Raw genomic sequence first — 62,292 nt, 5'->3', positions numbered from 1 at the left:
ATCCACTCTATCCAGGCCTTTCACTATTCGGTGACGTTTCAATGAGGTACCCGCTCATCCTTCTAAACTCCAGCGAGTACAGGCCCAGCGCCGACAAACGCTCATCGTACGCGCAAGATGGCGGCTCCTCGCGGGAGCGGCCTCTGCAGTCCGTCTGTCGTTGTAACATTTTTTTTGTCGGGTTGTAGTTTATATATTGTTTTTAACTGTGTATATGTGGGGGGGGGGACGGGGGACTTTTAAATCTCTTCCCTTCCGTTGCCGTTGGGGGCTAGCACCGTGGAGCGGCCTCCAGCCGGGGTCCCCAGTCACGGAGCCTGCGGACTCACCACCGTGGAGCTGGCCGGCTTCGGAGCGTGGGGGAGCGCTGTGGTGCGAGCCGACTCCGGAGCTTCGGAGGCACCGGCCGCAGGTGGACGGTGGCATCGTGGGAGACGGCGGGTCCCTAGTGGGAGACCGCTTTTCGGAGCTCCCGCAAACGGCAACTTCCTCCCCGCGGCCCGGAACAGCGGAGTTGAAAACGGGACTTGCCATCGCCCGCAGCGGGGGGGGCTTCAACATCGGGAGAAGAATGGAAAACAGGGGAGAGACAATGACTTTGCCTTCCACCACAGTGAGGAGGAGATTCACTGTGATGGATGTTTTGTGTAAGTTGTGTTAAGTGTGTGTCATGGTATTTTTTCCCCTCGTTGTATGTCTGCAGAAACCACATTTCGTTTGAACTTCATTTGAGGTTCAAATGACAATAAATGGTGTGGTATTGTATTGTATCGTACGTTAGTTAACCCACTCGCCCCTGGGACGGTTCGTGTAAACCTCCCCTGGGACCCCCTCTCTCTCCAGAGCCGGCACCGTCCTTCCCCAGATATGGGGCGCAGTATCTGAGTTGTATTAGTTGATGTACCTGTTGCAGTTGATGCCTCTCCCTCACACGACATCTCATCGCTGCTCTCTCTGCCTTTCGCTGCGCAAACTCCTCATCCCGTCTCCTCCTGAAACCAGAAAGACAGGAGCAGGAGTAGAGGCCATTCGGCCCTTCGAGCGCTAGTTGGCACCGCCGTTCAATGTGATCACGGCTGATCATCCACAAGGCAGTGCAACGAGACCTGGGTGTCATGGTACACCAGTCATTGAAAGTAGGCATGCAGGTGCAGCAGGCAGTGAAGAAAGCGAATGGTATGTTAGCATTCATAGCAAAAGGATTTGAGTATAGGAGCAGGGAGGTTCTACTGCAGTTGTACAGGGTCTTGGTGAGACCACACCTGGAGTATTGCGTGCAGTTTTGGCCTGTTGGCCTTCATAACAAGAGGAGTTGAGTATAGGAGCAAAGAGGTCCTTCTGCAGTTGTACAGGGTCTTGGTGAGACCACACCTGGAGTATTGCGTACAGTTTTGGCCTGTTGGCCTTCATAACAAGAGGAGTTGAGTATAGGAGCAAAGAGGTCCTTCTGCAGTTGTACAGGGTCTTGGTGAGACCACACCTGGAGTATTGCGTACAGTTCTGGTCTCCTAATCTGAGGAAAGACATTCTTGCCATAGAGGGAGTACAGGGAAGGTTCACCAGACTGATTCCTGGGATGGCAGGACTTTCATATGAAGAAAGACTGGATAGACTCGGCTTGTACTCGCTAGAATTTAGAAGATCGAGGGGGGATCTTATAGAAACTTACAAAATTCTTAAGGGGTTGGACAGGCTAGATGCAGGAAGATTGTTCCCGATGTTGGGGAAGTCCAGGACAAGGGGCCACACACAGTTTAAGGATAAGGGGGAAATCTTTTAGGACCGAGATGAGAAAAACATTTTTCACACAGCGAGTGGTGAATCTGTGGAATTCTCTGCCATAGAAGGTAGTTGAGGCCAGTTCATTGGCTATATTTAAGAGGGAGTTAGATGTGGCCCTTGTGGCTAAAGGGATCAGGGGGTATGGAGAGAAGGCAGGGATGGGATACTGAGTTGGATGATCAGCCATGATCATATTGAATGGTGATGCAGGCTCGAAGGGCCGAATGGCCTCTACTCCTGCACCTATTGTCTATGTTTCTATGTAATCAGTAACCCCGTTCTTGCTTTCTCCCCATATCCCCTCATTCCGTTAGCCCCAAGAGCTAAATCTAACTCTCTCTTGAAAACATCCAGCAAATCGGCCTCCACTGCCTTCTGTGGCAGAGAATCCCACAGATTCACCACTCTCTGGGTGAAGAAGTCTTTCCTCATCTCCGCCGGTCGGGAGTGGGCGATGTGAGGAACTACAGGCGCTGAGCATTTGCGCAAAGCACAAAGTGCTGGAGTAACTCAGTGGCGCAGCAGGTAGAGCCAGAGACGCGGGTTCGATCCTGACTACGGGTGCTACGGGCATCTGAAAATTGTCCCTAGTGTGTGTAGGATCGTGTTAGTGTCCCGGGGATCGCTGGCCGACATGGACTCAGTGGGCCGAAGGGCCTGTTTCCACGATATATCTCTAACGTATAAAGTGGGTCAGGCAGCATCTGTGTGGAGAACATGGATAGGTGACGTTTCACAGAGTGCCGGAGTAACTCAGCGGGTCAGGCAGCATCTGTGGAGAACATGGATAGGTGACATTTCACAGAGTGCTGGAGTAACTCAGCGGGTACAGCAGCATCTATGGAGCTAAGGAAATAGGCAACGTTTCGGGCCGAAACCCTTCCGGGTTTCGACCCGAAACGTTGCCTATTTCCAGAAGGGTTTCGGCCCGAAACGTTGCCTATTTCCTTAGCTCCATAGATGCTGCTGCACCATAACTCAGTGGGTCAGGCAGCATCTGTGTGGAGAACATGGATAGGTGACGTTTCACACAGAGTGCTGGAGTAACTCAGCGGGTCAGGCAGCATCTGTGTGGAGAACATGGATAGGTGACGTTTCACACAGAGTGCTGGAGTAACTCAGCGGGTCAGGCAGCATCTGTGTGGAGAACATGGATAGGTGACGTTTCACAGAGTGCTGGAGTAACTCAGCGGGTCAGGCAGCATCTGTGGAGAACATGGATAGGTGACGTTTCGATTCAGAGCTGACTCATCTTTAGTGGATCTTACACTTATAGTTTGATATTTTTATTGATGGCCTTTTATTAATTCAATTTATGGCCTTTTAAGAAGTTCATTATTCAGTTGACTGCAACTTGTCCACGGCAGTGTGCGAGACTCCTGACTGGCCCCCCGATAAAGGGACCACATCACCACCCCCGATCCTGGCCTCTCTCCACTGGCTCCCTGTGTGGTTCCGTATACATTTCAAGACCCTCCTCCATGTCTACAAAGCCCTCCTACATTAGCTTGCCCTGCCCCCACCCACATAAAAAGTCTGCTCACCCACCACTCCAACTCCAGGCCCTTCAGATCGGCCGACTTGGGGCTGCTGAATATCCCGCGGTCTAGGCATAAGCTCAGGGGCGATCGACCAGGCCTTTGCGGTTGCAGCTCCTAGACTGTGGAACAGCAGCATCCCCCTTCCCATCAGAACGAACAGCCCCCTCCATCGACTCCTTTAAGTCAAGACTAAAGACTCATCTATACTCCCAAGCCTTTCCTGACGTCCTCTGAGTGAGGGCTACATGTATATATGTATGTAGTCTGTTTTGTTGTGCTATTCTTATAACAAATGTTAAGCACCTTGGCCAACGAGAGTTGTTTTTTAAATGTGCTATATAAATAAATGTGACTTGGCTTGTTGATGGTACAATACTTGCCCACTCCGACCACGCCAAGAGTCTTACCGAGGAGAGTTTTATTGTCGTGTGCCCCAGATAGGACAATGACATTCCTGCTTGCTGCAGCACAACAGAATATGTAAACATAATACAGAACAGGAGACGAAAGTTCAATGTGTCTATAGACCGTATATCTCTATATTACTAAAAGTCTGTTCTTGACCGCTTTTGGCCCACTGTGCTGCGATTTCCGAGAGAACGCCGCCGTCATTTTTGGCCACCTCGCTCAGAGCCCCCCCCCCTCCGCCTTCCGGGACCGGAGGATTTTTCCCATCGATGAGAATGCCAATTTAAAAAAAAACATTAACATCTCTCTGATTTTTCCCATCGATGAAAAATCAGAGAGATATTAATGTTTTTTTTAAAATTGCCATTCTCTCTGCTGCCCCCGCTGGCGGCAGGGGGGAGGGACTATAAAACCCGGAAGTGTAGTCCCTCACTCGGACTCTGCCAGACCCAGGAAGCGAGAGGGTCGCGGCTCTCTAAGTTGCGAATCACACTGAACGCACGTCAACTCCACGGTGAGTCCCCTCGATGCGGCTGTAAAGTGGCTGCAGCCCAATTGTTTGCCTCGCCTTTAAAAAGTGCACCAGACTCTTATTGTTCAGAAGGTACACAAAAATGCTGGAGAAACTCAGCGGGTGCAGCAGCATCTATGGAGCGAAGGAAATAGGCAACGTTTCGGGCCGAAACCCTTCTTCAGACTGATAGGGGGTGGGGGGGGGGGGAGAAGGAAGGAAAAAGGGAGGGGGAGGCGCCCGAGGGCGGATGGGAGGGTGGGAGGAGACAGCTCGAGGGTTAAGGAAGGGGAGGAGACAGCAAGGGCTAGCAAAACTGGGAGAATTCAACGTTCATGCCATCCGGACGCAAGCAACCCAGGCGGAATATGAGGTGCTGTTACTCCAATTTCCGGTGTTGCTCACTCTGTCAATGGAGGAGACCCAGGACAGAGAGGTCGGATTGGGAATGGGAGGGGGAGTTGAAGTGCTGAGCCACCGGGAGTTCAGGTAGGTTATTGCGGACTGAGCGGAGGTGTTCGGTGAAACGATCGCCCAACCTCCGCTTAGTCTCCCCGATGTAGATCAGCTGACATCTAGAGCAGCGGATGCAGTAGATGAGGTTGGAGGGAGATACAGGTGAGCCTTTGTCGCACCTGGAACGACTGCTTGGGTCCTTGAATGGAGTCGAGGGGGGAGGTGAAGGGACAGGTGTTGCATCTCTTGCGGTTGCAACGGAAAGTGCCCGGGGAGGGGGTGGTACGGGAGGGGGATTGTTATTGTTCAGAGTTTGTTTGAAGTTGTGTTTAACAGCCTGATGGCTGTGGGGAAGTAGCTATTCCTGAACCTGGTCGTTGCAGATTTCAGGCTCCTGTACCTTCTACCTGAAGGCAGCGGGGAGATGAGTGTGTGGCCAGGATGGTGTGGGTCCTTGATGATGCTGCCAGCCTTTTTGAGGCAGCAACTGCGATGTCCCATCTACACTAGTCCCACCTGCTAGTATTTGGCACCTTTGTTTAGGTGACCTTCTTGCACTGAGTCGAGCCCAACTTGCCATGTGATTTGAGTAGAGGTTCTTCTGCAGTTGTACAGGGCTCTGGTGAGACCACATCTGGAGTATTGTGTACAGTTTTGGTCTCCTAATTTGAGGAAGGACATCCTTGTGATTGAGGGAGCCCAGCGTAGGTTCACCAGATCGATCCCTGGGATGGCGGGATTGTCATATGAGGAAAGATTGAAAAGACTAGGCTTGTATTCACTGGAGTTTAGAAGGATGAGGGGGTTCTCTTATAGAAACATATAAAATTATAAAAGGACTGGACAAGCTAGATGCAGGAAAGATGTTCCCAATGTTGGGCGAGTCCAGAACCAGGGGCCACACACAGTCTTAGAATAAAGGGGAGGCCATTTAAGACAGAGGTGAGAAAAAACTTTTTCACCCGGAGTTGTGAATTTGTGGAATTCCCTGCCACAGAGGGCAGTGGAGGCCAAGTCACTGGATGGATTTAAGAGAGAGTTAGATAGAGCTCTAGGGGCTGGTGGAGTCAAGGGATGTGGGGAGAAGGCAGGCACGGGTTATTGATTGGGGACGATCAGCCACGATCACAATGAATGGCGGTGCTGGCTCGAAGGGCCGAATGGCCTCCTCCTGCACCTATTGTCTATGTTTCTATGGGGTACAGCGAAGTGTTGCATGCTATCCAGTCAGCGGAAAGACTGTAGATGATTACAATCAATTACTTCAGACTGAAGCTCTTGTTTAAGAAGGAACTGCAGGTGCTGGAAAAATCGAAGGTAGACAAAAATGCTGGAGAAACTCAGCGGGTGAGGCAGCATCTATGGAGCGAAGGAAATAGGCAACATTTCGCTTGGGCAGTTTACACCCCAGCGGTATGAACATTGACTTCTCCAATTTCAGGTATTCCCTTATTTCTCCCTCTTTCCCCTACCCTTCCCAGCTCTCCCACAGCCCACTGTCTCCGCCCCACATCGGTCTGAAGAAGGGTCTCGACCCGAAACGTCGCCTATTTCCTTCGCTCCATAGATGCTGCCTCACCCGCTGAGTTTCTCCAGCACTTTTCTCTACTTCAGACTGAGTGAGGTTGGTTTGTGTGATGGCTATAGACAATAGGCAACAGGTGCGGGAGGAGGCCATTCGGCCCTTCAAGCCAGCACCGCCATTCATTGTGATCATCCCCAATCAGTACCCCGTTCCTGCCTTCTCCCCGTATCCCCTGACTCTGCTATCTTTAAGAGCCCTATCTAGCTCTCTCTTGAAAGCATCCAGAGAACCGGCCTCCACCAGAGGCAGAGAATTCCACAGACTCACAACTCTCACTGTGAGAAATTTTTTTTTCTTCTCATCGCCGTTCGAAATGGCCGACCCCTTATTCTTAAACTGTGTGTGTGTGTGTGTGTGTGTGTGTGTGTGTGTGTGTGTGTGTGTGTGTGTGTGTGTGTGTGTGTGTGTGTGTGTGTGTGTTTGTGTGTGTGTGTGTGTGTGTGTGTGGCCCCTGGTTCTGGACTCCCCCAACATCGGGAACATGTTTCCTGCCTCTAGCGTGTCCAAACCCTTAACAATCTCATATATGTTTCAATGAGATGCCCTCTCATCCTTCTAAACTCCACAGAGTGTACAAGCCCAGCCGCTCCACATTCTCTCAGCGTACGACAGTGGCAAGAGGGAGAGGGCACTTCTTCCTTGCTCCCCTCCACACCCCCACCCCTCCCCCCCAAGTTTGCTCCCCGCCCCTCCCCCCACTTGCCTCTCCTGCTCCAGCTCCTGCACATGTATCCGATACTCTTCGTGGGTCAGTCTCGCTGCGGGCTCGCTCCCCGACCTCCTCCCCTCGGGCTGAGGGGCAAGGCAGCACCCCATCCACGAGGCTGGCCCTCCCATCCCCAGCCTGGCCACGGAGCCCATCGCTGAGAGCAGGGGGGGGGGGCCGGGAATCGAACCTGGATCCGGGAGAGAAAGACCCAGCAGTCACACACACACACAGCTGGAACCCCCCCCCCCCCCCTCCCTTCCCTCATCTGTCCACAGGGGGTGCATTAATTTAGTTTATTTCAGAGATACAGCACGGAATCAGGCCCTTCGGCCCAGCGATCCCCGCACACTAATACTATCCCCCCCCACACACACACTAGGGGACAATTTACATTCACACCAAGCCAATAAACCTGCAAACACGCACTTCATGCCTTTGTGGAGAGTGCGGGAGGAAACCCGGAGCGCCCGGAGAAAACCCACGCAGGTCACGGGGAGAAAAGGTGCAAACTCCGTACAGACAGCGCCCGCAGTCGGGATCGAACCCGGGTCTCTGGCGTCGTGAGGCAGCAGCTCTCCCCTCTGTGCCACCGGTAGTTTATTGTCACGTGTACCGAGGTACAGTGGAAAGATGCCGTGTTGCGTGCTAACCAGTCAGCGGAAATACTTGTTATTGTGATCTGGGCTGAGGTTACTGAGTGATACAGTGTGGAAACAGGCCCTTCGGCCCAACTTGCCCAGCCTAGCCAACATGCCCCATCTACACTAGTCCCACCTGCCTGCGTTTGGTCCATATCCCTCCAAACCTGTCTTATCCATATACCTGTCTAACTGTTTCTTAAACGTTGGGATAGTCCCAGCCTCAACTACCTCCTCCGGCAGCTCGTTCCATACACCTACAAAAAGTTACCCCTCAGATTCCTATTAAATCTTTTCCCCTTCACCTTGAACCCGTGTCCTCTGGTCCTCGATTCCCCTACTCTGGGCAAAATGCTTTCACTCTGTCTATTCCCCCTCGTGATCTAGTCCACCTCTATAAGATCACCCCTCATCCTCCTGCACTCCAAGGTATAGAGTCCCAGCCTCCTCAACCACGGTAGCTCAGGGCCTCGAGTCCTGGCAATATCCTCGCAAACCTTCTCCGCACCCTTTCCAGCACCTTTAGTTTCTGCTTTACAGTGGCAGACACCCGGGTTCGATCCCGACTACGGGTGCTGCCTGTACGGAGTTTGCACGTTCACCCCGTCACCCGAGTTGCTTTTTTCCCCCGAGATCCGTTTTCTCCCACACTCCACAAAGACGTACATGTTTGTAGGTTAATAGTCTTGGTATGAAAGGGACAGCGCAGAGGGATTTTCACTGTGTGTGTGAGAGAAGGAACTGCAGATGCTGGTTTAAACCGAAGATGGACACAAAGTGCTGGAGTAACTCAGCGGGACAGGCAGCATCTCTGGAGTGAAGGAATGGGTGACGTTTCTGGCCGAGACCCTTCTTCAGACTGAGTCAGGGGAGGGGGAAACGAGAGATATAGATGATGATGTAGATATATATAATAATAATAATAATAATAATAATGGATGGGATTTATATAGCGCCTTTCTAATACTCAGTCACACTCGGTGGTGGTAAGCTACTTCTGTAGCCGCAGCTGCCCTGGGGCAGACTGACGGAAGCGTGGCTGCCAATCTGCGCCTACGGCCCCTCCGACCACCACCAATCACTCACACACATTCACACACAGGCAAAGGTGGGTGAAGTGTCTTGCCCAAGGACACAACGACAGTATGCACTCCAAGCGGGGTTCGAACCGGCTACCGGCATATAATGAATACAAGATAAGAAAAAAAGTCACAATGGAAACAGGCCATTGTTATCCGTTTGTTGGATGGGAACAAGAAGCTGGTGTGACGTTTGTTGGGTGAGAACTACAAGCTGGTGTGACGTTTGTTGGATGGGAACGAGAAGCTGGTGTGACGTTTGTTGGATGGGAACAAGAAGCTGGTGTGACGTTTGCTGGATGAGAACTAGAAGCTGGTGTGACGTTTGTTGGATGGTAACAAGAAGCTGGTGTGACGTTTGTTGGATGGGAACGAGAAGCTGGTGTGACGTTTGTTGGATGGGAACGAGAAGCTGGTGTGACGTTTGTTGGATGGGAACAAGAAGCTGGTGTGACGTTTGTTGGATGGGAACGAGAAGCTGGTGTGACGTTTGTTGGATGGGAACGAGAAGCTGGTGTGACGTTTGTTGGATGGGAACAAGAAGCTGGTGTGACGTTTGTTGGATGGGAACGAGAAGCTGGTGTGACTCTTGTTGGATGGGAACAAGAAGCTGGTGTGACGTTTGTTGGATGGGAACAAGAAGCTGGTGTGACGCTTGTTGGATGGGAACAAGAAGCTGGTGCGACTTGGGTGGGGGAGGGATGAAATGGGTGATTGCTGGAACATTCGGTTTAGTTTGGAGATACAGTGCAGAAACAGGCCCTTCGGCCCATCGAGTCCGCACCGACCAGCCATCCCCGCACACCATCTTCCCCGCACACGCACTCGGGACAATTTGAAGTTATACCAAACCAATTAGCCTACAAACCAGCACGTCTTTGTGGAGTGTGGGAGGAAACCCACGCGGTCACAAAGGGGAAACGTGCAAACTCCGTACAGACAGCACCTCAGGTCGGGATCAAACCCGGGTCACCGGCGCTGTGAGGCAGCAACTCTACCGCTGCGCCAACGTGATACCCTTTGTATGGAAAATAATCTTAGAGTGTGTTAACAATGAATATATGAGACAATAACCCCACTCTCACCATCGACGGCACCACTGTCTCCCCATCTCCCCAGGCCCGCAACCTTGGCGTGATCTTTGATTCCACCCTCTCCCTTGAGCCTCACATCCGCCATGTCATTAAAACCTCCTTCTTTCATCTCCGCAACATCGCCAAACTCAGACCCTCTCTCACACCTCCCGCTGCTGAAAGACTCATCCATGCCTTCATCTCCTCCCGACTGGACTACTGCAACTCACTTCTCCTTGGCATCAGCACCACCTACATCAACCGACTCCAACTGGTCCAGAACGCAGCCGCCCGACTCATCACCCACACCAAATCCTGGCATCACATCACTCCAGTCGTCAAACAACTTCACTGGCTTCCCATCTCCCACCGGATCACCTACAAAATCCTGGTCCTCACCTACAAAGCCCTCCACCATCTGCCCCCCCCCCATATCTCACTGACCTCCTCTCCCCCTACCAACCCTCACGGTCCCTCAGATCCACATCAGCCGGTCTCCTCTCCATCCACGAATCCAACCTCCGCAGTTTTGGGGACAGAGCCTTCTCCAGGGCAGCTCCCAGGCTCTGGAACTCCCTCCCCCAACTGATCCGCAATTCCGTGTCCCTCACCATCTTCCAGTCCCGCCTCAGGACCCATCTCTTCACCTCTGCCTATCCTTAGCCCCACGTCCCCCTCCATTTTCATCTGTGCTTGAATTGCCTCATATTGTGTTTTGTATTGAATTCTGTCTTTAGTTTGTGTACTAGTCATGTCTCTACTATTTATTTCATTCCCCTTACATGTTTTTCCTCTACTTGCTAAATTTTTGTAAGGTGTCCTTGAGACTCTTGAAAGGCGCCCATAAATAAAATGTATTATTATGTTGACGTTAGGCCACTGCTGCTGCTGTGAAGGAACTCAATGCTGTCACATATCTGTGCAACACCCAGAGTTACAGATGGGGCCAGCCAACTCACCTGCGTAAAGATCACCGCTCCGAGTCTCCCTTCCTTCCTTCCTTCCTCCCCCCCCTGTGGCAATTCCACAAGTCTAACGGGGCCAACGTCCTTCTTCACGCTGCCGATCCCTTCTCCTCCTCCTCCGAAGCTTCGAGACAGCTCCGTGCAAATCCATTCCAATCCGTTCAGCGCGGATTATCCCATTACGCACTGGAAGCTGACCCGATTATTCTGCTCAGACGCCTGGGCCCCTTCGTGGTTGGTCGGCACCACCCCCCCAGTTTTGGGCCTCGTGTACGGGACAAGTAAATGCCCCCCCGTCCCACTTAGGAAACTTTTAACGGAAACCTCTGGAGACTTTGCGCCCCACCCAAGGTTTCCGTGCGGTTCCCGTCAGTCTCCCTACCTGCAACCTCCAGGAACCTTGGGTGGGGGCGCAGTCTCCAGAGGTTTCCTAAGTGGGACAGGGACGACAGATGGCACAATGGGCTAAGTGTTCGGCTGGCAACCGGAAGGTAGCCGGTTCGAATCCCGCTTGGAGTGCATACTGTCGTTGTGTCCTTGGGCAAGACACTTCACCCCCCTTTGCCTGTGTGTGAATGTGTGAGAGTGATTGGTGGTGGTCGGAGGGGCCGTAGGCGCGGATTGGCAGCCACGCTTCCGTCAGTCTGCCCCAGGGCAACTGTGGCTACAGAAGTAGCTTACCACCACCGAGTGTGACTGAGGAGTGAATGAATAATGAGATGTAAAGCGCCTTGAGTATTAGAAAGGCGCTATATAAATCCCATCCATTATTATTATTATAAGTGTGTGCAGGGATCGCTGGTCGGCATGGACTCAGTGGGCTGAAGGGCCACGTTTCCACGCTGTATCTCTATATTAACTAACTCCACACCCGACTGATATGATGAAAGAATGGGTCGACTGGGCTTGTATTCACTGGAATTTAGAAGGATGAGAGGGTATCTGAGAGAAACATGTAACATTTCATAAGGGATTGGACAGGCTAGATGCAGGAAAAATGTTACTGATGTTAGCAGAGTCCAGAACCAGGGGTCACACAGTTTAAGAATAAGGTGTTTAAGAAGGAACTGCAGATGCTGGAAAATCGAAGGTACACAAAAAAGCTGGAGAAACTCAGCGGGTGCAGCAGCATCTATGGAGCGAAGGAAAAAGGCAACATTTCGGGCCGAAACCCTTCTTCAGTTTAAGAATAAGGGGTTGGCCATTTCAGACTGAGATGAGGAAAAACATTTTCACCCAGAGTTGTGAATTCTCTGCCACAGAAGGCCAATTCATTGGAGTTTTCGAGAGTTAAGATTTAGCTCTTAGGGTTAATGGAACCAAGGGATATGGGGAGAAAGAGGAAGAGTGATTCCAAGGGGAGTAAGGGGCAACCGTGGCTGACAAGGGAAGTTAGGGATGGAATAAAACTAAAGGGTGTATGTACAACATCCCAGAGTAGCGGGAAGCGAGAGGATTGGGAAACTTTCAAAGGACAACAGAAGCTAACAAAGACGGCAATACGGGGTGAAAAGATAAAGTACGAGGGTAAGCTGGCCAAGAATATAAAGGATGGTAATAGCTTCTTTAGGTATGTTAAGAGAAAAAGATTAGTAAAGACAAATGTGGGTCCCTTGAAGGCAGAAATAGGTGAACTTATTATGGGGAACAAGGAAATGGCAGAAGAGTTGCAGGTACTTTGATTCTGTCTTCACTAAGGAAGACACAAACAATCTCCCAGATGTACTGGAGGACAGATCGTCTATGGAGACAGAGGAACTGAAAGACATTTGCATTAGGCAAGAGATAGCATTGGGTAAACTGATGGGACTGAAGGCTGATAAATCCCCAGGGCCTGATGGTCTGCGTGCCTGGGTACTCAAGGAGGTGGCTCTAGAAACCGTGGACGCATTGGTGATCATTTTCCAATGCTCTATAGACTCAGGATCAGTTCCTGTGGATCGGAGGGCAGCTAATGTTATCCCACTATTTCAAGAAAGGAGCGAGAGGGAAAACTGGGAATTGTAGACCAGTTAGCCCGACATCGGTGGTGGGGAAGTTGCTGGAATCAATTATTAAAGAATAACGGCACATTTGGATAGCAGTAAAAGGATTTGTCCAAGTCAGCATGGATTTATGAAGGGGAAATCCTGCTTGACTAATCTTTTGGAATTTGAGGATGTGACAAGTAAAATGGATGAAGGAGAGCCAGTGGATGTGGTGTATCTGGACTTTCAGAAAGGCTTTGATATGGTCCCACATAGGAGATTAGTGCACTTGGTACTAGGGGGAAGGTATTGACATGGATAGAGAATTGGTTGGAAGACAGGAAACAAAGAGTAGGAATAAACGGATCCGTCAGAATGGCAGGCAGTGACTAGTGGGGTACCGCAAGGCTCGGTGCTGGGACTACGACTATTTACAATATATATATTGATCTAGATGATGGGTTTAAAAGTAACACCAGCAAGTTTGCAGATGACACAAAGCTGGGTGGCAATGTGAACTGCAATGATGATGCTAGGAGGTTGCAGGGTGACTTGGACAGGTTGAGTGAGTGGGCAGATGCGGTATAATGTAGATAAATGCGAGGTTATCCACTTTGGCAGCTAGAACAAGGAGGCAGATTACTATCTTATTGGTGTCAGATTAGGAAAAAGGGAAGTGCAACAAGACCTGGGGGTCCTTGTACACCAGTCACTGCAAGTACACATACAGGTTCAGCAGGCAGTGAAGAAAGCTAATGGCATGTTGGCCTTCATTACGAGAGGATTTGAGTATAGGAGTAAAGAGGTTCTTCTGCAGCTGTACAGGGCCCTGGTGAGACCAAATCTGGAGTATTGTGTGCAGTTTTGGTTTCCTAATTTGAGGAAGGACGTCCTTGTGATTGAGGCAGTGCAGCGTAGGTTCACCAGGTTAATCCCCGGGATGGCGGGACTGTCATATGAGGAAAGACTGGGCTTGTATTCACTGGAATTTAGAAGGATGAGAGGGCATCTAATAGCAACATATAAAATTATAGAAGGACTGGACAAGCTAGATGCAGGAAAAATGTTCCCAATGTTGGGGGAGTCCAGAACCAGGGGGCAGTCTAAGAATAAAGAACAGGCCATTTAAGGCTGAGGTTAGTGTGCGGGGATCGCTGGTCAGCTCGGATGCGATGGGCCGAAGGGCCAGTTTCCGCACTGTATCTCTAAATACTGGAGTTTAGAAGAATGAGGGGGATCTTATAGAAACATATAAAATTATGAAAGGACTGGACAAGCTAGATGCAGGAAAAATGTTCCCAATGTTGGGCGAGTCCAGAACCAGGGGCCACACACAGTCTTAGAATAAAGGGGAGGCCATTTAAGACTGAGGTGAGAAAAAACTTTTTCACCCAGAGAGTTGTGAATTTGTGGAATTCCCTGCCACAGAGGGCAGTGGAGGCCAAGTCACTGGATGGATTTAAAAGAGTTAGATAGAGCTCTAGGGGCTAGTGGAATCAAGGGATATGGGGAGAAGGCAGGCACAGGTTACTGATTGGGGACGATCAGCCATGATCACAATCCGATTATCTAGAGCATGCCCGCTGAAGTTGTGTAAACGAGATGGAAGCCAAGATTCGTGGCATAGAGGCTGTGGTGGTCACCATGAATGTGTGTGTGTGTGGGGGGGGGGGGTCTCTCCACCATTCAACACTACCTGTAGCTGGCTCAAAGGGCCGAATGGCCTCCTCCTGCAGCTATTTTTTTAATGAGAAAGCAGGCACAGGGTACTGACTCTGAATGATCAGCCATGATCATATTGAACGGCGGTGCTGACTCGAGGGGTGGTGCGCCTATTGTCTGTGTATCTCTGACCCCCACCTCCTCCTGCCCCTGCTCAAAGGGTCGAACGGCCTCCGCCTGCAGCTATTTTCTATGTATCTAAAGCCCTTCTTCCCCCCCTCCCTTGCCACCGACCTAGCGCAGGGTAACACTGAGAGAGATAGGATCTCTCTCTCTCTCTCCGCCCCCCCCCTCTCCTCCCACCAGTCCAGTCCCACACAAGACAATACAAAGATTTTATTTTATATAGATATATATATAAAAAAACACATGTCCAATAAACCTATTTTAAACCATCACAAAAAAAAAAGCACCTAACCTCTGACGTCTGTCCGTCAGTCTGTCCCCCCCATCCGATTATCTAGAGCATGCCCGCTGAAGTTGTGTAAACGAGATGGAAGCCAAGATTCGTGGCACAGAGGCTGTGGTGGTCACCATGAATGTGTGTGTGTGTGTGGGGGGGGGGGGTCTCTCCACCATTTAACACTACCTGTAGCTGGGTCAATGGCTTGAGCAGGCGGGGAGTGGGGGGGAATCCCGCCCAAACGCTTCCGATAATTGGGGGAGGGGGAGAGTACCGATTTAGTCCTGTGTGTCTGTGTGTGTGTGTCTCTGTCGGGCAGAGAGGGGAGGGTCAGGGCTGTGTTGAGCAAGAGGTTTTTTTTTGTGGGTGGGGGTGGGAGTAGACCTCACAGTTTACAGGCATGCAAGCCCGCCCAGGCTCAAGAGGCAGCCACCCCCCCATCACACACACACACACACAACCCCACAGTTTGTGCGCCTCTCAACAAACAACAAAAGAAAATGTTTATTTCAGACAGCGTTCACCCCCCCCCCAAATCCTCCGTCATCCCCCGACGATCCAGGCAGTGGTGGAGGGGGCAGGACAGCGAGAGTCCCGGGTCCCAGGCGAGTAGCAGTCAGAAGGAATAAGTTAGGCTAAACAAAATAAAGGATCTTCTTTCTCTCTCTCTCTCTCCCCCTCCCTCTCCCCCCCAAGGTCCCCCCGGCTCTGCTCTGTCTGGGTCATCTGCTGATGTCACGGTTGGAGTCCCAGGGTTTTGTGCTCTTGGGCTCGGCCTTGAGCAGGTCGAAGAAAGGGTGCCGCAGGGCGTCGGCGAGGGTGATGCGCTTGGAGGGCTCGTAGTCCAGCATCCTCTCGATCAGGCCGAACAACTGGCAGTGCTCCTCTGTTTCGGTGATCATGTAACGCTAGGAAAAAGGGACACCGTAGTTTAGTTAACTGTAGAGGTACAGCGCGGAAACAGGCCCTTCGGCCCGGAGAGTCCGTGCCGACCAGCGATCAACCCCGTACACTAGCACTATCCCACACACCAGGGGCGATCTACAATTGGTGAGGGGAAACCGGAGAACCAGGGAACAACGTGCAAACTCCGCACAGGCAGGATCAAAGCATCGTCTCAGGCGCTGTGCGGCAAGCAGCAAGTCGACTAACCGCTGCACCGCCAAAAGGTGGAGTTGGCAAGGTCACAAATGATATAGGGGCAGGCTGAGGGCCACTCGGCTCAAGTCCACTCCGCCATGATTCAATCATGGCTGATTTAAGGCAGAGGTAGATAGATTCTTGTACAGGGGGGGGGGGAGATTCTGCTCCCATCACTTATGACCATATAAGGTAGACAAAAATGCTGGAGAAACTCAGCGGGTGCAGCAGCATCTATGGAGCGAAGGAAATAGGCAACGTTTCGGGACGAAACCCTTCCGGGTTTCGACCCGAAATGTTGCCTATTTCCTTCAGGATTTCGACCTGAAACGTTGCCTGTTTCCTTCAGGATTTCGACCTGAAACGTTGCCTATTTCCTTCAGGATTTCGACCTGAAACGTTGCCTATTTCCTTCCGGGTTTCGACCTGAAACGTTGCCTATTTCCTACAGGATTTCGACCTGAAACGTTGCCTATTTCCTTCAGGATTTCGACCTGAAACGTTGCCTATTCCCTTCGCTCCATAGATGCTGCCGCACCCGCTGAGTTTCTCCAGCATTTTTGTCCACCTTGGATTTTCCAGCATCTGCAGTTCCTACTTCGACACTTATGACCATATGATCGATCTCTCCCTCCAAACCCCCTTCCTCCTGCCTTCTCCCCGTAACTGCCCGACACCGGGGGAGTTGGGAGCAGAGGAGACTGGGGGAGACGGAAGCAGGCAACCCGGGGGACCGAGGGGAAGGGGAAGCAAGGCCGGAAACAGATATCTGGGCCCACACAGAAGCCAGCATGCACTCACTTTCAATGGCTTGCAGTTCTCCCGCACGTATCTTCCAGCCGAGCTGTTGTCATCCCAGTCCAGGCGGCCATGATAGAAATACTTCTGTTTCCTGTTGAGGGCAAGTCATCAAAACACATTTGAACCGTCTCTCAAACGCCTCATCCCAATCCTTCACTCCCACCTCCCACCGTGACCCCATCAACGGCAATGTCCCCCTCCCCAAACAGTCCCTTCGGCCCAACAAGTCCATGCCCACCATCAATCACCCATACACTAGTTCTACAAGAATAAGGGGTCGGCCATTTAGGACTTGAGATGAGGAAAAACTTTTCCACCCAGAGAGTTGTGGAATTCTCTGCCATAGAAGGCAGTGGAGGCCGATTCACCAGATGCTTGCAAGAGATAGTCAGATTTAGCTCTTGGGGCTAACGGAATCAAGGGGTGTGGGGAGATGGCGGGAACGGGGTACTGATTGTGGATGATCAGCCATGATCATGTTGAATGGCGGTGCTGGCTCGAAGGGCCGAATGGCCGACTCCTGCACTTATTGTCTATATATTGAATGGAGGTGCTGGCTCGAAGGGCCGAATGGCCTACTCCTGCACCTATTGTCTATCATATTGAATGGCGGTGCTGGCTCGAAGGGCCGAATGGCCTACTCCTGCACCTATTGTCTATCATATTGAATGGCGGAGCTGGCTCGAAGGGCCGAATGGCCGACTCCTGCACCTATTGTCTATATATTGAATGGAGGTGCTGGCTCGAAGGGCCGAATGGCCTACTCCTGCACCTATTGTCTATATATTGAATGGAGGTGCTGGCTCGAAGGGCCGAATGGCCTACTCCTGCACCTATTGTCTAAAAGCTTTTCTCGGTACAGGTGACGAGAAGCTGAACCGATCGCTTCCGAGGGGCGCCTCACCTGGTCTTTCGGATCATCCGTGCGGGAATGGGGCCCAGGATCCGCTCCATCATGGCCAGGTGCTCACGGTTGTCGTGGGTCTGCAAACGGAAAGGGATGGGCTTCAGGGAAACTAGGCGCGGGCATCGTGCGTGAACGTACCGGGAGGAGGGCGGGGGCCCGGGGAGTCAAAACTTACCTGGAACAGGGTGAAGCCGAGGTAATATTCAAAGACGATGCAACCGATGCTCCACACGTCACAGGGCTGGGACCAGCCGAGCTCTGCGGGGGGGGGGGGGGGGGGGGGGGGGGACAGGAAGAAACAGCGTTAGACCAACGCAAACAGACCAGACATCAACAAGGCTGAATTTGACTGTCTAATCGACCACCTCGGGAAAGAGAGAACCCTTTTGCAAAAGCACGGCTTGGTGAGGAAGGAAGGACTGCAGAGAGATCTGTTAGAACACAAGTTAAAACAATAACCCTGAGAATGAAGATCGACTGGTTCAGAGTCAGAATGTTACATAGAAAATCGGTGCAAGAGGAGGCCATTCGGCCCTTCGAGTAACCATTAATTGTAATATAACCATATAACAATTACAGCACGGAAACAGGCCATCTCGACCCTTCTAGTCCGTGCCGAACAGACTAATCATGGCTGATCGTCTCCAATCAATAACCCGTCCCCATATCCCTGACTCCACCAGCCCCTAGAGTTCTATCTAACTCTCTCTTAAATCCATCCAGTGACTTGGCCTCCACTGCCCTCTGTGGCAGGGAATTCCACAAATTCACAACTCTCTGGGTGAAAACGCTTTTTTCTCACCTCAGTCTTAAATGGCCTCCCCTTTATTTCATGTAGATTCACTGGATGTTTTCAAGAGATAGTTAGATTTAGCTCTTGGGGCTAATGGAATCGAGGGATATGGGGAGAAGGCAGGAACGGGGGGGTACTGATTGGGGATGATCAGCCATGATCACAGTGAATGGCGGTGCTGGCTTGAAGGGCCGAATGGTCTACTCCTGCACCTATTGTCTATTGTCGTCCAAAAGTCTCAAATGTAATTCCTGTATCTGTTTCCCTGGCAATGCGTTCCAGGCCCCCACCACCCTGTGTGTATTAAAAGTTGCCCCGCACATCTCAATTCATCTTTCCCCCTCTCACCTTAAAGCTACGTTCTTTAGTGTTGGCCATTTCCACCCTGGGGGGAGAAAAGTGTTTAAGAAGGAATTACAGCTGCTGCTTTAAACTGAAGACAGGCACACAAAGCTGGAGTAACTCAGCGGGTCAGGCAGCATCTTTGGAGAACATGAATAGGTGATGTTTCGGCTCGAGACCTTTCTTCAGACAATTCTTTATCTCTCTACATCATTGTCTATATCTCTCCTTTCGCCTTTCCCTCAGTCTGAAGAAGGGCCTCGACCCGCGACGTCACCCGTTGTTTCTCTCCAGCGATGCTGCCTGTCCCGCTGATGTTACCCCAGCTTTTTGTGTCTATCTTCGGTTTAAACCAGCATCTGCAGTTCCTCCCCACACATCACCATAACACCGTTCCCCGATTGGCAAGTCTCCAGGAATAATCTGCTGAGCAAGAGGCACCATGTGTTGATGCCATGTTCAACGTCCACGTTCTAGTTCTAACAAGCCGGGCAAGTCCAGGCAAGTCCCAGGCTGTTGTCGGCCTCCAGCGACTATTCCCTTGGCATTAACCTCTCCCCAATATCCACCTACACCAGTTACTGATAGAACAATAGACAATAGACAATACGTGCAGGAGTAGGCCATTCGGCCCTTCGAGCCAGCACCGCCATTCAATGTGATCATGGCTGATCATCCCCAATCAGTAGCCCGTTCCTGCCTTCTCCCCATATCCCCTGACTCCGCTACTTTTAAGAGCCCTATCTAGCTCTCTCTTGAAAGCATCCAGAGAACCGGCCTCCATCGCCCTCTGAGGCAGAGAATTCCACAGACTCGTCACACACACACACTCAAGGATCAGACACACACAAAGAGCGAAGATAGACACAAAAAAGCTGGAGTAACATCAGCGGGACAGGCAGCATCTCTGGAGAGAAGGAATGGGCGACGTTTCGGGTCCAGACCCTTCTTCAGACTGAGTGTCAGGGGGAGAGGGAAGACTATATACTCTCTATATACTATATACTCTCTAGAATTTAGGAGATTGAGAGGGGATCTTATAGAAACTTACAAAATTCTTAAGGGGTTGGACAGGCTAGATGCAGGAAGATTGCTCCCGATGTTGGGGAAGTCCAGGACAAGGGGTCACAGCTTAAGGATAAGGGGGAAATCCTTTAAAACCGAGATGAGAAGAACTTTTTTCACACAGAGAGTGGTGAATCTCTGGAACTCTCTGCCACAGAGGGTAGTCGAGGCCACAGTTCATTGGCTATATTTAAGAGGGAGTTAGATGTGGCCCTTGTGGCTAAGGGGATCAGAGGGTATGGAGAGAAGGCAGGGATGGGATACTGAGTTGGATGATCAGCCATGATCATATTGAATGGCGGTGCAGGCTCGAAGGGCCGAATGGCCTCTACTCCTGCACCTATTGTCTATGTTTCTATGACTAGAGATGTGGAAGGGCGAGGTGTGAAAACGACAGACGATCAAGGAAATGTCGAGTGGCCCATTGTTGGCTGAGGGGGAAGACCCTTCTTCCTCCCAAACCCATCGGTAACCAGAGGGGAAGCGCTCACCGAGTATGACCTCCGGCGCCCGGTAATGCCGCGTGGAGACGATGGTGCTGTGGTGCTCGTGGTCGAAGGTGGCACTGCCAAAGTCCACCACCCGCGTGGCCGTGTTTTTAACCACTCGCTCCTCTCGCTTCTGCAAAGGAGAGGAATAAAAGTCAAGCTGGCCCGGCGGCCCGCAGCAAGGGGCGGAAGATAACAGGCAACATTGACAAGGGTTTCAAAGTCCCGGCAGCCACAAGGAGACTACTAACGCACACACTCCTACCTTTTCCACGTTACCCACAACCTCGGAGTCAGAATTTACAAAAAGAATGTTCTCGGGTTTAAGGTCAGTGTGAGTGAGCTTGTTCTCATGTAAAACTATTAAAGAGATAAAAGCAAAGGTTAGATAACCACAGGGATCAGTGGCTCCACAGAGCTCAGCAACACAACACTCAAGTTTAGCACGGCATAGCATGGGAACAGGCCATTCGGCCCACTACGTCTATCCTGAGACCAACCACCTGCACATGATCCACATCCCTCAATTCCTGGTACTCGAGTCACAGAGGGACACAGTGTGGAAACAGGCCCTTCGGCCCAACTTGCCCAACAGCTACACTAGTCCCACCTGCCCACATCCCTCCAAACCTGTCCTATCCAAGTACCTGCCTAAATGTTTGTTAAACACTGGGATAGTCCCAACCTCGACTACTTCCTCTGGCAGCTCGTTCCACCCTTTGTGTGAATAAGTTACCCCTCAGGTTCCCATTAAACCTTGTGAGAAAAAGTCACCCCTCAGATTCCTGACATGCCTATTATTCCATGTGCCGATCTAAAAACCTCCTGACCTACAGCGTGTGCCAGGCACCCACCACCCTCTAAATAAAACACTCGCCCCGCTCATCTCCTTTAAACTTCGCCCCTCTCAGTTTAGAACAATAATAATAATAAACCCATCCATTTATTTTATTTATTTATTCATCTATTTTTTATTTATTTATTGGCGCCTTTCAAGAGTCTCAAGGACAATGTCTAGTGCTGGACATTTCCACCCTGTGAGAAAGGCCCTTATCTACGCCTCTCCCAATGTTACAAACATTCCCACCCGATCTCTTTCTTGAACTCCTGGAGAAAACAATCCAAGTCTCTCCAACCCTCACCTTGTAGCCAAGACCCCCCCCCCCGAACCACCCCCTCCCCCCCCCCCCCCACACACACACAGAGAGACATCCCCAGTTCTCGACCGCCGATGGAGGAATTCCTATTTAACGGGTTAAGATATATTGCAAACAGCAAACAGCCAGGAAATTGTGAAACGGCTTCGGGGAAGGCCTTGCTTTTACATGACCCCAGCGCCACTAATTTCTCCGACTCTTGACTGCTTTAGGGGGGGGGGGGAAGGAAAGATAAGGGAAGGGCAATAAATAACGGCAGTCCTGCCCATGACCCATGAGCGGAAAAATAAAAACGAATGAAGCGACGGACTGACTCAAGGCCTTCGACGGACTGACTCAAGGCCTTCCTCCCCCGAGTGAAGGGCGGATTGAGGAGAGGAATTTTACTGCGCGACGGTTGCTGGCCGGTGGAAGCGCGAGGGAACTCACAGTTAACGGCGTGGCAGGTCTGGAAGGCCATGTGCCGCACTTGGTGGATGGGGTACGGTGAGTAATTGTTGTCCTTCAGGAAGTCAAAGGTACTCTGGCCCAGCAACTCAAACGATATACATATGTGGCCGTGGTAATCGAACCAGTCGAACATCTGTACACATTGGCTGAGGGGGGGAGCAGACGGGAGAGCATTTAGACACTCCGTACCACACAAGAGACCGACCGGGCCCTTTGCCAGTACATCGAACTTCGATTTAAACCAGCATCCGCAGTCCCTTCCCACACTTAGAACAGTACAGCACAGAAACAGACCCCACGGTCACAGGAGTAAGCCATCCCCCCCCTCCCCCCATAAAGTCTACTCTGCCATTCAATGTTCAAGAAGGAACTGTGCAGATGCTGGAAAATCGAAGGTAGACAAAATTGCTGGAGAAACTCAGCGGGTGCAGCAGCATCTATGGAGCGAAGGAAATAGGCAACGTGTCGGGCCAAAACCTGACGGAAATAGGCAATGTTTTGGGTTTCGTCCCGAAACGTTGCCTATTTCCTTCGCTCCATAGATGCTGCCGTACCCGCTGAGTTTCTCCAGCAATTTTGTCTACCTCCGCCATTCAATGGCGGCTGATCTATCTTTCCCCCCCATCCCCATTTTCCCGCCTTCTCCCCCAAATCCCTCGACACCCGCACTAATCAAGAATCTGCCCTAAAAATGCCCAATGACCCGGCCTGCAATCCACAGCGGCCGATGAATCTTCCGGCCTGCACGAACCTGGGGATGAGGGAGGAACCCCCGCAGGGTGACAGAGAGAAGGTGCACGACTCTACACGACGGCACCAGGCACCATGCCGGGCCACAGGTTTGTGCTCGGCAGCAGCTCCAGTAGCCGCACCATCGTGGAGATCAACCCAACATTAACGCTTCGGGCCAAGGAGCCGTCGCCCAGCTCTGACCCTGGAAAACTTTCAACTTCTTCACAGAGAGAGAGAGAGTTGTGAGTCTGTGGAATTCCCTGCCTCAGAGGGCGGTGGAGGCAGGTTCTCTGGATACTTTCAAGAGAGAGCTGGATAGGGATCTTAAAGATAGCGGAGTCAGAGGCAATAGACAATAGGTGCAGGAGTAGGCCATTTGGCCCTTCAAGCCAGCACCGACCATTCAATGTGATCATGGCTGATCATCCCCAATCAGTACCCCGTTCCTGCCTTCTCCCCATATCCCCTGACTCCGCTATTTTTAAGAGCCCTATCCAGCTCTCTCTTGAAAGCATCCAGAGAACCGGCCTCCACCGCCCTCTGAGGCAGAGAATTCCACAGACTCACCACTCTCTGAGAAAAAGTGTTTCCTCCTCTCCGTTCTAAATGGCTTCCGCCTTATTCTTAAACTGTGTGTGTGGCCCCTGGTTCTGGACTCCAACATCGGAAACATGAGGGTATGGGGAGAAGGCAGGAGCGGGGTACAGATTGGGGATGATCAGCCATGATCACAGTGAATGGCGGTGCTGGCTCGAAGGGCCGAATAGCCTCCTCCTGCACCTATTGTCCATTGAACTTGGATGTCTTCTCGTGTGGCAACTGCACGTCTCCAAGAACTGGCCCAAACTCAGGAAACGGGGGCGGTGGTTCAGTGGTGTAGCCGCGGAGGTGCTGCCTCACAGCGCCAGAGAACCGGCTTCAATCCTGAGTGCGGGTGATTGTCGGTGGGGGCTCTGCAAGCCGGCGCCCTGTCAGCAGCATGTCCGTTTCCCCCCAACTTTTTTAGTATGTTTTAAAGTATGTTTTTTGTGTTTCTTTGTGTGTCTTGTGTGGGGGGTGGTGAGGGGGAAACCGTTTCGGTCGCCTCCTCCACGGAGAGGCAACTTTTTCCAGGTCGTCTCCCCCGTGGCCTAACAACGAGGATCGGGCGGCCTTTCCCGGGGCTCCAGCGGCGGGCGCAGCGTGGACTCTCGGCGTGGAGCAGGCGAGCCCTCGCTGGGGCTCGCGAGAGGGGAGCGCTCCGTTTCGCTGGCCCGCGGCAGCCGGCAGCCTGAAGCTCCAGCTGGCGCGGGGACCCGGGAGAAGAAGGAGCTTCCACCGGCGGCCCGCAGCCAACTTCTACCGCGGACCCGGCGTGGACTTAACAGCACCCCTGGAGGGGAGCTTCGACCGCCAGCCCTGCGGTCTGCGGTGCTTCTGGCTGCGGCGGGGACTTTAAATCTCGACCGCCGGCCTGCGGCCAACACCAACCTAAAGCCGCGGTCTCCGGTGAGGAAGAGCCGATCCTGGACTGACTCTGGACTCTGGTCTCACCCACGGGGGGAAATGGAGGAGGACTGGCCAAATGTTGTGCCTTCCACCACAGTGATGAATGCTGTGGTGGATGTTTGTGTTAAATTTTTATTGTGTATTGTGTGTTCTTTATCATTGTATCGCTGCTGACAAATTCATTTCACTTGCACTTTATGTGCAATGTGACAAATAAAACTGATTGTATTGTATTGTATTAGAAACATAGACAATAGGTGCAGGAGTAGAGGCCATTCGGCCCTTCGAGCCTGCACCGCCATTCAATATGATCATGGTTGATCATCCAACTCAGTATCCTGTACCTGCCTTCTCTCCATACCCCCTGATCCCTCTAGCCACAAGGGCCACATCTAACTCCCTCTTAAATATAGCCAATGAACTGGCCAAACTACCTTCTGCGGCAGAGAATTCCACAGATTCACCACTCTCTGTGTGAAAAACTTTTTCCTCATCTCGGTCCTAAAAGATTTCCCCCTTATCCTTAAACTGTGACCCCTTGTTCTGGACTTCCCCAACATCGGGAATAATCTTCCTGCATCTAGCCTGTCCAACCCCGTAAGAATTTTGTAAGTTTCTATAAGATCCCCCCTCAATCATCTAAATTCTAGCGAGTACAAGCCGAGTCTATCCAGTCTTTCTTCATATGAAAGTCCTGACATCCCAGGAATCAGTCTGGTGAACCTTCTCTGTACTCCCTCTATGGCAAGAATGTCTTTCCTCAGATTAGGAGACGAAAACTGTACGCAATACTCCAGGTGTGGTCTCACCAAGACCCTGTACAACTGCAGTAGAACCTCCCTGCTCCTATACTCAAATCCTTTTGCTATGTATTGATATTGATGGTCTGTGTGGAGTTTGTCCCTTCTCGCCGTGACCGCGTGGCTTTTCTCCGGGTGCTCCGGTTTCCCCCCACATCCCAAAGACGTGCAGGAGGTAGGTGAAGTGTTCAAAAGGGAACTGCAGATGCTGGAATATCGAAGGTACACAAAATTGCTGGAGGAACTCAGCGGGTGCAGCAGCATCTATGGAGCGAAGGAAATAGGCGACGTTTCGGGCCGAAACGTCGCCTATTTCCTTCGCTCCATAGATGCTGCTGCACCCGCTGAGTTCCTCCAGCAATTTTGTGTACCCAGGAGGTAGGTGAATTGGCTTTGGCAAAATTGCAAAAATTGTCCATGGTGTGTAGGATGGTGCCAGTGATCGCTGGTCAGTGCAGACTTGGTGGGCCGAAGGGCCTGTTTCCCCACTGTCTGTCTGAAGGGATCAACAAGAGTTCCCTGCCCCAGGCATGTTACACATTCATCCCTGTGCCTCCAAACCCTTCTCTACCACACCCGCACGTCTACAGAACAGGGGAACTATACCACACCGCCCACCACAGGAAATTAAACCCCTTCCCCCCAGACAATGATAAATAAACGCAGATACAGGATTCAGTAAGGCAGGCAGCCAGCACAGGAGACCTACAATTCGGTACAAATAAGTTCCGCGACGTTACTTACAATTTGTTTTCGGGGTCTTGTACGTTGATTTTTTCCAGCACGTTGATTTCTAGACGGGCAGCCTCTCTATATTTCTCCACATTCTTTATTATTTTAAGGGCCACTCGAGAGCTACCCCTGTGAAGACACGGTGGAACAGTCAGGAGGTGCAGCCTCGCCACTGCAACAGGCATTACTACAAACTACGGTCCAGATTTAGGGACTGTTTCTTCCCAGCTGTTGGTAGACACAAAGTGTTGAAGTAACTCAGCGGGACAGGCAGCATCTCTGGAGAGAAGGAATGGGTGACGTTTCAGGTCGAGACCCTTCTTCCGACCCGAAGCCCCGCCCATTCCTTCTCTCCATGGATGCTGCCTCACCCACTGAGTTACTCCAGCATTTTGTCTACCTACGATTTTACCAGCATCTGCGGTTCTTTCTTCCACATTCTTCCCAGCTGTTATCAGGCAACTGAACCATCCTACCACAACCAGAGAGTGGTCCTGAGATACTGTGTAGGAAGGAACTGCAGACGCTAGTCTGAACCTTAGATAGACACAAAAAGCTGGAGTAACTCAGCGGGACAGGCAGCATCTCTGGAGAGACCATGGATAGATAGGTGGACAAAAATGCTGGAGAAACTCCCGCATTGGAAATGCAAGGTTAATTTCCGGGATATGGGACTGTCATACGCTGAGAGAATGGAACGGCTGGGCTTGTACACTCTGGCGTTTAGAAGAATGAGAGGAAATCTCATTGAAACATATAAGATTGTTAAGGGCTTGGACATGCTAGAGGCAGGAAACATGTTCCCGATGTGTTTAAGAAGGAACTGCAGATGCTGGAAAATCGAAGGTACACAAAAATGCTGGAGAAACTCAGCGGGTGCAGCAGCATCTATGGAGCGAAGGAATAGGTAACGTTTTGGGTCAAGACCCTTCTGGAAACTCAGCGGGTGAGGCAGCATCTATGGAGTGAAGGAATGGGTGACGTTTCGGGTCATTTGCCACTTGTACTTGTAGATTGGGCCCCTTGACCGTTAGGAGGGAGAGATAGATCAGCCATGATTGAATGGCGGAGTAGACTTGATGGTCCGAATGGTCTAATTCTACTCCTATTCCATATGACCATTTAAATAATGCTTTGCTGTTCTGGTTTCCTTGTGAAGTGGACATCTTCATGTCGGTCTGTGATGTTAGCTCATCTGCCACACGCTTGCCCACTCACTCAACTTGTCCTAAGTCACCTTGAAGTTTCTATGCATCGCCCTCAAACCTCCACTCGGTTTATTGTTTTTTTAAAAAGATATACGCGCTGGAGTAACTCAGCAGGTCGACAAAAATGCTGGAGAAACTCAGCGGGTGAGGCAGCATCTGTGGAGTGAAGAAATAGATGGCGTTACCGGAAGGGTCTCGACCTGAAGGGTCCCTTAGCTCCACAGATGCTGCCTCACCCGCTGAGTTTCCAGAGGGGTCTCGACCTGAAACGTCACCTATTCCTTCGCTCCACAGATGCTGCCTCACTCGCTGAGTTTCCAGAGGGGTCTCGACCTGAAACGTCACCTATCCCTTTGCTCCACAGATGCTGCCTCACCCGCTGAGTTTCCAGAGGGGTCTCGACCTGAAACGTCACCTATTCCTTCGCTCCATAGATGCTGCCTCACCCGCTGAGTTACTCCAGCATTTTGTGTCTATTTTCAAGCTGAAAGGTCACCTTTTCTCCAGAGATGCTGCCTGACCCGCTGTGTGCTTGTGTCTAACTGTGATTTTTTCACCTGTGGCTTGGTTCGGGGAAGGGAGGGAGGGAGGGAGGGAGGGAAGGAAACGGAAGCAGCTGGCACTTACCTTCGATGGTCAATGCATTCTATGACTTTGCCAAAGGTTCCTTCACCTAAAGTGCTAACAATTTCATCTGACAAGGAGAGAGAGAGAAAGCAAAAATGAGACTCTCAGATGGGACTGAAAGAGAGCAACATTTAAAAAAAAGAACGTCAGACTGTAGATAAATTACAAAGGCTCTTCTCATTACAGAGTTTTGTTTTGCACTTTTGTCAGTACAAGAAAGGCACATGGCTGAAGCAGAAAGCATATAACACCATCTGCTGAGAAAAAAAAGACTTCTGTACAATATTATTTTCCTGCATTTAGGGTAAATTATAACAAGTATAAACATAAAAAAATAAGCAGGAGGAGGAGGAAGGGGGGGGGAGATTAGAAAATAAAAACAGCAATGAGATTTCGGCAACTTTTTTTTTTTTTTTTTTTTTTTTCGGGATCTTAACTATTAGAGCTAAATGAAGTTACGACTTAAGCTTGTACATCGTTCTTGTAGCCAGTCGCCGGTGCGATAGATCAGGTGCCCCTCGTTGTCATCTTCCACACTCTTGGCCCTCCTGCTGCTCTGATGACTCCGCTGCGCTCGCAGGTTCCCCGGGGGGTCGGGTGGCGACAGCAGCACACATAGAGGCGCCCCAGCAAAACCATCATCCAAGCCAAATTGGAGAGAGACATTTTCCAAAACCAGCAGCCAGCCACATTGGACGGTTTGGGGATGTTCGCATTGTAGAGAAGAAGGGGAGGCAGCGACGGAGTGGTCGATTGCCAGATTGTCAAGATTCCAGGCAATTGATACGCCCACAGAGGATATATAACGATAGGGATATTGCAAGGGAACATGTCAAGATACAAAGTACTAACTCAGAAAATAAAAAAAGTAACGAACATTTCAAAAAACCCCCAACCTACAACCTTCCCACCCCGCTCAAAACAGTTTAAAAGCAAGGTTTAATTTAAAAAGCAAACTTTTTTATCTGCAAACCCAATAAATCATTACTAAAGCAGTTAATATATTAACCGCACTTAAAACGTTAACTCCCAGGAGAGTTGCAGTGATATTATTGTGTTTTCAATGTAAGCTTCCCCCCCCTCCTTCCCCAACAACTACTCCCTTGCTGTTTGTTGGCCCAGGCAAGGTGCAGCAGTCGCAGTCGCAGTCGCAGCCACGTGCATGCTGCTGGGGTTCCTCCGGGCTGAGCATGCGACAGATGCCGCTTGCAACCTGGTTTAGTTTAGAGATACAGCACGGCCCACCGAGCACCGGCTAACCCCGCACATTAACACTATCCCCCACACACACACACACGGGACAATTTACACTTATACCAAGGCAATTAAGTTACAAATCTGCACGTCTTTGGGGTGCGGGAGGAAGCGACTCTCGCGCTGCCTTCTGGTGTTAGAGCCACGTTGGCTCGGGCTCGGCGGGGGATGTGAAACGTAATATCGCTGCAACCCGTCCCCAGTAAATGCTCCCAACTCTAGCGTTCTACCGCACAGTGCATTAACTTGCCCAGTCTTATCCAGGCGCCCGATTCTAATCCAGCTGATCATTTGTCTATAACATTGCAACCACGACGTGCACAGAGTGGAATATCCTCAAACTGCCTCCTGGCCAGGTCATTCTGCCTGGTCCATATCTCAACGCCCTCAACACCAAAGCAAACTAGCTTCGCGGGCAGGACAGTGTTAATGGAGGGTTAGGGAGAGGGGACGAAACACATCCAAACACTCCCTCAGAGCCTTCTGCAGTGCAGGAGAGAGCAAACACCTGGCTTCACACCCGGTGGTCACAAGGCTCTGTGATCGGTTATATAAACCTGTCACCTGGCCACAGTTGGACACTGGCTCTGACCCACGTGATCACATCGTGGAGATTGTAACGGGGGGGGGGGGGGGGGGATATGACAGCAGCTCGGGCAAGGAGAACAACGCAACGGGCTGGGAGGGAGAGAGGAGAGAGACACGTTAGAATTTAAAGATTGAGGGGGGATCTTATAGAAACTCACAAAATTCTTATGGGGTTGGACAGGCTAGATGCAGGAAGATTATTCCCGATGTTGGGGAAGTCCAGAAGTCACAGTTTAAGGATAAAGGGGAAATCTTTTAGGACAGAGATGAGAAAAACATTTTTTTCCCACACAGAGAGTGGTGAATCTGTGGAATTCTCTGCCACAGAAGGTAGTTGAGGCCACACAGTTCATTGGCTATATTTAAGAGGGAGTTAGATGTGGCCCTTGTGGCTAAAGGGATCAGGGGGTATGGAGAGAAGGTAGGGATGGGATACCGAGTTGGATGATCAGCCATGATCATATTGAATGGCGGTGCAGGCTCGAAGGGCCGAATGGCCTCTACTCCTGCACCTATTTTCTATGTTTCTGTGATGGGGGACATAGCGAGAGAGAGAGAGAGAGAAAGAGAGAAGGGAGAGAGATGGAAAGAGGGTGAGAGATGGAGGGGAAGAGGGGGGAAGTAAAGGGTGAGATGGGGATGGAGGGAAGAGAGAGAGAGAGAGAGGGGGAAGAGAGAGAGAGAGAGAGAGGGGGGGAAGAGAGAGAGAGAGAGAGAGGGGGGGAAGAGAGAGAGAGAGAGAGATAGAGAGAGAGAGAGAGAGAGAGCGGAGATGAGCAGGAGGACGAGAGGGAGGAGAGCAAAGGAAGTGGAAGAAGGAGGAAGGGAAAGGGAGAGAGTGGCCTCAGCAAGTGAAGGAAAGAACTGCAGATGCTGGTTTAAATCAAGATGCTGGAGTAACTCAGCGGGACAGGCAGCATCTCTGGAGAGAAGGAATGGGTGGCGTTTCGGGTCGAGACCCTTCTTCAGACATCCCTGCTTCAAGCGTTCATTTAACTGCAGGTTCTGCCCACAAATACACACACACACCCCGAGACAGAGTCTGGTGGGGTGGGGAGGGTGTGCATAAAAGTAACACCCATGTTCTCCATGGGTCTCCATGGAATGGAGCAGGCGGCTCTTCGTGTGCCCTGGGAGTTGGTTTACTCCAAGTGCACCCCAGGCCAAGGGAAATCCCACTCCCCCCCCCCCCCCCACTTCTCCCAGTGGAGTGGGCCACTGAATGAGACCACCCTAGCCCCACAAGGCCGACAGACTGCTGCTGGTTCCCTGCCCCCCTCCCCCCCCCCCCCCAGAACCCTTGGACCCCCTGCAACTGTTCCACCTTAAAAACAGTCCACACAACCGCAAATGACGAGAAGAAAAATGGCTCTACTTACCCAATTGCTTGAGGCTGTAAGAACAAAAAGACACTGATATACTAAGTAGAAGGAGGAAATACTCACCGAGGAGGAGCGGCTATATGACCTGCTTCGATGGCGCCGTCGTTTGTGCTTACGTCTGCTGCTCTTCCGACTCCTGTAGCTCCTGCCGCGTTCGTGCGAGCGCCGGTAGTCGTAGGAGTTGCGCGCGCAGTACTCCGGCGGGTGGTAGCCGTCGCCCTGGTCCCGGCTGTAGTTGCCCCGGTACGCATCGCAGAACCTCCTCTCGTTGTACAGTCGCCTGTCGCACGAGCAGTCGCCGATGCTGCGGGGAGGGGGAAGAACAGGGCGTCAGGAGTCACACAATGGTTGAAACAGATAACATAGAAACATAGAAATTAGGTGCAGGAGTAGGCCATTCGGCCCTTCAAGCCTGCACCGCCATTCAATATGATCATGGCTGATCATCCAACTCAGTATCCCGTACCTGCCTTCTCTCCATACCCTCTGATCCCCTTAGCCACAAGGGCCACATCTAACTCCCTCTTAAATATAGCCAATGAACTGGCCTCGACTACCCTCTGTGGCAGGGAGTTCCAGAGATTCACCACCTTCTGTGTGTAAAAAGATCTTCTCATCTCGGTTTTAAAGGATTTCCCCCTTATCCTTAAGCTGTGACCCCTTGTCCTGGACTTCCCCAACATCGGGAGCAATCTTCCTGCATCTAGCCTGTCCAACCCCTTAAGAATTTTGTAAGTTTCTATAAGATCCCCTCTCAATCTCCTAAATTCTAGAGAGTATAAACCAAGTCTATCCAGTCTTTCTTCATAAGACAGTCCTGACAACCCAGGAATCAGTCTGGTGAACCTTCTCTGCACTCCCTCTATGGCAATAATGTCCTTCCTCAGATTTGGAGACCAAAACTGTACGCAATACTCCAGGTGTGGTCTCACCAAGACCCTGTACAACTGCAGTAGAACCTCCCTGCTCCTATACTCAAATCCTTTTGCTATGAAAGCTAACATACCATTCGCTTTCTTCACTGCCTGCTGCACCTGCATGCCCACTTTCAATGACTGGTGTACCATGACACCCAGGTCTCGCTGCATCTCCCCTTTTCCTAGTCGGCCACCATTTAGATAATAATAAGGTTGTTAAGGGCTTGGACATGTTAGAGGCAGGAAACATGTTCCCGATGTTGGGGGAGTCCAGAACCAGGGGCCACACACACACAGTTTAAGAATAAGGGGTAAGCCATTTAGAACGGGGATGAGGAAACACTTTTTCTCACAGAGAGTGTCGAAGGAGTGGCGTCATCCATTCCATCTCTCCAGAGATGCTGCCTGTCTCACTGATGTAAAGCCCCTGTCCCACGATGCGAGTTCACCCAAGAGCTCTCCAGAGTTTTAAAAAAATAATCAAACTAGTGGTACTTCACCCAAGAGTATTTTTTTTAACTCTTGTAAATTTTTCGCACTGTTGAAAAAACTTCACGAGTTTCTGCGTTTCCCCGAGTACCTGCCGTTAACATTACGAGCCACTATAAGACATTCACGTGCTCCGACGTACATTCTACGTACTTACCACGAGTTTGATTTTTTTTTAAACTCGGGAGAGCTCTTGGTTAAACTCGCATCGTGGGACAGGGCCTTTACTCCAGCTTTTTTTGTGTCTATCTTCACTCTTTGTGTGCGTCTGACCCTTGAGTGTGTGTGACGAGTCTGTGGAATTCTCTGCCTCAGAGGGCGGTCGGTGGAGGCAGGTTCTCTGGATGCTTTCATAGATACATAGAAAATAGGTGCAGGAGTAGGCCATTCGGCCCTTCGAGCCTGCACCGCCATTCAATATGATCATGGCTGATCATCCAACTCAGTATCCCGTACCTGCCTTCTCTCCATACCCCCTGATCCCTTTAGCCACAAGGGCCACATCTAACTCCCTCTTCAAGAGAGAACTAGATAGGGCTCTTAAAGATGGCAGAGTCATGCCCCTGTCCCACTTAGGAAACCGGAACGGAAACCTCTGGAGACTTTGCGCCCCACCCAAGGTTTCCGTGCGGTTCCCGGAGGTTTTTGTCAGTCTCCCTACCTGCTTCCACTAACGGCAACCTCCGGGAACCGCACGGAAACCTTGGGTGGGGCGCAAAGTCTCCAGAGATTTCCTAAGTGGGACAGGGGCATTAGGGGATATGGGGAGAAGGCATGATCACATTGAATGGCGGTGCTGGCTCGAAGGGCCGGACGGCCTACTCCTGCACCTATTGTCTATTGTCTTTGGGCGACTACTCACGACCATACAGGCGTCACCCCGTGAGTAGTCTCCCAAAGAGCCGTACCTTCTCTGGACTTTCAACACGTTGACAATTTTCGGCCACCTGCTATGCGACTATGACATTTGCCAGTAAGTCACCGAAAAAATAAAAAATCCTAGGTGGGACAGGCCCGTCAATGAGCTCCCCTGGCAACACCCCCCCCCCCCCCAACCAGTTCACCACTGCCTTGTTAAGGCTCAGCTTTGTACCCCCCAAACTCCCCCCTCGTTCCCAAAGCCGACTCCCAAGACTGACCGGTGTCTCGTTCAGGTACCGTTCCACTCCTCCTCAGGAGGCCGTGGCCTCGGTTATAGACGATAGACAATAGGTGCAGGAGGTGGCCATTTGGCCCTTCGAGCCAGCACCGCCATTCAATGTGACCATCCCCAATCAGTACCCCGTTCCTGCCTTCTCCCCGTATCCCGACTCCGATACCTATTTATTTATTGAATTTTTTTGAGAAGTGCAATAAGTTACAGTAGTACACACCACATATATCTTATCACATTTGTTGTACCCCTTCATTTTTTGAGCTTTAAGAAAGATAGATAATTTTTAAGAGCCCTATCTAGCTCTCTCTTGAAAGCATCCAGAGAACCGGCCTCCACCGCCCTCTGAGGCAGAGAATTCCACAGACTCACAACTCTCTGTGTGAGAAAAAGTGTTTCCTCTAAACCGTCTCCGTTCCAAATGGCTTGCTCCTTATTCTTAAACTGTGTGTGTGTGGCAGCTGGTTCTGGACTCCCCCAACATCGGTAACATGTTTCCTGCCTCTAGAGGCAGGAAACATGTTACCGATGTTGGGGGAGTCTATCGGTTTTGCCTGTTGGCCCGGCTAAACCGAGAACCCAGCAAGGCTCTGGAAGCAAGGGTGCCGGCTTGTTTTATCCTCTGCAGTGTCTGTACCCATCCCCTCCGATTCTGCTCTCCAGGCCACAGCGCCAGACCTAGTTTGCATTCCAGACATTTCATAGCAACGAGCTACAGCATCTCTCTCTCTCTCTCTCTCTCTCCACACAACCGCACCGGGTGCTGTCAGCCCTGACCTTGCAGCAAGACTCCCTCAACACAACACCGCAACCAACAATCTGCAGCCTCACCGCAGGCGAAGGGCAGAGATGCATTTTGAGCTTTGAGAATCTCGCACCTTAGTTTAGTTTAGAGATACAGCACGGAAACGGGTCCTTCCGCCCAGCGGGCCCACGCCGACCATCGATCACCCGCTCACACAGTTCTATGCTATCCCAGTTTTAACGCCCTACGCACAAGGAGCAATTGACCGAAGCCAATTAACCTGCAAGTCCGCACATCTTTGGAGTGCGGGAGGAAACCGGAGCACCCGGAGAAAACCCACACGGTCACAGGGAGAACGTACAGACTCTGCATAGACAATAGCTGCAGTCAGGATCAAACCTGGGTCCCTTGCGCTGTAGGGCAGCAACTCAACCGTTGAGCTACTGTGCTGAACTGCGGCCACTTTAGGATTGTAGGTGTTTAAGAAGGAACTGTGCAGATGCTGGAAAGTCGAAGGTACACAAAAAAGCTGGAGAAACTCAGCGGGTGCAGCAGTGAAGGAAAAAGGCAACGTTTCGGGCCGAAGCCCTTCTTCAGACTTGAAAAAGGCAACGTTTCGGGCCGAAACCCTTTCTTCAGACACAGCCCCAGACACAGTATCTTCTTCTGAAGAAGGGTTTCGGCTCGAAACGTTGCCTTTTTCCGTCGCTCCATAGATGCTGCTGCACCCGCTGAGTTTCTCCAGCTTTTTTGTGTACCTTTGGATTGTAGGTGTTTGGGGTAAAGCTGGGCCTTGACAAGGCTGCGCCTAATTGTGGGGTGTCGGGGGGCTGGTGGTTATTTGTATCCCCCCCACCCCCCCTGTCTCATTACCCAGGGATTTGAAACACAGGTTGTCCTGACCTCTAGTACATGAAATAATTGTGTTTTTTAATAAAGTAACCAAAAACAGTCAGAGGGTAAAGTTGTATACGTTGTCTATACATGCTTCAGAAAGGCATTCCATAAGGTTTCCACGTGTTAGGCTGCTCTGGAAGGTTAGATCGCATGGGATCTAGAGAGAGTTAACCGACTGGAAAGAGAATTGGCTTTAATCGAAGGAAGCAGAGGGTGATGGTGGAAAGTTGTTTTTCTGACTGGAGGCTTGTGACTAGTGGTATGCCTCGGGGATCGGTGCTGGGCCCCACTGCTGTTTGTGTTTATAACAACGACTTGGATGAGAATGCATGATTAGTAAGTACGTAGAGGACGCTTGAGTGGGTGGTATGGTGGATGGCGAAAATGGCAGCAGGATCTTGATCGGTTGGGCAATGAAAGGTTGATGGAAGTCCATAACAAGGGGTCACAGTTTAAGGATAAAGGGGAAGTCTTTTAGGACCGAGATGAGAAAAGCATTTTTCACACAGAAAGTGGTGAATCTGTGGAATTTCGATCCAAAACATTGCCTATTTCCTTCGTTCCATAGATGCTGCCTCAACCCGCTGAGTTCCTCCAGCATTTTTGTCTACCTTCAATTTTCCAGCATCTGCAGTTCCTTCTTAAAACATCTGGAGCACTGTGTTTAAGAAGGAGCTGCAGATGCTGGAAAATCGAAGGTACACAAAAAAGCTGGGGAAACTCAGCGGGTGCAGCAGCATCTATGGAGCGAAGGAAATAGGCAACGTTTCGGGCCGAAACGTTGCCTATTTCCTTCGCTCCGCTGAGTTTTTCCAGCTTTTTTTGTGTACATTTGGAGCACTGTGTTTTGTCAACCTGCTAGTTGTTAAGCTGGAAAGAGTGGGGGGGAGGATTTACAAGGATGTTGCCAGGTCATGAGGGCCTGATCTATATGGAGAGGCTGGTTAGCATTGGAGCGCAGGAGGATGAGGAGTGATCTTATAGAGGCGCTTTGGATCATGAGGGGAATAGATTGAGTAAATGCAGAGTCTTTTATCCAGAGTAGGGAAATCAAGAACCAATGTATAAAGGTTTAAGGGGAAATTGCAACCTGAGGGGCAACACAGAGAAAGAGTTATAATAATGATATAATAATGGATGGGATTTTGAGGTCCAAACGAAATGACGTAAACGAAATGACGAAATGACAATAATAATAATGGATGGGATTTATATAGCGCCTTTCTAATACTCAAGGCGCTTTACATCGCATTATTCCCCAACATCAGGAACAATCTTCCTGCATCTAGCCTGTCCAACCCCTTAAGAATTTTGTAAGTTTCTATAAGATCCCCCCCCTCAATCTTCTAAATTCTAGCGAGTACAAGCCGAGTCTATCCAGTCTTTCTTCATATGAAAGTCCTGCCATCCCAGGAATCAGTCTGGTGAACCTTCTCTGTACTCCCTCTATGGCAAGAATGTCTTTCCTCAGATTAGGAGACCAAAACTGTACACAATAATAATAATAATAATAATGGATGGGATTTATATAGCGCCTTTCTAATACTCAAGGCGCTTTACATCGCATTATTCATTCACTCCTCAGTCACACTCGGTGGTGGTAAGCTACTTCTGTAGCCACAGCTGCCCTGGGGCAGACTGACGGAAGCGTGGCTGCCAATCTGCGCCTACGGCCCCTCCGACCACCACCAATCACTCACACACATTCACACACAGGCAAAGGTGGGTGAAGTGTCTTGCCCAAGGACACAACGACAGTATGCACTCCTAGCGGGATTCGAACCGGCCACCTTCCGGTCGCCAGTCGAACACTTAGCCCATTGTGCCATCTGTCGTAAGTTGAGGTGGGCAGCCTTTGGACAGGTACATGGATAGGTTTAGAGGGACATGGGCCAAATGCAGGCAGGTGGGACTAGTGTCGAAGGGGCGTCTTGGTAGTCATGAGCAAATTGGGCCGAAGGGTCTGTTTTCGTGCTGTGTGACTAGGAAGAACACAGGAGGAGTATTCAAAGGACAAATAGACCAGCGTTGCAGTTGTGAGCTCTAACTTTCAGGGACATATGTTTGTTTCCATAAAAGCATTGGCACGCAAAAGAAAATCAGATTATATGCACTTAAAATTATGAATAAGGGGAATAAAAAATATCAGCAATCAATGTACAGGCACAGCCAGACTGTATTAGGATTCAAAACAGAAAATGCTGTGAACTCTGGAGATTTGTGGAAGGAGGTCCGTTCCTCTCCACAAATGCTGTTTGACCTCCAGAGTTATTAGCATTTGCCATTTACATAGAAAATAGGTGCAGGAGGAGGCCATTCGGCCCTTCGAGCCAGCACCGCCATTCATTGTGATCATGGCTGATCGTCCCCAATCAATAACCCGTGCCTGCCTTCTCCCCATATCCCTTGATTCCACTAGCCCCTAGAGCTCTTATCTAACTCTCTCTTAAGTCCATCCAGTGATTTGGCCTCCACTGCCCTCTGTGGCAGGGAATTCCACAAATTCACAACTCTTTGGGTGAAAATGTTTTTTTCTCGCCTCAGTCCTAAATAGCCTCCCCTTAATTCTAAGACTGTGGCCCCTGATTCTGGACTCGCCCAACATTGGTAACATTTTTCCTGCATCTAGCTTGTCCAGTCCTTTTATAATTTTACATGTTTCTAGAAGATCCCCCCCTCATCCTTCTAAACTCCAGTGAATACAAGCCTAGTCTTTTCAATCTTACCTCATATGACAGTCCCGCCATCCCAGGGATCAATCTCGTGAACCTACGCTGCACTGCCTCAATCACAAGGATGTCCTTCCTCAAATTAGGAGACCAAAACTGTACGCAATACTCCAAATGTGGTCTTACTTGATTTCAGATTTCCAACCCATTGATTTTCCTCGGCTAGAGATCACTGTATATTATAGTGAGAGTTATATAGCATAGAAACAGAGTCTGTACGTGCTCCCTGTGGGGTTTCCTCCCACATCCCAGAAATGTGCGGGTTTTGTAGGTTAATTGGCCCTCTGTAAACTCCCCCTTGTTTGCAGGGAGTGGATGAGAAAGTGGAATAACAAAGAACTAATGTAAACGGGCGATTGATGGTCAGCATGGACTCGTTGGGCCGAAGGGCCTGTTTCTATGCTTCATCTTCAGATCGATCAATGGGAAAGTGCTTGTTGAGATATTTAAATGTTGTGAGAATCTGTGCCTCCACCACCCACTACAGAAGTACATTTCAGATTCCAACCACTCTCTTGGTGAAAATGTTCATTGTTCGAACATCTCTAAATTAATCATTTTATCTTTAAACTAATAAATTAATCAAGTCTAAAGAAGGGTCGACACGAAACGTCACCTATTCCTTCGCTCCACAGATGCTGCCTCACCCGCTGAGTACCTCCAGTATTTTTATCTACCTTAAATTAATCAATAGTTGAAACATTGCTTTTTCAATGATTTAAAATGACCAAAGCAGCAAAGGTCAGTGCAGCATCCGGCCTGGTTGGGAAGCAGCTACATTTGGGAAGCTTACCCGGAGGAAACCCACCAGAACGATGGTGTAGCGGGTAGAGTTGCTGCCTTACTGCGCCAGAGATCCGGGTTTGATCCTGATTACAGGTGTTGTCTGTATGGAGTTTGTACGTTCTCCCCGTGACCTGCTTGGGATTTCTCTGAGATCTTCGGTTTCCTCCCACGCTCCAAAGACGCACAGGTTTGCAGGTTAATTGGCTTGGTGTAAATGTAAAATTTAGATAGAGCTCTTAAAGACTGCGGAGTCGGGGGATATGGTGAGAAGGCAAAGGAACGGGGTACTGAATGTGGATGATCAGCCATGATCACAGTGAATGGTGGTGCTGGCTTGAAGGGCCGAATGGCCTACTCCTGCACCTGTTGTCTATTGTCCCTAGTGTGCGTAGGGTATTGCAAATGTGCGCGGGTCGCTGGCCGTGCGGACTCGGCGGGCCGAAGGGCCTGTTTCCGCGCTGTATCGCTAAACTAAACGTGCAAACTCCACACAGACAGCATCCTGAGGGCAGAATCGAACCTAAGTCTCTGGAGCTACGAGGCAACTAATCGAGCATCTGCACCACTGTCCTGCCTGCCTCTTCTCCCTGCCTCGGCCAATTCAATGCAGCGAATAGGCATGACAGGTGAATGTACTGACCCATGGGGAATGATCTACACGGACTCAACGCAGTATTAAGTCCCACGCAGCATTAGGATCGGGCCATGCATGCAAACTGCCTGTGGACAGTCGATTGTTTCTACAGTTTCAAATCGGTTTGACAATGTTGAGCACTCATTTACTAAAAAAGCAACAGACAGGTCTAACCGGTAACTACTTGCCTGAAGGCAAGTGACTGACTCATATGTTAACTTGGGCGGCCAAGTTACACATTTCATAGATCCCTGCCCTTCTCTTCTTGGTTCTTGGTTCTCCAAAATATTCCAAATGGAATCTAAACTGGAGGTGATCTTGGTCGGTGGGGATGTGCTGGCACAACTGGCTCAGTCACCGACGAGGCTCTGTGGAGAGGCACACACTGTCCGACCATGCTTGGCTACTCCGAGATGGGATATGGGCATGCAGTGACGGTCCACCCTGGCCAGGGTTCACGGGCTTCAAAGCTAAATCACGTCCAAAGCAGTCAGTGCCTGCCGCAGCAGGTCAAAACGACTACCAGGCAACCCAGCAGCTGACCAGGATGGAGATCGGCAATCCAAATGAGAGACCATTAACGAGAGATCCCGAGCCATGACCCACTGCACCTAAAAATCTTTTGGTGACGTACTTCGCATTTTTGGTTCAACCCTGACATCTAGTGCTGTCTGTGTGAAGATGCAAGATGCAGTTAGATTGTTCCCGATGTTGGGGAAGTCCAGAACAAGGGGTCACAGTTTGAGGATAAGGGGGAAGTCTTTTAGGACCGGGATAAGAATTTTCTTTTTCACACAGAGAGTGGTGAATCTGTGGAATTCTCTGCCACAGAGGCTATATTTAAGAGGGAGTTAGATGTGGCCCTTGTGCCTAAAGGGATCAGGGGGTATGGAGAGAAGGCAGGTACAGGATACTGAGTTGGATGATCAGCCATGATCATATTGAATGGCAGTGCAGGCTCGAAGGGCCGAATTGCACCTACTCCTGCACCTATTTTCTATGTTTCTATGCAAGAAACTGCAGATGCTGGAGCCTGGCGTAGAAGAGAAAGTGCTGGTGGAACTCAGCGGGGCAGACAGGCTCTCTCTGAATGACGTAGATGGGTGACATTTACAGTTGGGTGTGAAGAAGGGCCCAGACCCAAAGTGTCGCCTATCCACATCCTCCAGAGGTGTTGCCTCAGCCACCGAGTTTCTCTGGCACTTTGCGTTCTGACTGAAGTTTGAATGCAACCCCCCCCCCCCCCCCCCAACCAGATGATTTCTTCCATGTTGGTAAAATATGCAGCTTAGTAGTATAATTATCTGTGCAGTCTGTGAGGCAAAGTTCTTGGGGGGTAATTGACGGAAATGTGGGGAGAATAACCTAGTTAGCACTAGTATTGATGGTCAGCAAGGACTTGGTGGGCTGAAAGGTCTCTCCATGGCATAATATCGATTGAACCCAAGTGAGTTACTCTTCTGGGTCATCCGCCAGCTCTTCAGAGAAACATAGACAATAGGTGCAGGAGTAGGCCACTCGGCCCTTTGAGCCAGCACCATTTGATCAGGCATTCAATATGATCACGGCTGATCATCTAAAATCAGTACCCCGTTCCTGCTTCTTCCCCATAACCCTTGATTCCTTTTGCCCCAAGAGCTAAATCCAACTCTCTCTTTAAAACATCCAGTGAATTGGCCTCCACTGCCTGCCGTGGCAGAGACTTCCACAGATTCACAACTCTCTGGGTGAAAAAGTTTTTTCTCAACTCAGTCCTAAATGACCTACCCCTTATTCTTAAAACTGTGACCCCCTGGTTCTGGATTCCCACAACATCAGGAACATTTTTCCTGCATCCAACCTGTCCAATCTTATAAGAATTTTATATGTTTCTATAAGGTGCCCTCTCATCCTTCTAAATTCCAGTGAATGCAAGCCCAGTCGACCCATTCTTTCATAAAATGTCTGTCCCGCCATCCCGGGAATTAACCTGGTGAACCTATGCTGCACTTCCTATATGGCAAGAATGTCCATCCTCAAGTTAGGATGAGGATGGACACTGTACACAATACTCCAGGTGCGATCTCACCAGGGCGCTGTACAACTGCAGTAGGACCTCCTTGCTCCTAAACTCAAATTCTAGTTCCACTGGAGTGATAGAGAGAGCAGTGATTCAAGCTGAAGGTTTAAACAGGCAGGAAAAGGCACCAACCTTCTGGACCTCATGTAACTCTCGTTCCTGTGCCGCCTGTCCCGGTCGCTGCTCCTCGACCGTGACCTCCGCCTGCCCCGCCTGCTTCGCCGGTAACGGTCGTGGTAACTCTCCCGGCTCTCTCGGTCTGATGAGCGGTACCGCCTCAAACGAGGCATCTGGAAAAAAAAGAGGGGTCATTGTAGTTCAGGCAGCAGAGCGGAGCAGAGCCGCATCGTGGCCAACTCACGGAGAGCGAGCAAGCTGCTAAATTACATCCTCCTGATCCAATCTTCAATCAGCCAAGATCACATTGAATGGCGGTGCTGGATCAAAGGGCCCGAATGGCCTACTCCTGCACCTATTGTCTAAAGTACTTCAAGTACTTCCCACAACCTGTGTATTACGACAATAAGACATTTGGACAGGTACATGGACAGTAAAGGTTTAGCGGGATATGGGTCAATTGGCTAAGAACTAGCTTAGATGGGGCATGTTGGTCAGCATGCACAACTTGGGCCAAAGGGCCTGCTTTGGTCCTGTACGATTAGATAGGGCTCTTAAAGAGCTAGATAGGGCTCTTAAAAATAACGGAGTCAGGGGATATGGGGAGAAGGCAGGAACTGATTGGGGATGATCAGCCATGATCACATTGAATGGCGGTGCTGGCTCGAAGGGCCGAATGGCCTACTCCTGCACCTATTGTCTATTGACTCTACTGGTAAGTTGCAATGAGGAATTTCTATAAATAATCAAGTGGCTTTACAAGAAAGGGAGGGTCCATGACGCTCAATTCACCGTGGTTGGGTGGTTTCCAGAACCGACAGGAACAATACGAATGCCAGGGCAGAAGGTGCTGATGTGCCAATAAGAACATTTATGGTTAATCCATTGGCACAAATTGATAACTAGTAGCTGAAGGGGAAATAGCAGGAAATAAAGGATCTTTTCCGGGTGGCAGGCGGTGACTCGTGGGGTAACGCAGGGATCAGTGTTGAGTCCACAACCATTTGAAAAACATTTACATGATTTGGATGAAGGAACCAAATGTATTATTTCTTTAAAAAAATAGACACAAAGTTCTGGAGTAACTCAGCAGGTCCGGCAGCATCTCTGAATAGGTGATGTTTCGGGTTAGGTCCCTTTGGATAGGCGACATTTGAATCCCATTTGAAGGGTCCCGAACCTAAATGTCACCTATCCATATTTCACAGAAATGCTGCCTGACCTTCTGAGTTACTCCGTTGTTTAAGAAGGAACTGCAGATGCTGGAAAATCGAAGGTAGACAAAAATGCTGGTGAAACTCAACGGGTGAGGCAGCATCTATGGAGCGAAGGAATAGGTGACGTTTCAGGTCGAGACCCCTCTGGAAACTCAGCGAGTGAGGCAGCATCTGTGGAGCAAAGGGATAGGTGACGTTTCAGGTCGAGACCCTTCTGGGTCTCGACCCGAAACGCCACCTATTCCTTCGCTCCACAGATGCTGCCTCACCCGCTGAGTTTCTCCAGCATTTTTGTCTACCTGCTGAGTTACTCCAGCGCGTATATCTTTTTTTTAAAACAATAAACCGAGTGGGGGTTTGAGGGTGATGCATAGAAACTTCAAGATGACTTAGGACAAGTTGAGAGTGGGCAAGCGTGTGGCAGATGAGCTAATATCACAGACCGACATGAAGATGTCCACTTCACAAGGAAACCAGAACACAAAGCATTATTTAAATGGCCGTATGGAATAGGAGTAGAATTAGACCATTCGGACCATTAAGTCTACCTCGCCATTCAATCATGGCTGATCTATCTCTCCCTCCTCCCTAAACGTTAAATAGATTTGGAATCTGGCTGATCCTGTGCAATGGTCAAGGGGTGCAGCCTACAAGTGCAAGTAATTAAAGTGGCAAATGATGTTTTTAAAACAAGAGGTTTTGGATGCAGGAGCAATACGGTGGCACAACGCTAGAGTTGCCGCCTTACAGCGTCAGAGACCCAGGTTTAACACTACAGGTGCTTGTCTGTACGGAGTTTGTATGTTCTCCCCATGACCACGTGGGTTCTCTCCGTGATATTTGCTTTCCGCCCACACTCCAAAGACATACAGGCTTGTAGGTTATTTGGCTTGGTATAAATGCAAAAATTGACCCTAATGTGTGTAGGGTAACGTTAATGTGCAGGGATCGCTGGTCGGTACGGACCCGGTGGGCCGAAGGGCCTGCTTCCGCGCTGTATCTCTAAACCAACGAGGTAAATATGTCTCACACTAGTACAGAACAGCAGCACAACTGTTTTGGTCTCTGTACTTATCAGATACACTTGTCATGGAGGGAGCTCAGCAAAGGCTTGCCTGAATGATTCCTGGGAATGTTTATTGTCACGTGTGCTGAGGTGCAGTGAAAAGTTTTTGTTGCGTGCTCTCCAGCAAGCAGAAAGACAATACATGATTACATTTGAGCCATTTGCAGTGTATAGATACATGATAAGGGAATAACGTTTGTGGTTCTCTCTGGTTGTGGCAGGATGAAAATTGGAACTGTTGAAAATTCTGTCTAAATTCCCTCGGAAGAATGAAAAGAACTCTTATTCAAACATGCAAAATTAAGATTGGGCTCGATGCAGAGATGTTTGTGTCCAGAGGTGAGGAGACATCACGGGGGGGGGGGGGGGGGGGGGGGGGGTCACAGTATCTCCCAAGGAGATCCCAGAAGCAGATTCAATACCAAGATATAGACAGACAGAATGCAAGTCCCAATAACATCCTAAACTAATGTTGCTGTTCCGGAGATGGGAAACATTGCAGAATCAGATCAATGTGAAAGATGCGTACTGTCAAAGACAAACTATCTTCACCACAAAAGGAAGTGCCAATGAAGTAATGTACTGCCTGCCATCAGAGAAGCACGGCTAATTTGAAAGGAGACAGGAAGTTCTCCAACACATCAACATTAGTTCTCAGCTGCATGTTCCAATAACGTCAAATAATAATAATAATAATAAATTTTATTTATGGGCGCCTTTCAAGAGTCTCAAGGACACCTTACAAAAATTTAGCAAGTAGAGGAAAAACATGTAAGCGGAATGAAATAAATAGTAGAGACATGACTAGTACACATATTAAAGACAGAATTCAATTCAAAACACAATATGAGGCAATTCAAGCACAGATGAAAATGGAGGGGGACGTGGAGCTAAGGATAGGCAGAGGTGAAGAGATGGGTCTTGAGGCGGGTCTGGAAGATAGTGAGGGACACGGAATTGCGGATCAGCTGGGGGAGGGAGTTCCAGAGCCTGGGAGCTGCCCTGGAGAAGGCTCTGTCCCCAAAACTGCGGAGGTTGGATTTGTGGATGGAGAGGAGACCGGCTGAGGTGGATCTGAGGGACCGTGAGGGTTGGTAGGGGGAGAAGGTACACAAAATTGCTGGGGAAACTCAGCGGGTGCAGCAGCATCTATGGAGCGAAGGAAATAGGCGACGTTTCGGGCCGAAACCCTTCTTCAGGTAGGGGGAGAGGTCAGTGAGATATGGGGGGGCCAGATGGTAGAGGGCTTTGTAGGTGAGGACCAGGATTTCGTAGGTGATCCGGTGGGAGATGGGAAGCCAGTGAAGTTGTTTGACGACTGGAGTGATGTGATGCCAGGATTTGGTGTGGGTGATGAGTCGGGCGGCTGCGTTCTGGACCAGTTGAAGTCGGTTGATGTAGGTGGAGCTGATGCCAAGGAGAAGTGAGTTGCAGTAGTCCAGTCGGGAGGAGATGAAGGCATGGATGAGTCTTTCAGCAGCGGGAGGTGTGAGAGAGGGTCTGATTTTGGCGATGTTGCGGAGGTGAAAGAAGGAGGTTTTAATGACATGGCAGATGTGAGGCTCAAGGGAGAGGGTGCAATCAAAGATCACGCCAAGGTTGCGGGCCTGGGGAGATGGGGAGACAGTGGTGCCGTCGATGCCCCATTTGCATCAACAGAACCAAGTGAACACGTGGCAACTATTTTGCCGAACATCTGTCCAACCATCTGCCTGTCCCGTCTAGTCCTTCCCCTCTTCCTCCTCCTGCCCCCCCACAAATAGTCTGAAGGAGGGTTCCAACACAAAACACCACCTTTCAAATGCTCCCTAACCCACTGACTTACTCCAACACTGTGTTTTCTCCAGTTTCTGTACCTCCTCAAACATTATTTGTTTTCCCGAAGATAGACACAAAAAGCTGGAGTAACTCACAGGCAGTAACGGGACAGGCAGCATCTCTGGAGAGAAGGAATGGGCGACGTTTCGTGTCAAGACCCTTCTTCCCTCTCCTTTGTTTTACCTCGCCACAGCTGCCGTCTGCCTTGCTGAATGTTCCGCCACACAGCAGGGAAACAGGCCCTTCGGCCCAATCTTCCATGCTGACCATTCATCTAAGCTGGATGACATTTGGCCGTCATCCTTCTGAACCTTTCCAATACCTGTAACCAAGTGTCTTTTAAATGTTGTTATGGTGCCTGCCTCAATCAACCACCTCCTCCCAAAATAGAGCATTTAAAAACTTTGTTTTTCTATTTTGGGATTTCCCGTATCTGTGGATGTTTCCTTCTGTAAACTGGGTTGCTCTGCTTGTCAACACATAACAGCACACACACACTCTCCGGTACATGGGGCTACAAGCTTCCTCCGCCTCTCTTCTCAACAAAAATTGGAAGAACAGCACCTCATATTTCGGACCTTAGGCAGCTTACAACCCAGCAGTATTAAGATTGATTTCCCCAACTTAAAGTAACACTTACTTTCCCTCCGTCTCCGTCCCTCCCCCACTCTAGATCTCCGATCAGTTTCACGGTCCTGAATAATTTTACTGTTCGTATGCCTCGTTGTTACCTATCCCTCAACCATTCTAAAGACCCTTCTTCCATCGCACATTCCTCTCCAGAGATCTCTATTTTCAGTATTTTGTGTCCATCTACTCTTGTCAACATATGCAGGATTGAACTGCAAATGCAGGTTTACACCAAATATAGACACAAAATGCTATAGCAACTCAGGAGGACAGACAGCATATTGGATAGAAGGAACAGGTGACGTTTTGGCCCAAGACCCCATCTGGGTCTTGCCCCCACCTACATCAAACGTCTGCTTACCCACCACACCACCTCCAGGTCCCTCAGATCGGTCGACTTGGGGTTACTGAACATCTAGGCATAAGCTCAGGGGCGACCGCGCCTTTGCGGTTGCAGTTCCTAGACTGTGGAACAGCATCCCTCTTCCCATCAGAACTGCCCCCTCCATCGACTCTTTTAAGTCTAGACTTAAAACTCATCTTTGCTTTCTTGACGTCCTCTGAGGGAGGGCTATATGTATGTATTTATGTATGCACTTAATCAATGAACCACTGTTGTATAACGTTAGTACCTCCACCAATGTAAAGCACTTTGGTGAACGAGAGTTGTTTTTTAAATGTGCTATAGAAATAAAAGTGACTTGACTTGACTCAGTCTGAAGCAGAGGCTCTACACAAAACACCACCTGTTCCTTCTCCCCAGGGATGCTGCCTGTCCCGCTGAGTAACTCCAGCATTTTGTGTCTATCTTCAGATCAAAGCAGACGTTGATCAAGGAAATTCCCCCTCTCCAGAGATACTGCTTTTGTCCCACCACTGAGTTACTCCAACCTTTGGTGCTGAGTGATGCTCCACTTAAAGGTTTTTCAGGGGGGGGGGGGGGGTCAGGAAGAAAAAAGGAAGAGGCAGAGACAGTGGGCTGTGGGAGAGCTGGGAAGGGGAGGGGAAGGAGGGAGAAAGCAAGGACTCCAAGTCCCCAATGAGTTAGATGAGTTAGAAACGTCACCTATTCCTTCTCTCCAGTGATGCTCCAGCAATTTGTGTCTACCCTCGATTTAAAAACAGCACCTGCAATTGTTTCCTACACAAGGAACTGCTGATACTGGTTTACACCAAAGATAGACACAAAATGCTGGAGTAACTCAGCGGGACAGGCAGCATCTCTGGAGAGAAGGAATGGGTGACGGGCCGAATGGCCTACTCCTGTCCAAACCCTTAAGAATTTTGTAAGTTTCTATAAGATCCCCCCTCAATCTTCTAAATTCTAGCGAATAGGTCTGAAGAAGGGTCTCGACCTGAAACGCCAACCCATTCCTCCTCTCCAGAGATACTACTTTTGCCCCACCACTGAGTTACTCCCAACCTTTGGTGCTGAGTGATGTTCCACTTAAGAGTTTTTCCACTCTACTACATCCAGATGTCTATAATTCTCTTGTCAACATCCGGTCTAACATCGAATTCTCTGCCACAGAAGGTAGTTGAGGCCACAGTTCATTGGCTATATTTAAGAGGAAGTTAGATGTGGCCCTTGTGGCTAAAGGGATCGGGGGGTATGGAGAGAAGGCAGGTATGGGATTGAATTGAATTGAATTGAATTGTGAGTTGGATGATCAGCCATGATATTGAATGGCGGTGCAGGCTCGAAGGGCCGAATGGCCTACTCCTGCACCTATTGTCTTTGTTTCTATGTAATCAGTAACCCCGTTCCTGCTTTCTCCCCATATCCCCTCATTCCATTAGCCCCAAGAGCTAAATCTAACTCTCTTGAAAACATCCAGCGAATCGGCCTCCACTGCCTTCTGTGGCAGAGAATCCCACAGATTCACCACTCTCTGGGTGAAGAAGTCTTTCCTCATCTCCGCCGGTCGGGAGTGTGCGATGTGAGGAACTGCAGGCGCCGAGCACAAAGTGCTGGAGTAACTAAGCCATGATCATATTGAATGGCAGTGCAGGCTCGAAGGGCCGAATGGCCTACTCCTGCACCCATTTTCTATGTTTCTATGATAGGAGCAGAATTGAATGATCATATTGAATGGCGGTGCAGGCTCGAAGGGCCGAATGGCCTCTACTCCTGCACCTTTTTTCTATGTTTCGACAGAGCTACCAGCCTTGGAGGGCATCTACCACACGCGGTGCCTCAGGAAGGCCCTCAGCATCCATAAGGACTCATCACACCCCTGCCACGGTCTGTTTCAACTAGTTCCCTCCGGCAGACATTACAAGGCCTTCTACGCCCGAACCTCCAGACTCAGGAACAGTTTTATCCCAAGAGCTATAGCGGCTCTGAACCGGCCCTAATGAGTGCCCCCCCCCCACCCGCCCAACCCCTTTGGACAGTCTCCCTCAGATGGTCACGTCAATCAATTCAGCTTACTTATTTATGTATTGTATTTATTTACCTTTCTTGTACATCAGTGGAGCTGCACACTAAATCTCGTTGCACTGACGTGCAATGACAATAAAATATATTATTATAATTTGCAGATGGCACAATGGGCTAAGTGTTCGGCTGGCAACCGGAAGGTGGCCGGTTCGAATCCCGCTTGGGAGTGCATAGTCGTTGTGTCCTTGGGCAAGACACTTCACCCGCCTTTGCCTGGGTGTGAATGTGTGTGAGTGATTGGTGGTGGTCGGAGGGGGGGCCGTAGGCGCAGATTGGCAGCCACGCTTCCGTCAGTCTGCCCCAGGGCAGCTGTGGCTACAGAAGTAGCTTACCACCACCGAGTGTGACTGAGGAGTGAATGAATAATGCGATGTAAAGCGCCTTGAGTATTAGAAAGGCGCTATATAAATCCCATCCATTATTATTATTATTATTATTGTGTACAGTTTTGGTCTCCTAATCTGAGGAAAGACATTCTTGCCATAGAGGGAGTACAGAGAAGGTTCACCAGACTGATTCCTGGGATGGCAGGACTTTCATATGAAGAAAGACTGGATAGACTCGGCTTGTACTCGCTAGAATTTAGAAGATTGAGGGGGGGGATCTTATAGAAACTTACAAAATTCTTAAGGGGTTGGACAGGCTAGATGCAGAAAGATTGTTCCTGATGTTGGGGAATAATGCGATGTAAAGCGCCTTGAGTATTAGAAAGGGGCTATATAAATCCCATCCATTATTATTATTGTCATTTCGTTTACGTAATTTCGTTTGGACCTCAAGGGGTCCAAATGACAATAAATTGAATTGTATTGTATTGTATTATTATTGAATTATTGAATAAACATCTGGTGTCAGACCCCACCCTACCGGTCCCTGGCACCAATCTCCCAAGGAAGCAGTGGACGACGCTGAATAGATTCAGGACTGGACGTGGCCCCTGCTTGGCCAGCCTTCACAAATGGGGCAGCAGTCCAACCCCACGGTGTGCTTGTGGAGAGCAGCAAACAATGCAACACATCATTGAAGCATGCCCTCAACAAAGACTCAAAGGAGGACTTGTCACCCTTCATACACCCTTCACACTGTGTTTTTGATTTTCTGTTTTTGGATTGAATTCTGTTTTTAATTTGTGTCACTGTGATGTCTTTAATTACTTGTTTTACTCCGATTATATGTTTTTATTCCGATTACTATGTAAGGTGTCCTTGAGATGTATGAAAGGCGCCCATTAAATAAAATTTATTATTATTATTATTATACAGCAGACCAAGAGGCAACTGCTTGGCTAAAGGACTTTGCATTCGCTAAATAAATAAATAAATTATTGAATCATAGATTCATAGACATTGGCACCCATGAAGGGAGACATTGGCACCCATGATGATGAAGGGAGACATTGGCACCCATGAAGGGAGACATTGGCACCCATGATGATGAAGGGAGACATTGGCACCCATGATGAATCTATGAAATGGGGACTACAACTCCCAGCAGGCAGCGCGATCTGCGCATGTGCAATCGCCCTCCTCCTCCCCTCCCCCACTAGGATTCGCCCCCCCCCCCGTTTTTTTCACACACGGTTTTGCCTTCCTCTCTCAACAAGGGCGGGGAGCGTGTTTTTTTGGGCGAGGGCCGGCGGCGGGTAAAGGGTGTAGACGGGGCCCGATCCCCCGGCCCCGGGCCCGGCCGCCATTTGGCGGCAGCAGCAGCACCGCCGCCATCTTGTCTCCTCGTCCGCAGCCCCGCAGCCCCCCCCCAGACGCTCGGCCGCTCCTCAAAACCCGCCCGCAACAACCGCACCGCCGGCCGCTTCCCCCTCACCGCCTTCGCAGCCAGCCCACTGTGCTTGTCCCACAAGAAATCCGTGATGGCGGAATTCCTCCGGACGGCAAACTCTCTCTCTCTCTCTCTCCGTCGTCGCCGCCGCTGCTCCTCTGGGTGACCAACGGCAGCCTGACCACGCCCTCTGTGACGCCACCACGCTGCTCCCGCCCACTCGCCGACGCGACGCTCCCGCCCAATCCCGCCCGCCGGATTGGCGGTCAGACCCGTCAATCAGCGCGCCATCATCTCCCGCCCCCTTTGCCAAGTCTGATTGGTCGGCTTCCTGTCCATCAGCTGACATCGGACCCCACCCCCCCCTCCTCTCCGTCGTCGTCGCCGCGACCAACGGCAGCCTGACCACGCCCTCTGTGACGCCACCACGTTGCTCCCGCCCACTCCCTCCCACCTGATTGGCGGCCAGACCCGCCCATCTGCAGACGTCATCGCGTCCCGCCCCCCTTTGCCATGTTTGATTGGTCGGCTTCCTGTCCATCAGCTGACAACGGACCCCCCCTCCCGTTGACGGACTGGACCCGCCCATCTGTAGACGTCAACATGTCCCGCCCCCCTTTGCCATGTCTGATTGGTCGGCTTCCTGTCCATCAGCTGACATCGGACCCCCCCTCCCGTTGACGGACTGGACCCGCCTACCCTAACGCACCTGATTGGTTAGTCATCCCGTCCATCATCGACCTGGGAGGCCCGCACCGCCCATTGGCTGCCGTCAGACACTGTCCCGCCCACTCACCCGCACTCCATTGGCCACACCGACCGTCCGTCGGATGACGTTGGACGTTTCGCCGCTGGTCCCGCCCTCTCCAGCGCATCGGATTGGGCGCCCGTCCGTCAATCAGCTGACGTCGTGCCTCGCCCACCGCCCCTCCCCCCTGGTGTCCGTTGACGGACTCGACGATTCAAACTTCCCGCCTCCGGGGTCGCATGGGTGCCAATGTCTCCCTTCATGGGTGCCAATGTATCTTCATGGGTGCCAATGTCTCTCATCATCATGGGTGCCAATGTCTCCCTTCATGGGTGCCAATGTCTCTCTTCATCATGGGTGCCAATGTCCCTTCATCATGGGTGCCAATGTCTCTCATCATCATGGGTGCCAATGTCTCCCTTCATGGGTGCCAATGTCTCCCTTCATCATGGGTGCCAATGTCTCTCTTCATCATGGGTGCCAATGTCCCTTCATCATGGGTGCCAATGTCTCTCTTCATCATGGGTGCCAATGTCTCTTCATCATGGGTGCCAATGTCCCTTCAACATCATGGGTGCCAATGTCCCTCTTCATCATGGGTGCCAATGTCTCTCATCATCATGGGTGCCAATGTCTCTCTTCATCATGGGTGCCAATGTCTCTCATCATCATCATGGGTGCCAATGTCCCTTCATGGGTGCCAATGTCCCTTCATCATGGGTGTCAATGTCTCTTCATCATCATGGGTGCCAATGTCCCTCTTCATGGGTGCCAATGTCCCTCTTCATGGGTGCCAATGTCTCTTCATCATGGGTGTCAATGTCTCTTCATCATCATGGGTGCCAATGTCTCTCATCATCATGGGTGCCAATGTCTCTTCATCATGGGTGCCAATGTCCCTCATCATCATGGGTGCCAATGTCTCTTCATCATGGGTGCCAATGTCCCTTCATCATGGGTGCCAATGTCCCTCATCATCATGGGTGCCAATGTCCCTCATCATGGGTGCCAATGTCCCTCTTCATCATGGGTGCCAATGTCTCTCCTCATCATGGGTGCCAATGTCTCTCTTCATCATGGGTGCCAATGTCTCTCTTCATCATGGGTGCCAATGTCTCCCTTCATGGGTGCCAATGTCCCTCATCATCATGGGTGCCAATGTCCCTCATCATCATGGGTGCCAATGTCCCTCATCATCATGGGTGCCAATGTCTCTCTTCATCATGGGTGCCAATGTCTCCCTTCATCATGGGTGCCAATGTCCCTCATCATCATGGGTGCCAATGTCTCCCTTCATCATGGGTGCCAATGTCTCCCTTCATCATGGGTGCCAATGTCTCTTCATCATGGGTGCCAATGTCTCTCTTCATCATGGGTGCCAATGTGTCTTCATGGGTGCCAATGTCCCTCATCATCATGGGTGCCAATGTCTCTTCATGGGTGCCAATGTCCCTCATCATCATGGGTGCCAATGTCTCCCTTCATCATGGGTGCCAATGTCTCCCTTCATCATGGGTGCCAATGTCTCTTCATCATGGGTGCCAATGTCTCTCTTCATCATGGGTGCCAATGTCTCTTCATGGGTGCCAATGTCCCTCATCATCATGGGTGTCAATGTCCCTCATCATCATGGGTGCCAATGTCCCTTCATCATGGGTGTCAATGTCCCTCATCATCATGGGTGCCAATGTCTCTCTTCATCATGGGTGCCAATGTCTCTCTTCATCATGGGTGCCAATGTCTCTCTTCATCATGGGTGCCAATGTCTCTCTTCATCATGGGTGCCAATGTCTCTTCATCATGGGTGCCAATGTCTCATCATCATGGGTGCCAATGTCTCTCTTCATCATGGGTGCCAATGTCTCTCTTCATCATGGGTGCCAATGTCTCTCTTCATCATGGGTGCCAATGTCTCCCTTCATCATGGGTGCCAATGTCTCTCTTCATCATGGGTGCCAATGTCTCTCTTCATCATGGGTGCCAATGTCTCTCTTCATCATGGGTGCCAATGTCTCTCTTCATCATGGGTGCCAATGTCCCTCATCATCATGGGTGCCAATGTCTCTCTTCATCATGGGTGCCAATGTCTCCCTTCATCATGGGTGCCAATGTCTCTCTTCATCATGGGTGCCAATGTCTCCCTTCATCATGGGTGCCAATGTCCCTCATCATCATGGGTGCCAATGTCTCTCTTCATCATGGGTGCCAATGTCTCTCTTCATCATGGGTGCCAATGTCTCTCTTCATCATGGGTGCCAATGTCCCTCATCATCATGGGTGCCAATGTCTCTTCATCATGGGTGCCAATGTCTCATCATCATGGGTGCCAATGTCTCTCTTCATCATGGGTGCCAATGTCTCTCTTCATCATGGGTGCCAATGTCTCTCTTCATCATGGGTGCCAATGTCTCCCTTCATCATGGGTGCCAATGTCCCTCATCATCATGGGTGCCAATGTCTCTCTTCATCATGGGTGCCAATGTCTCTCTTCATCATGGGTGCCAATGTCTCTTCATCATGGGTGTCAATGTCTCTCTTCATCATTGGTGTCAATGTCTCTCTTCATCATGGGTGCCAATGTCTCTTCATGGGTGCCAATGCCCCTCATCATCATGGGTGCCAATGTCTCTCTTCATCATGGGTGCCAATGTCTCTCTTCATCATGGGTGCCAATGTCTCTCTTCATCATGGGTGTCAATGTCTCTCTTCATCATGGGTGCCAATGTCTCTTCATCATGGGTGTCAATGTCTCTCTTCATCATGGGTGCCAATGTCTCTCTTCATCATGGGTGCCAATGTCTCCCTTCATGGGTGCCAATGTCTCCCTTCATCATGGGTGCCAATGTCTCTCTTCATCATGGGTGCCAATGTCTCCCTTCATGGGTGCCAATTGTATTGTATTGTATTCAAATTTATTGTCATTGTCTCAGTTAGAGACAACAAAATGAATTTCCCTTACAGGCAGTATCATAAAAATAAAAATAAATAAATAATAATAAATAATAAAACATATTAAAAATAAAATAGAATTTAAAAAAAAAAAGCACAAACACTGAAAGTCCACGACACAACATAACACAGTGGCACCAAGGTGAGGAAGGCACCATAGTCCAGCCAGCCTCCCCTCCGTTCTTCCCAGATGTTCACTCGTGGTCGAGGCCTTCCTAGCACCCGCAGTCGCCGCCCCGGGTGGCCCGATGTTCAGGCCCTCACGCCGGGCTGGTGGAACGCCGACGCCGAACCCCGACGGTGAACATCCTCCTCCTCAGAGGCCCGGACCTCCCGATCAGCCGCCTCCCACAGCCGGAGTCCGCAGCGGCGCCCGAGTCCGCAGCTCCCGAGTCCGCAGCTCCCGAGTCTGCGGGCGAAGTCGCAGGACCCCGCGCTGTCCATCAGCGCCGCCCGCGTTGGGAGCCTGCAAACCGCAGCTCCATGATGTCGGTGCAGCAGGTCCAGCACTCCGGGCTCCAGACGGCGATCCCCGGTAAGGCATCGCCAGCCCCGCGATGTTACAGCGCTGTCCCGCCGCTGCTGGAGCTCTGGTCGATCCCGGCAGGAAAGGCCGCGCCAATCCAGTAGGTAGGCCGCTAGGGGGCGAGGACGCGACTCGAATAATAGTCGCGTCCTCTCCAGGAAGCGGCTGAAGGACGGTATCCCCCGTACCGTGCCCTCTTCCCCCTTGTCTCCCTTCATGGGTGCCAATGTCCCTCATCATGGGTACTAATGCAAGGATTTGAGTATAGGAGCAGGAAGGTTCTACTGCAGTTGTACAGGGTCTTGGTGAGACCACACCTGGAGTATTGTGTACAGTTTTGGTCTCCTAATCTGAGGAAAGACATTCTTGCCATAGAGGGAGTGCAGAGAAGGTTCACCAGACTGATTCCTGGGATGGCAGGACTTTCATATGAAGAAAGACTGGATAGACTCGGCTTGTACACGCTAGAATTTAGAAGATTGAGGGGGGGATCTTATAGAAACTTACAAAATTCTTAAGGGGTTGGACAGGCTAGATGCAGGAAGATTGTTCCTGATGTTGGGGAAGTCCAGAACAAGGGGTCACAGTTTAAGGATAAGGGGGAAATCTTTTAGGACCGAGAAAAACATTTTTTTTCCCACACAGAGAGTGGTGAATCTGTGGAATTCTCTGCCACAGAAGGTAGTTGAGGCCAGTTCATTGGCTATATTTGTGACACCTCTGTGACACAGGAGACACCAGGAGGATATGGAAGGGAATCCAAACACTGATGGGGTACAAGGCAAGGCAGCAGGTAACCGACACGGACACTTCTCTCCCAGATGAACTGAACAACTTCTTTGCATGTTTTGATGCAGCAAACACCACACCCAAGGGGAGAGCCGGCCCCTGCTTACAAACCGACCAGCCAGTCCTGACCATAGACTCAATGGACACACGGAGAATCCTGTCTAAGGTCAACCCGTGGAAAGCAGTCGGAACCGACAACAACCCAGGACGTGTGCTCAAGGAATGTGCTGAGGAGTTAGCAGATGTGCTAACAGACATCTTTAACATCTCCCTTAGTCAAGCCATTGTCCCACATGCCTCAAAACTTCCCCAATAATCCCCATAGCAGAGAAACCAGTTGTTGCCTGCCTAAATGACTACCGCCCTGTCGCCCTGACCCCATGAATAATGAAGTGTTTTGAACGCCTGGTGAAACCCCACATTACTGCCAGCCTCCCCTCATCGTTAGACCCCCTCCAGTTTGCCTATCGACCCAACCGTTCTACAGAAGATGCCATCTCTACCACGCTGCACACAGTACTCACGCATCTGGAAAACAATAACACATACGCCAGAATCCTGTACATTGACTTCAGCTCAGCGTTTAACACCATCATCCCACAGAGACTTGTGGAGAAACTAACCCTGCTGGGCCTCAACACCACCCTGTGTCACTGGATCTTGGACTTTCTGACAGAGAGACCGCAGTCAGTCCGTGTTGGCAAGAACACCTCAGGCTTGATCACGCTGAGCACCGGCTCCCTCAAGGCTGTGTGCTCAGCCCGCTATTGTTCACACTGCTCACACATGACTGTGCTGCCAGATTCAGGGACAATAAGATCATAAGATTCGCGGATGACACAACAGTGGTGGGACTCATCAGCGGAGACGACGAATCAATGTACAGGGAGGAAAGTCAAACAACTAGTGGACTGGTGCGGCAAAAATAATCTAGAATTAAATGTCGACAAAACGAAGGAGATGGTTGTCGACTTCAGGAGGGCGCAGCCAAAGCATACACCCCTCAACATCAGTGGCACCACAGTGGAGAGAGTGGAGAGCATAAAGTTCCTCGGTGTGCAAATTACAGACAGCCTCACCCGGTCCAGGAACACCGCTGGGACCGTCAAACGGGCCCATCAGCGACTGCACTTCCTGAGGAAACTAAAACAGGCCTCACACCCCCACCAACATCCTCAGGACTTTCTACAGGGGTACGGTGGAGTCTGTACTCACGTACTGCATAAATACATGGTACTCCACCTGCAACTGCTCGGACAGGAAGGCTCTGCAGAGGGTAGTGAGGGGAGCAGAGAGGATCATTGGCGTCTCCCGACCCTCGGTACAAGAACTGTTCCAGAGCCGCTGTCTGAAAAAAGCTCAGAGAATCGCTAAGGCCAAACTGCACCCCCCTCCACATACACCTGGTTCTCCTGCCATCAGGCAAGAGATATCGAAGCATCAAAGCCCAGACAACCAGACTGCTAAACAGCTTCCTGCCACAGGCTGTGAGGCTGCTAAACAGTCACTCTGTACTCACAGTCACTTGATTCTATGGCTTGGCACTGGTCACTTTAATAACTGGCACTGGCCACTTAAATCAGCTGCCCCGGACATTTTTATGATTGGTTTTATTGTATTTTAAACGTTGTTTTACCTGCTTTTAACTATTTATACTGTTCCATCAGGGACTGGATTGTTTTAGTGTTATATTATGTGTGAAATGTTTTAAGTTTCATGTGCGATGCTCCACTATTCCCTGGGAAATGTCTTTTCATTTTGCACTGTACAACTGTTGCTTGCAAGATGACAATAATGATTGATTGATTGATTTAAGAGGGAGTTAGATGTGGCCCTTGTGGCTAAAGGGATCGGGGTATGGAGAGAAGGCAGGTACAGGATACTGAGTTGGAATGATCATATTGAATGGCGGTGCAGGCTCGAAGGGCCGAATGGCCTCTACTCCTGCACCTATTTTCTATGTTTCATGGGTGCCAATCTCTTTCTTGGTCCTCCAAAATGGAATTTAAACTGGAGGTGGTGGAGGGAAGACTCTTCCCAGAAAGGTTTTTTGGGAAGAAAGAGCTACTTTAAATTTACATAGAAACATAGAAACATAGAAATTAGGTGCAGGAGTAGGCCATTCGGCCCTTCGAGCCTGCACCGCCATTCAATATGATCATGGCTGATCATCCAACTCAGTATCCCGTACCTGCCTTCTCTCCATACCCTCTGATCCCCTTAGCCACAAGGGCCACATCTAACTCCCTCTTAAATATAGCCAATGAACTGGCCTCAACTACCCTCTGTGGCAGAGAGTTCCAAAGATTCACCACTCTCTGTGTGAAAAAAGTTCTTCTCATCTCGGTTTTAAAGGATTCCCCCCTTATCCTTAAGCTGTGACCCCTTGTCCTGGACTTCCCCAACATCGGGAGCAATCTTCCTGCATCTAGCCTGTCCAACCCCTTAAGAATTTTGTAAGTTGCATCTGGTTGGGTAACTATGGTAGGGTGGAGATTATTCCATGCTTTAATTGTGCGGGGGAAGAACGAATTGCTGTCCTCATCTGTCTTGGTAGCTGGAATCTCAAATTGGATCGAATGCCCTCGTCTGCTCCTAATTAGTCTGTGTTTGGTGTAGGTCTTGTAATCTATGTCGAGCTGACCTATTTAACATTTTGTAAAATCAGGTCACACGGCGAGCTTCACACCCGTCTTGGAGAGGGTTCTACTCCGACCAGTGAATTCAGAATGTTTAAGAAGGAACTGTGCAGATGCTGGAAAATCGAAGGTACACAAAAATGCTGGAGAAACTCAGCGGGTGCAGCAGCATCTATGGAGCGAAGGAAATAGGCTGCTGCACATTTAATAATAATAATAATAATAATAATACATTTTATTTATGGGCGTCTTTCAAGAGTCTCAAGGACACCTTACAAAAATTGAGCATGTAGAGGAAAAACATGTAAGGGGAATGAAATAAATAGTAGAGACATGACTAGTACACAAAGTAAAGACAGAATTCAATACAAAACACAGTATGAGGCAATTAATGCACAGATGAAATGGGACGGGGACGTGGGGCTAAGGATAGGCAGAGGTGAAGAGATGGGTCTTGAGGCGGGACTGGAAGATGGTGAGGGACACGGAATTGCGGATCAGTTGGGGGAGGGAGTTCCAGAGCCTGGGAGCTGCCCTGGAGAAGGCTCTGTCCCCAAAACTGCGGAGGTTGGACTTGTGGATGGAGAGGAGACCGGCTGATGTGGATCTGAGGGACCGTGAGGGTTGGTAGGGGGAGAGGAGGTCAGTGAGATATGGGGGGGCCAGATGGTGGAGGGCTTTGTAGGTGAGGACCAGGATTTTGTAGGTGATCCGGTGGGAGATGGGAAGCCAGTGAAGTTGTTTGAGGACTGGACATTGAATTCTCCCAATTTTGTTAGCCCTTGCTGTCTCCTCCCATCCCTCAGCCCTCGGGCTCCTCCTCCTCCTTTTTCCTTTCTTCTCCCCGCCACCCCACCCCACCCCCCATCAGTCCGAAGAAGGGGTTCGGCCCGAAACGTTGCCTATTTCCTTCGCTCCATAGATGCTGCTGCACCCGCTGAGTTTCTCCAGCATTTTTGTGTACCAGTGAATCCAGAAGTTTGGTAACACTCGCATCTCTCTCATAGGTGTTAGTAACTAATCGAGCTGCCTGTCTTTGGACACGTTCGATGGAAGAAATGTTTTTGTTTTGTGTATGGGTCCCATGCTGCAACTGCGTAATAATAATAATAATGGATGGGATTTATATAGCGCCTTTCTAATACTCAAGGCGCTTTACATCGCATTATTCATTCACTCCTCAGTCACACTCGGTGGTGGTAAGCTACTTCTGTAACCACAGCTGCCCTGGGGCAGACTGACGGAAGCGTGGCTGCCAATCTGCGCCTACGGCCCCTCCGACCACCACCAATCACTCACACACATTCACACACAGGCAAAGGTGGGTCAAGTGTCTTGCCCAAGGACACAACGACAGTATGCACTCCAAGCAGGATTCGAACCGGCTACCTTCCGGTTGCCAGCCGAACACTTAGCCCATTGTGCCATCTGTCCCAAACGAGTGAAGAAAGACTGGATAGACTTGGTTTATACTCTCTAGGATTTAGGAGATTGAGAGGGGATCTTATAGAAACTTATAAAATTCTTAAGGGGTTGGACAGGCTAGATGCAGGAAGATTGCTCCCGATGTTGGGGAAGTCCAGGACAAGGGGTCACAGCTTAAGGATAAGGGGGAAATCCTTTAAAACCGAGATGAGAAGAACTTTTTTCACACAGAGAGTGGTGAATCTCTGGAACTCTCTGCCACAGAAGGTAGTTGAGGCCAGTTCATTGGGTATATTTAAGAGGGAGTTAGATGTGGCCCTTGTGGCTAAGGGGATCAGAGGGTATGGAGAGAAGGCAGGTACGGGATACTGAGTTGGATGATCAGCCATGATCATATTGAATGGCGGTGCAGGCTCGAAGGGCCGAATGGCCTACCCCTGCACCTAATTTCTATGTTTCTATGAGGTCTAACGAGGGTGAAGTGTAGCTTCTCATTGACAGAAGTTGAACAATGATGAAAGTTGCCCCTGGGCGTCCGAAGCCTTCATGGGTGCCAATATCTCCCTTCAATGGGTGCCAATGTCCCTCATCATACACAGACAATAGGTGTGTGAGGAGGCCATTCGGCCCTTCGAACCAGCACCGCCATTCACTGTGATCATGGCTGATCATCCCCAATCAGTACCCCGTTCCTGCCCTCTCCCCCATATCCCCTGACTCACTCTCGCTATCTTTAAGAGCCCTATCTAGCTCTCTCTTGAAAGAATTCTCTCCAGAGAACCGGCCTCCACCGAGGCAGAGAATTCCACAGACTCACCACTCTCTGGGTGAAAAAGTGTTTCCTCGTCTCCGTTCTAAATGGCTTACTCCTTATTCTTAAACTGTGTGTGTGGCCCCTGGTTCTGGACTCCCCCAACATCGAGAACACGTTTCCTGCCTCTAGCGTGTCCAAACCATTAACAATCTTATACTGGCTCGAGGGGCTGAATGGCCTCCTCCTGCACCTATTGTCACAACTGTCCCCATAAAGCCAAGCTGTCCCCTGAGTGTAAGTTTAGACAATAGACAATAGGTGCAGGAGTAGAGGCCATTCGGCCCTTCGAGCCTGCACCGCCATTCAATGTGATCGTGGCTGATCATCCCCAATCAGTACCCCGTTCCTGCCTTCTCCCCATATCCCCTGACTCCGCTATCTTTAAGCGATCTATCTAGCTCTGATCATCCCCAATCACTCCCCCCACCTTACCCACTCAATTGAAGTCACCCACACAAATGCTGCAGTCACAGAGATATTGCCCCATTTATTTAAGGAAGTGACCACAGATTTGACACACACACCAGGTTAAGGGGAAGCCTGCGTGCCTGATGTGTTTGTTTAAAGGCCAGCGGGCTGCATCATCTTTCCTTGGATCCCGCCGATGGGTTTCTGCGGAGAGGGGTCCAGGGACAAAGTCGTACAGTTCGCGGCTCGGGGGGAAGGGGGGCCGGACGGAGACCCCCCCCCCCCCCTCCTCCATCAGAGAATCCGAAGGTTTGGAAAACGGCATCAGGGGAACGAAGAGAAATAGTTCCATGCTTCAGCTGGGCCCAGCTGGTAGACGGGGGAGATCCATGGCAGAATACCCATGGCATCACTGATTCAGGTTTGGGAGCGGTTGATGCATCATCCTGCGGTGTTTTATTAACTCTTGTGTATTCTCCATCCAGAAACACTGCAAAAACAGAACAAAATGGTGAGTCTGTGAAGGGAAACGCATTCAGTGACCCATCTGGGCCTTGGCATGTACTCTGTCATTCATCTTGTCACAGCCGATCTCTCTCAATACCATATTCCTGCTCTCTCCCCATACCTCAGAGGTGCTGTCTTATAGAAACATAGAAAATAGGTGCAGGAGGAGGCCATTCGGCCCTTCGAGCCAGCACCGCCATTCATTGTGATCATGGCTGATCTTCCCCAATCAATAACCCGTGCCTGCCTTCTCCCCATATCCCCTGACTCCACCAGCCCCTAGAGCTCTATCTAATGCCCCTGTCCCACTTAGGAAACCTGAACGGAAACCTCTGGAGACTTTGCGCCCCACCCAAGGTTTCCGTGCGGTTCCCGGAGGTTTTTGTCAGTCTCCCTACCTGCTTCCACTGCCTGCAACCTCCGGCAACCTCCGGCAACCTCCGGCAACCACCTGCAACCTCCGGCAACCACCTGCAACCTCCGGCAACCACCTGCAAACTCCGGGAACCGCACGTAAACCTTGGGTGGGGCGCAAAGTCTCCAGAGGTTTCCGTTCAGGTTTCCTAAGTGGGACAGGGGCGTAAGGGGAGATGCAGCGAGACCTGGGTGTCATGGTACACCAGTCATTGAAAGTAGGCATGCAGGTGCAGCAGGCAGTGAAGAAAGCGAATGGTATGTTAGCTTTCATAGCAAAAGGATTTCAGTATAGGAGCAGGGAGGTTCTACTGCAGTTGTACAGGGTCTTGGTGAGACCACACCTGGAGTATTGCGTACAGTTTTGGTCTTCTAATCTGAGGAAAGACATTCTTGCCATAGAGGGAGTACAGAGAAGGTTCACCAGACTGATTCCTGGGATGTCAGGACTGTCTTATGAAGAAATACTGGATAGACTTGGTTTATACTCTCTAGAATTTAGGAGATTGAGAGGGGATCTTATAGAAACTTACAAAATTCTTAAGGGGTTGGACAGGCTAGATGCAGGAAGATTGTTCCCGATGTTGGGGAAGTCCAGGACAAGGGGTCACAGTTTAAGGATAAGGGGGAAATCCTTTAAAACCGAGATGAGAAAAACATTTTTCACACAGAGAGTGGTGAATCTCTGGAACTCTCTGCCACAGAGGGTAGTTGAGGCCAGTTCATTGGCTATATTTAAGAGGGAGTTAGATGTGGCCCTTGTGGCTAAGGGGATCAGAGGGTATGGAGAGAAGGCAGGTACGA

The 62,292-nt window shown here is 50.2% G+C and overlaps 1 protein-coding gene across 3 annotated transcripts; it reads right to left on the bottom strand.

The window, feature by feature from the left end:
• Positions 1–14,770: 14,770 nt before the first annotated feature.
• clk2 (CDC like kinase 2) lies at positions 14,771–50,457 on the bottom strand. 3 transcript variants are annotated; one of them, XM_033015921.1, is made up of 13 exons: positions 50,315–50,457; positions 41,335–41,492; positions 30,857–31,097; positions 28,044–28,137; positions 27,570–27,636; positions 25,747–25,863; positions 21,962–22,128; positions 20,641–20,735; positions 20,379–20,508; positions 17,863–17,945; positions 17,685–17,785; positions 16,781–16,871; positions 14,771–15,747 (listed from the first exon to the last, which is right to left on the bottom strand). In XM_033015921.1, the coding sequence occupies exons 2-13, from the start codon at positions 41,490–41,492 to the stop codon at positions 15,562–15,564; spliced, it is 1,530 nt and encodes a 509-aa protein (XP_032871812.1). In that variant the 5' UTR covers positions 50,315–50,457; the 3' UTR covers positions 14,771–15,561. The 3 variants fall into 3 exon arrangements, with proteins under 3 accessions (XP_032871812.1, XP_032871813.1, XP_032871814.1); XM_033015922.1 differs by having other exon boundaries at positions 17,685–17,764; XM_033015923.1 differs by lacking the exon at positions 28,044–28,137 and having other exon boundaries at positions 15,318–15,747; positions 17,685–17,764; positions 50,315–50,454.
• Positions 50,458–62,292: the final 11,835 nt, after the last annotated feature.

Source organism: Amblyraja radiata, chromosome 47 (assembly GCF_010909765.2).
Source record: "Amblyraja radiata isolate CabotCenter1 chromosome 47, sAmbRad1.1.pri, whole genome shotgun sequence".
Classification (NCBI taxonomy): Eukaryota; Metazoa; Chordata; class Chondrichthyes; order Rajiformes; family Rajidae; genus Amblyraja; species Amblyraja radiata.
Note: the sequence above shows the minus strand (reverse complement) of the source record. Positions and strands in the feature narration are given on the sequence as shown.

Coding starts and splice junctions, on each gene's coding strand:
- clk2 (XM_033015921.1), bottom strand. CDS start 41,492: ATGCCTCGTTTGAGGCGGTACCGCTCATCAGACCGAGAGAGCCGGGAG. Junction 22,129..25,746: donor CAAGACCCCGAAAACAAATT/GTAAGTAACGTC, acceptor TCCCCCCCTCAG/CCAATGTGTACAGATGTTCG. Junction 17,786..17,862: donor TCGGCTTCACCCTGTTCCAG/GTAAGTTTTGAC, acceptor GTTTCCCTGAAG/CCCATCCCTTTCCGTTTGCA.